Raw genomic sequence first — 53,752 nt, forward strand, 5'->3', positions numbered from 1 at the left:
AGTTTCACTCATCGTAACGTAAATTTAGCTGCAGCTAAGTGCCTTTGTGCGACCCACCTTTTCTCACTGTGTGACCCACAAGTGGGTCGCGACCCACAGTTTGAAAACCACTGATCTAAGCTAATCTTACAGCTGTTAGTTCTTCGTAAGTCTAGACTGATAAGATGGTATGCACATAGATCAAGGGTCTTCAACCAGGGGTCCGCAACCCTCCCTCTTGCAAATCCTCTCAATAACAAAGAAAGACACAATGTAAGTAAGAGATTCGTTATGCAGAGTGTGTACAACTTTATTGATTTTAATTGAACGTTGTGAGATCATGAACTGAGATGAGTGACAGCTCTTCAGTGATTGTAAAGTGAGCGCTCATTAGCGCTTTCGAGGCTATATAACTACCAATCCATTGAATAAAATTATTGTTTTTAATGCTACTAGAGGACCGATGGCCAATTACACACTGCAAAGTTTTGTAAGTGACATCTATTTATAAATCCCGGATTCACTCTCGAAATTGCAATTGACATAGTGATACATACAGTACTAGCACAGGACAAAAATATGGCATGTCAAAATATACTGTATATGCGCAATGTAAATCCAGAAGAATAGACTACAAGAGAAATATTAGTATTAATATATATATATAAATATATATTTAAATTGCATTCCAATTATTAGTACAAGTAATGACTTATATTAATGAATCTTATAATCAAAATGGTGGAACCGTTGCTACACATTACATCTGCACTCAAATTGAAGTGTTAAGTTTTAGTAAACTTTAAGCTAAAGTTCAAGTAAATGTTTAATTGTCCATCTGACTAATAAAATTAAAATGTGAATTTTTAAGAAACTTGTGGCTAAAGTTCAGGTTAATGTTTAATTTGTCCATCTGATTAATAAAATAAATGCATGACTGCAAATCCATTCAAATAATTCATACAACAACTGCAAACAACTAATGAATTGTGATTTTTATCTCAACATGTTTATTATGATGCATAAATCTCAATCTTCTTTTAACAATAAAAAATAATATACAGACAGTGATGCATGTGCAACAATAATAATGTGCAGAGATCTGATCTACTGTCTTAATATAATATAACTGATTTGTAATCATAATATGGTTGGTTTCTATTGATAATTCAAAGTGTATATGCTTAATATGTAGCTCTTTTTGACACATTTTGTATCAGGGGTCCCTGCTCCATGTCTCTATCACCTAAGTGGTCCTTGCCCTGAAAAAAGTTGAAGACCCCTGACATAGATGGTAGTCAAAAGGCACACAGTTCTTTGATCTGAGCATCCACATCTGCACAATTCAAATCTGTTATTTTAAAATACCATTTCAAACCTTTCTAAGGGCGCATTACATCATTTCAACATAAATATAATTTTCTTTCAAAAACAGGAAACGAGTAAATCACAAAAAAATTAAATCTCTAAAACACTTTCTTTTGCACCCTTTAAAAGAGCTTTTAATCTTTATCAAGAAAAAGTCCATTAAAATGGATTCATGCATATCCCAAAAACCTGATAATAAAGATTATATGTGAGATTGTGCTCAGCAAAGGAATATATGTGAAAAAATTATTATTAAAAGAAATAATTAGGACTTAAATAAAAAAAGAAATTTACACACTAAAGATGTGTTATTAATCATTGGCAATCGAGTCACATGTACAATTCCAAAGACAAGAAACAAGCAGACACAACCATAACCGAAACCACAATTCACTGCCAGTCAATAAGAAGAAATGGGGCTGGATTCAGAGGTGTGGTTTTAAGGGTGGCTACCAGGAAGTAACTGCTCTCAAACTGCGTCCTTCAGAACTAGAGAGAAATCACAGAGAGCAGGTAAGTTTTTAGTAAGATTACAGCTCTCTCTTATATAACTCAGGTCTATTTATGTCTCTGTTCTGTGTTGTAAACTTGTGTGTAAAGGAAACATGCATTTAATAGTTATCTGTGTCTATTAAAAATGTATGAATGCATATCCATGTATATATTAAATCAGATCTGTGAGTGTGTGTATATATTGGTTTGAAATACTTATATGTCCGAAAATGGCCCCATAAATGTAGGTGTACTCAGAATTAGCTAAAAAATCCAAACTGTCTGAGATGGGGTTGGAGGTAGGGTATAGAAAATATTATTTGCTCAGTATAAAAACCATTACACCTATATAAAGTCCTTGTAATTGTACCAAAATGTAAGTGTGTGTGTGTAAGGACCATGGACGTACCAGTCTGCTTGATTGACACTGGGTCAGAAGGGAAGCTGTGTGTGCAGGAGTCAGCACTACAGATCCTGCAGCAGATCCAGGAGCCAGTGGTGGTGGTGGCCGTGGTGGGTCTCTACCGCACCGGGAAGTCCTACCTGATGAATCGCCTCGCAGAGAAACAAACAGGTTAGATCTATACAGGCAGCAACATTCAAAGAGACATGGAATGACAGTTGCTGCTGATGTAGACTTGATGACTTTTTAAGACCAGTAACCATATTTCATATGTAGTCATGTGGTGATAATGTGCAAATCTCTCAACCACAGGTTTGACGGAGAAGCTAGGTTCATGGTGTGTTGTACACTGTGCAAAATATCTGGTAGAATAGCTATGACAATGTGACTTGCAGCCTAGTCTCAGCCTCAGACGTCACACCCACAGAATGATAGGTGAACATCTAATGCATATGTCACACTTTTCTGGATACACTTCGGGAGTTTCAAAGTCATGATCTGATAAAAATCATCAATCAAAAATTTAATTCTACAGGATGTCCCTCCCAGATGCGTGTGTGTCACGTTCTGTAAAGGTCCAATTTGAAACAAATGTTGTGACGTCAAAACAACTCATGTAAGAAGAAATCCATCATGTTTACAACTGTGACAATGAGTGCTTACCAGGATCAACTAAACGCTGGATTTTCAAAAGTATGGGAAGTTCACGTCTCCATTGTTGCAGTAAACTTGAATAACTTTCTTGATTGAATAATTTATTAGATGCATGCCGGTCAGTTATTGTTGGGACATCGACATTGTATTTTTGTGCCCTTAAACTTAAACGTCAAACGTCCTCTTGGGCGGTCTTTGGCCAAGAAAAGCTGTCCATCGCGATGGCTGACAGACATCACGATGTTGAGCCGGCATCGCGATCCTCCCCTCCCCTCCCCCCATGTTTCCATGGTGACGCATCATGCTTGGCACGTAATTCACCACAGCCAAAATAGCGCTGTATGACAGATGTAGCGCTTTTATTTCTAAATATTAAGAAACTTGCTTACCATGTCATCAACTATCGTCTATTCTGATTCTCAAATACATGTAAGTGAGTTTGTTTTGTCGTTTAAAAACCTTAATAAATGATCTTGATCTGTAACGTGAGATGGGTGCCGCCATGTTTGTTTGGGCCGTAGTTCAGAGATTCCTGTCTGTTTGATTTTTTACAGCACGTGAATTCATCAGTTTCTCCCAAAATACATGAAAGTAAGTGGCCGGTGAACTGGCAGAAGAACAGAGTAAACTTTATAGTTACTTACACTGTATATCTGATATGAATAAAACACGTCGGCAAATATATTTGAATGGATTGTTATTGCTGCTTCCATAAACACCATTGTGTATTTTTATAAACTATAAATGTATTGTTTTGTTATAAATTATATGTATTTAAATATCTGAAACCTAAAATAAATATTATGTGGTTAAAAACACTGAATAGTTGTGATATATGACAAGCGCAGAGAGCGTCCGTCTTTGGCTCAGCACAAGCCATAGCGCGAAAGTACAGTTTGAATCTGTCAGTTATGTCACATCACTGTACATTCGCTCCTTAGTTGTCAGCTGCTGCAGAGTGTACCAAAATCAAAATTGCTGATGAGATGTAGAGGAAAATATCTAGTGGAAAATGAGAATGTTACATTACCATTCTTCACAGTGGTTTGGCAGCTGTTTGTCAGAAAGCTTAGGCCACAGTGGAACCATGTTTCTTCTTTTTGCCTCTTAAGTGGTAGTTCTTAATAAACATGTTATCAAGACATTCGTATTGTCATGTTTGTTGTCAAAATCTAACAACTACAGATCCTGGTGGAAATCTGTCAGAAAACAATTTTACAGATAATTGTTCAGCCCTTCTGCCATCAGACCTTTCTCTAGTTCAGCAAGACTGTTATTTAATATGAAATTAAGCACACAATCTAAATAAGACACTACTCTATTTGACAAGGACAAAATATTTTGGTGATTGGTGTTCCATGTTTCTTTGCTCTTTCTCTCTTTTAGGATTTGCGTTGGGCAGCACCATTGAGTCCAAGACGAAGGGCATCTGGATGTGGTGTGTGTCTCACCCTACTAAAGCAGGAACCACTCTGGTGCTACTGGACACAGAGGGACTAGGAGACGTGAACAAGGTGACAACAGCCTATATGGAGTAATACTAATAATAATAATCACGTGACCCACAGGAACCATGACTTAACTTCAAAATAAAAGACATGAAACAAAACCAAACATAACATATCCCCCCCTCAAAGGGCAGCTCTAGACGGGATTGTGGAGCCCCTCATCCACAATTCCCACTGTAAACTATGAACTGCTACACAAAATTGCATATTCCTCAAGGGTTTCTGGGCTGTTGCTTTTGGGCATTAGATAGTTTTAACAGTCCACAGCATGGTGCCACAATATCAAAATCCACCTGGGAACATAGTTCACAAAAATCTGCGACATAATCCTCAATGACATGATCACCTTGAAAGAGGTGCAGGAGGTGTACTGCTGGGTTCATTGTTGGCAGTCTAGCTTTTTGTAATGGTGCTGACATAGAGCCGATGAGAACGATGATGTAATGAACCCAAGTTCCTTTTCAGAACGTTTACTCGTATTAAGTCGCTAGACTCCTTTTCTCCAAATTTTGAAGCCTTTAATTCAAAAACGCAGTGCCACTGCACAGCCATAACAGAGCGGCGATCTGAGCCCACTGGCCCCTGCAAGCCGCGTTCATTGATATCTCGTTCTCCGCCATTCTCTTTATGCACAGGGGATTGGTTTTTCTCAGTGGATCTGAAAAATGCATACTGTCAAATTCAAATAGCCCCAGACCGCTTTTGAGATTCATGTTCGAAGGGGTGGCCTACCAGAACACAGTCCAACCGTTCAGACTGTCTCTGGCACCATGCATTTTTAGTGCATGGATGCAGGACATTCCTCCCTGAGACAGAAGGGGATGCGCATCCTGAATTACTTTGACGACTGGCTCATAACAGAGAGCCGATCTGAGCGCGTCCGTTGGCTGCTCGGTGGGAACTGCATGAACCTATGGCAAAGCAGCATGTTTGCGTGAGCCAATCGCAGCGCAGAGCCCCCCGAAAAGGGCAGGGCGGGGCCAGAGCCATAGAGAGAGAGAGTTGCGACATCTCCATTGACTACAATGGAACGCTTTTTTTACAGCAATGGCGGCTCGTGGAGCCTCTCAATAGTTCCCGGAAGTAGCAGCAGCGCGGTAGAACAGACCGTTTGTGATGGACTTTTATAAAAGGTAAGACGTTTAAAGAATACGTTTGTATCAGTACATCTGAATAAAATTTACTTGTATTAAAGCATGCTAGTTGATTATTGATCTCTAAATTAGTAGTTTTAGGGGACGTTATCAGATAAAAGATAGGTCATTGGATAAAGTTAGTAGCGCATAACAAACCACGAGCAGCCTATTAATGGTTAAACCCGTTCTATTAATGCAGTTTTATCCTTTGTTGTGTAATAAGAGGGAAAGGCTTCTAAACAGGGGTTAAATATAACATTGGGGAGTGTGATATGTGGAAGTGATAAAATGAGAATATCTGTTTCATTCCTCATTAAATGTACAACAACAACAAAATCCTTATTTTAGATTGCATTTTTGAGTAACAAAAACATATGGGTGGAGTTTTTTAGACATTGTGTTTCTGCTGACTATTAGGCTGTCTATATTATGTTTCAGCTCAGCTGATTTTTGGATTGATGGGAAATGGAAGTTTATTTGTGAGATTAAAAACAATGCTTAAAAGCAGCAAGCCATTTTAAAAAACAAATCACACTAGACTAAATGGGAAATAATACTAAATACCACAACATGTAATATATACTACTACTGTATATAATTTGTCCCGTTTTTGTCTCCTTTATCTCTTTCAACACAAGAAGCTCAAAGGGATTCAGTGGATCATGAAGACTCCCTGCACTGACGCTGTACCCTCACCTTCAGTTTCAGCATATTTTCTCCTCTCTGTGTCAGACACCACAAGAACAACATAGAGGAAATGACAGACAACATGCTTGACGTGCAGTTTATTAGACATTAATAAATCCCATTGTGCTAAATCAATGCAAAAGTATATATAATATATAATAATATATATATATATATATATATATATATATATATATATATAGTTATATATATATAAACTGATGTAATGTATATTTTTGAGTCATGAACTTTGACTTTTTGAAATTTAAACAAGTTTCAGCTGTAAGCATTTCTAAGTGTTTAAATTCACCTGACATGGAAAGTGTACCAACCTACCCATACTTGAAAGCAGTTTTTACCAGTATTTGAGAGAGATCTACAACCCTTTGCACTCATCATTAAGGCTCCTCTGGACGATGCAGTATACTGTAATTACTATAATAAAATAACCAAATAAATAGATTTTTATAGATTAAAGAAATGTAGGTAATAAATTTATCAAATTATGTTAAAAGTAAATAATGCACATGGACACTAATGAAATAATGTGTGTGTATAATCATGTTTTGTTTGAAAATGTAATATTATACATTAATATATTATACATTAATATATAATATATGTATTAATTTATACAGTAATAAGTGCATGGGGTGCATAAGCATTGTAAACATTAAGATTAATGAAATTTAATTTAATAAATTCTACATTTTACTTGTTTGCAATGGATTTAAGACAATTACCTGTTACCTGCAAGTCTCTGTCCTTGTGAAACCATAGTGAACATTATTTACGTGATACCTTTAAATAACATTCTAGTTTAAGAACAAAAAATAGTCAAGTCAAGTCATCTTCATTTATATAGCACTTTTAACAATGTAGATTGTTTCAAAGCAGCTTTACAGAGATACACGTGTAATGTATGGTAACAGAGATTGTTTTGGCTTTATAGCGGTTCTTTAATAAAGTTATTTTCCAGCTAAAGTTATTGTTCATTGATTCGCTTCCGTCGGAACGATCATTTGTTATTAAATTAGGGGCCGCTAAGACGACACCATTCTCTCTACAGACTTTAAACGCGAACCTAAATGAAATACTTGAAATACTTCAAAACAACTGCAACACGGTCTTTAACCAAGGTAACGTTAGCCAGAAATATGTTAACAAACGGCAGGCAACGCTGGTTGACCACTATAAACATTAAATACTAGCAGATTTTTATCTTTTAAAAATAACATTTCTGTAACTACAAACACATACTACATTCACATATCAGTGTATTATATACATATTGTAAATCAATTAATTTACTGACTACAAACTACCAGAAATCAAAGTTCTGCTCTCTAACTCCATCGATTTGAATTGGCGCTGAAGCACTTCCTGGAACTATCTGAGGTCTACGCGAATCACGTGACAACTAAGCATTTCGAACTTCCGTTGTCGCAACTCTCTCTCTCTACGGCTCTGGGCGGGGCGGGGCGTCTGCCAATAAAAGCAGCTTATTTCGCCATAGGAATCAGATTTATTTTCTGTCAGCGATGAACATACCTCGTTGATTCTCGAAGAAGCCTTCTCGCCATAGAGGAAGCCAGGCAGTGGAACGAGTGCTCTTCTGCAATCAAGCAAACCAGCGGCCTTTGATCAGCGCACGCTCCGGCCAGCTGACTCGGCGCTGCTACAGCTGTTTCACTGTTCCCTTGCGGCTATCCAACGATTATTATAGGTGATTTTCTGTGCTCTTCACAGCTTATTTCCCTGAAATAGCATATTTCTCCCTCTCAGAAACACAAGATGGAGAAACAATGGAGTCACATGGCTGAGGGAACAGGGCTAAGTCTCACTCTCCCTGCAGCATTGGATTCCCCAGTGCTGCTTCCACTGCTAGAGCAAGCACAGTGCTGACAGCTCTGCAACTGAAAATTATGTCTCTCTCCTGTGGCTATCAGGTGAAACCTGCCCCACACCAATGAGCATGTCACTTGCTAGGGCTGTGCCCACGCAAGCCGCGTTCATCAAAGATGGTCATTCTCACAGTGAGAGTGCAAGTCTCGTCTTGCTGTGCTCACTTTTTGCGGCTCAGTGGCAGCTCACCATTTCGTTCAGAGCAGGGGCCCTTTCCCCTCTCAGAACCTTTCAGAGGATGCTAGGCCTCATTGCCTCTACATCGGCAGTAGTTCCACTGGGCCTGCTGCACATGCGTATGCTAGCCCCTCCAGTACTGGCTGAAACCCAAGGTCCCAACTCACGCATGGCGATCAGGTCCCCTCCATGTCAAGGTGGACCACAGCTGCATCAGAGCCCTGGGCCCTTGGAAGGACCCCAATCATTACCAGATTGGAGTAAGCATGGGGTTTGTTTCAAAAAGAAAGGTGGTCACCACAGATGCTTCCAATACGGGTTCAGGAGCTGTATGCAAGGGCAGACCGATTTCTGCCTCCTGTTTGAGCACAGAAAAGCAGCTGCATATCAACTGCCTGGAAATGATGGCGGTTCTTCTGGCCCTCAAAACCTTCCAACCAGACCTAATAGGACACCACATCTTTGTCCGGTCAGACAACATGACGGTAGTGTCCTACATAAACCACCATGGTGGACTAAGGTCGCGGCCTCTGTACAGACTAGCCCGACGCCTTCTATTATGGTCACAACACAACCTGCGCTCTCTGAAAGCAGTGCATGTGCCGAGCAGACTGAACCAGGGAGCAGACATGTTGTCCATGTTCCGAGGGGAATGGTCTCTCCATCCCGAGACGGTTCAAACAATCTGGAGCATCTTTGGCAAGGCAGAGGTCGACCTCTTCACCTCCGTAGGCAACTCTCACTGCCCAATATTCTGTACAAAGAACATGGATGCTCTGGCCCACGAATGGCCCAGCCTTCCCCTTTATGCCTTTTCCCTGGTTGCGCTACTCCATCAGGTCATCAAACAGATCAGGGAAGAAAGGCGTACCGTCCTTCTGGTTGCCCCTTTCTGGTGGACCCAGCCTTGGTTCCCCGAGTTTATTTAGCCCCGTGGCCAATTTCCCTGAGGAAAGACCTCCTTTCCCAGGCGAACGGGACAATTTAGCATCTACGACCCAAGATGCGGGGCCTCCATGTATGGCTCCACGTATACCTCAACGGGAACTTAAGGACCTCCCAGTGAGTCCTAAACACTATATCTGAGGCTAGAGCCCCGTCCACAGGACGCCTCTACTCCCTTAGGTGGTCTGTTTTCTCCAAATGGTGCTCAGCCCGGAGCCAAGACCCAACTTCATGTGAAGAACCAATGGTACTCTCCTTCTTACAAGAGTTAATGGATACGGGTCGCACCCCCTCCACACTCAAATTCCACGCTCCTGTGGTCGTCTGCTTCCTGAAAGGGGTACGGAGGCTCAACCCGCCTCATCCTCTTACCATACCCTCTTGCTATCTATCTATGGTCCTTAGGGCCCTCAAAAGCACAAGTTATTACACTGTCTGCTATTCCGATTTGGCAGACCTGACAACATTCAAAAGACAGCTGAAAACTCATCTCTTCCGTGAGCGCTTAAAGCGCTTAAAAAAAAAACTCTCCTTTTCCTTTAATGCTCCATTGTTTGGCTTATGCTACTCTGTGCAATGCCTGAACTTTGTATTTTGAAAGTGTTGCGTTGTTTTTGCCTCTTCACAATGACTCGCTTGCTTTAGTCCTCATTTGTAAGTTGCTTTGGACAAAGGCGTCTGTTAAATGACTAAATGTAAATGGAATGTAAATGGAAGATGAGCGTCAACTTCACTTACTCTGTTCGGGCCTTAGGAGTATACATCCAGCGCTCTGCCCATTACAGACAGTCAGAGCAGCTCTTTGTATGCTTTGGTGGTCGCACCAAAGGGCTTTCGGTCACGAAGGCTCACTCCACCATCTCTTCCTGGGTGTGGTCCAGTGGTGCGTCTATTGGCGACATCTGTGCGTCCACCTTCGCCATACTTTACAACTTGGAGGTTTTAAAATTTTACGCTGCAGGCACAAAACCTCTGTCTAGTTGGAGTTGACTTCAGAGTGAGCTTCCCCATGTCGTCTAGCGACGCAGTACTCTTTTGCGTTATCTCAGGAAACCAAGGTTAAGAAACCAAGACGTTTTGTTTATTCCAAACGTACAACATTAACAAAGACTTGACTTGCCGTGTGAACTAAACTTGAACAAACATAAACTCACCAACAATGGATTACACCCGGGGTGGGCAAACTACGGCCCGCGGGCCACATAGGCTGTTTAATCCGGCCCGTCGAGTATTTAAAAAATTGTCTTAAGATCGCATTCATTTTGCCTTTTTCTTGCAATACTTTGGAATAATCGGAATATCAGATATTTCATGCCATAGCTAACAAATGTAAAAAAGGAAAAATGACATAAAAGCAGATTATCATTCATTCAGCGCTGTTGTGGCTGCGGTGTGTCACGTAACAAGCAATGACGCGTCACCATGGAAACCAAACAGACAGCGACTTAAGCGCATAGACTTGATGCACGTTAATGTTTTTTCCTTTTTTGGAAACTCACAGAGAAAAAATGTTTGGTAACCGCTTGCACACCTGTTTAGTTTTTCCTTTGATTTGTCTGCTATTTAGTTTCTTTGCTCCTCTGGATTTGTGGATGTATCCTGACTGATTCCGTTTACCGACCTTTATCGCCCGGCTTTCGACTACGCTCCCCTGACGTCTGCCATGTACAGAACTCGGTTTTGTTCATTAAATGTTCTGATCTGCCTTTGCTTTTTATGTTTTATTAAAATATTTTATTTTATTATTCTTAAAATAAATTTGTATATTCGTTTATTTAATTTTTTTCCACAAATGTATGACTTTTGGAAGTGCAAATTGATTGCCATATGCAGTTTTAATAAAGTTGAATTAACGTAACCTTCTGTCATTTTTACTCTTCTAAGTGTACACTTGCAGGTGTTTTGTTTCTAATTTACTGTTAGGCCCATTAAATAATAATAAGGATAAACAATATTTAAAAAGTATAGGCTATAATTATCTAACATCTGACTAATTAAAAATTAACCTCAAAACATAACATGCTAAATGGGGGATATCTAGCATAAAAAAATGTAGGCCTATTGTCAGAATGTCGTCTCTCAGTTGTTGAATTTCGCGCAGACATTGCCACAACGTAAATGTGCTTGCTCAGCCCGATCTCATGAAAGTGCGAATACCACGAATTGTATTTGTAGTGCTTATGATACGCAGTTTTCGCGTGCATATGATACGCACTTTATGGCGTGTATAATAGGCACGCACTCCGCACCCCTAATCCTAACCAGGGGGTTTGTGCATAGCATATGCACGCAAAAAACATTTTTGGCGTATAAATGGCACGAGAAATAAAATTCGTGGTATAGATACGCACTTTCATGAGATCGTGTTTCATAGTCTGCTACTGGGCCGGCCCTCTGTCAAATTTTAAAACCCAGTGTGGCCCTTGAGCCAAAAAGTATGCCCACCCCTGGATTACACAAACAAAACTAGAAAAGAGACAATATAAACATGAGGGCTATAAATACACAGAGATTAATGACTAACAAGGGACAACTGTGTACAATCAAACAATGAACCAATGAGAATATATGACAAGATAAACACACTCTTTCAAGACATTGGGCCCTATTTTAACGGTCTGAAACGCAAGTATCAAGCGCGAAACGCAAGTAACTTTGAGGGCGGGTCTTGGGCGCTGTTGCTATTATAACGGCGGGATAAATGACTCTTGTGCCCGACGCAAATCTAAAATGGGTTGGTCTGAAGTAGTTTCTTTATTCATAGGTGTGGTTTGGGCGTAACGTGAAATAAACCAATCAGAGCGTCATCTCACATTCCCTTTAAGAGCAGGCGCGCTTGTTCTAAAGCGGATTCCTATTATAACGGCGGATTTGCCAGGCGCACGCCAGGAGCGGTTCACAGCCGAGGAGACCGACGTTCTCGTCAGGGCCGTAAAACACAGAGAAGTGACGTTGGGGATGGAGAAACACACCCAAATTAGCTTCGGTTAAACAGGCGTATGATAATTTGGGTAAATGTATAAGCTAGATGTATGATTTTATAATAAACTGTCTATCTATCTATCTATCTATCTATCGTAATAATGTATGATTTGCAAAAATTAAAACTGCTGCTTCTGTGTAGATGAGAGAATCAAAGTGTATGCGCGTTGTGCACACGCTACATTGATTATGGCAGAGCATGCGCCCTTAAAATAGCATATGAATAACATGGGCAACGCGCCACTGACTTTAAACTAGTTTTTTTCGGTTAGTGGCGGAATTGTTTTCTAAACCTGCAAAATAGCATGAGGGAACGTTTGCGCCGGAACACGCCTCCTCTTTGCGCTGAACCGCCCCCGGGAGCGCAAGTGTATTTCTTAGTTAACCGACGTGCGTCTGTGGAGGGAAAAGTCTGCTGTGCGCGGGTGCAAAATAGGAATGATACATGCGTCGGTGTACAAAGTCAATTGTGCTGGGTGCAAGATAGGGCCCATTGAGTCTAACTGCCTGTCCTGCATTGCAACAGTATTAGATCCGGGATTTAAAGAACATTATTTTGATGCGGAGAAAAAGCAGCATGCACAGGGACTGATACAGGCAGAGCTGGAGGTGATGGAAGCTCTTTCACAGAAAAGAACTGGTTCAAAAGAAAAATAAATTCACAAATTGGAAATCACTAACCATTCATGTGTTAGTTTCTGACACATATTTACCACTGGGGTGTGCACAGATCCACTATGCTGTCAGGGGTTTATGTATGCTAACAATCTTGCAATGTCATTCTTTGTCAAATGACTGTATTCAATCTGTTTCAGGGGGACTCAAAGCATGATACCAAGATCTTCTCTCTGGCCGTCCTTCTGAGTAGCACTATAGTCCTGAACAGCCGAGGGACGATCGACAACAGGGCTATTGAGGAACTGCAGTATCCTTTCATTCATACATTATACATTTTTCGAGTTGACATTTCATTTCATTTACAAATTTTCCAGGGATGTCTGTGAAAAAGGGATGTGTTCTCAAAGCACTTAATCCACTCTGCGTTTCGTTTAATAATGCATTTGTCTAACATTCTATTAATTTTGATACATTTACTTCATAGACATCCTTCTCTGTTATATCCATTCTTCTCTCTGTTTACTCTAATGTTGGTGTCTCTTTTCATAAGTACTGTACTCTGCAAACTGTGGTATTGTTTTTTGGTGTTGGAGCATCATCATCATCATCATCTTCTTCTTCTGCTTATCCGGCGTGGGTCGCGGGGGCAGCAGTCTAAGCAGAGATGCCCAGACTTCCCTCTCCCCAGACACTTCTTCCAGCTCTTCTGGGGGGACACTGAGGCGTTCCCAGGCCAGCCGGGGTCTCCTCCTGGTGGGACATGCCCGGAACACCTTCCCGGGAAGGCGTCCAGGAGGCATCCGGAACAGATGCCCGAGCCACCTCAGCTGGCCCCTCTCGATGTGGAGGAGCAGCGGCTCTACTCCGAGCTCCTCCCGAGTGATTGAGCTCCTCAGCCTATCTCTAAGGGATCGCCCAGCCACCCTACGGAGAAAGCTCATTTCGGCCGTCTGTATCCGTGATCTTGTTCTCTTGGTCATGACCCACAGCTCATGACCATAGGTGAAAGTAGGAACGTAGATTGACCGGTAAATCGAGAGCTTCGCCTTGCGGCTCAGCTCTTTCTTCACCACGACAGACCGGTACATCGACCACATTACTGCAGAATCTGCACCGATCTGTCTGTCAATCTTCCGTTCTATCCTTCCCTCACTCGTGAACAAGACCCCAAGATACTTGAACTAATCCACTTGAAGCAGTAACTCTCCACCAACCTGAAGTGGGCAAGCCACCCTTTTCCGATTGAGAACCATGGTCTCGGATTTGGAGGTGCTGATTCTCATCCCAGCCTGCTTCACACTCGGCTGCAAACTGTCCCAGCGTATGCCGAAGGTCCTGGTCTGATGGGGCCAGCACGACAACATCATCCCAAAGGTACTGTCCCCGACCGCCATGCGATGCTGCAGAGGTGTGTCAGCCAAGACAGCCCCACAACATCCAGAGACTTGAGGTACTCAGGGCAGATCTCATCCACCCCCTGTGCCTTGCCACCGAGGAACTTCTTGACTACCTCGGTGACTTCAGCTTGGGTGACCGACGAGTCCACCTACGAGCCCTCAGCCTCTGCTTCCTCAATGGAAGACGTGTCGGTGGGAGATTTTTTGCCTCCACAACCACCCGGGCTGCAGTCCGCTTGGCCTACCGGTACCCGTCAGCTGCCTCAGGAGTCCCACAAGCCAGTCAGGCACGATAGGACTCCTTCTTCAGCTTGAAAGCATCCCTTACTTCTGGTGTCCACCACCGGGTTTGGGGATTGCCGCCTCGACAGGCACCGGAGGCATTATGGCCACAGCTCTGAGCGGCCGCGTCAACAATGGAGGTGGAGAACATGATCCACTCGGACTCAATATCTCCAGATTCCCTCAGGATCCGGTCGAAGCTCCGCCGGAGGTGGGAGTTGAAGATCTCTCTGACAGGAGACTCGGCCAAACATTCCCAGCTGACCCTCACTGTACGTTTGGGTCTGCCGTGTCTGTTCAGCTTCCTCCCCCGCCATCAGATCTAACTCACCACCAGGTGGTAATCAGTTGATAGCTCCGCCCCTCTCTTCACCCGAGTGTCCAAGACATACGGCCGGAGGTTGGATGAAATGACCACAAAGTCGATCATAGACCTCCGGCCTAGGGTGTCCTGCTGCCACGTGCACTGATGTACACCCTTATGTATCGGAGCAGTTTAATGAATATAGGGCCCGATACCGATAATGTTTTTTTGTGAATGCCAAGTGAAAAGGAACATTTGATGAAGTAGTATGTACAACATGTATGTACATCTTTGTATTTTTGAGAGAATAATGTTTATGCATGGTTATTGAAAAAACAAAAAATTAAAGTTTCTGAAATAAGGCCACAAAACACATACTAAATATGTGTCCACAATACTTTTGACTAATGGATGTTGTCGCCTGGAGTTTTTGCTTCAAAATGATCTGAAAATGATCCTTTCTAATCATTCACAAAAACAATAAATTGATTTAAATTTTGTAAGACACTTTTTGTTTGAAAAGACAATATACATGGGGGCGTGAATGATCATGAATAATGATGTGATTCACACCTGAGAAGACAATGACCTGTATAATGAGCTGCATAATCAGTGTTGTGCCTGAACGCGTTCATTGAACGATAGTTCATGAAATCGTTCATATTTTGGGCGAACGTGAACTGAACGTACTGTATTACTGCCTGATGAACGTTACTGTGAACTCGTTCATTCTGGGGTCTGTGAACGCCACACTCTCTCAGTTTAACTTCGCTCAATAGAGTGCCAGATTTCTATAGAGCCTTCCAGGCGAAAACCCGGCTAAAACACGCCGTAAACCGGCCTTAATATGTAGCGGAAAAACACCCAATCTGGCAACACCAGCCACCAGTGTCTACTGACTCTCTTGTTCGATCTCGTTCATCAAAATGAACAAATCTTTTTCGAGTCATTTCGTTCATTTAAGGGGCTTTAAATGTTATACTATTAACTGGCAAATTCCCAGAACACATCCACCTACGCAATCTTGATCATATTCTGAATTAAGAAATCATTATAATGCAGTCAAAAATCGTTTACAGGGAACATAAATAATTACTTTACCTTCCGAGTCTTTCGTTCATTTGTCACGTGAAAGACGCAATGAATGGATTGTTCATGAACGACTCATCACTTACGTTACAAATCAAAACAAAAAGCAGCAAGGAGGCATCATATGATCATTTAAACGAGTTTTATGACAAGGTCGGTGAGGATGGGGAAAATCTGACGCATAGCTTCAGTGTTAAAATTGATAAAATAATTGTCTGTGGTTCTATATGGGCTGTGGCAATCATTTTGAAAAATAATATCTCGCAGCAACATGGAAAAAAAGAACTATGAACTAGTTTATTTTTGGAACTGTGAACTTAGTTCAAAATTTTCAAAAATGAACTATGAACTGAATTAGTTAATTTTAAAATTTGTGAACTGAACTTTGAACTAGTTCATGTAGAAAGTGAACTTTCCCAACACTGTGCATAATGAGCCTTACATTCAGGTGTCACTAAGAGCGTATACCACAATAAAGAATGTGAGGACTTATTTTGTATGCATGCAAATTGTGTAACATCCAAGGTAAACATTTCTAGTAACTATGCAGTTAATTCTCATACTGTATTTTCAGAAAGTTTTAGAATATATCCTCTCCCCAAATGTGTCACTAATAAAAAAAACATTAATAAATAATTTAATGAGAAGGTTTATATTGACCTATTAAGATGTTGCTTACATCTACCTTGTAAATATATTTTTTGCTATTTTATTAAAAAGTGTAAATCAACACATGTAAATCAACACCAATTACAATTTTAACAATATTTCAAGTGTAATCTTTCTTTGTAAAAAGTATACATTTTATCATACGTATTTAAAAGTTAAGGATTCATTAGTTTGAATATTGGAACAAACACTATAATAGCATCTTGATAATTTAATATACCTGCTTTATTTTTGACAAAACATCCCATACTATTTAACCCTCTGGGGTCTGAGGTGTTTTTGGGGCCCTAGAGATGTTTTGACATGACCTGACATTTGTGCTTATTTCAGCTACTTACAACATACTATTGGCCAACATGTAATTTTGTTGTATTCAGCACAAACTCTGCTACAATAATATGTAAGCAAAATGGATGTACATGTTTGCATTTTATAGAAAAAAAATATTATGCGTGGTTAGTATGTTTTGGGAAAAAACATTGTTACATTGTTACATTTAACACATACTGGATAGTTGTCCACAAGACTTTGGAATTACTATTCTTGTAGGCTAGAATTTTTTCTACAAAATGATGTGAAAATCATTCTGACATCACTCTTTCACAAACAACAATATAATGATTTTAATTTTGCATGTCAGTTTTTGTGTCAGCACTGCTGTATGCATCGGGCCATGAATATTAATGTGATTCACACCAGGGGTGTGACTAAAGACACTCCCCCCATGGCTAATGGGCCATCAAGGTGCTGTGAGGCAGCCTGAACAAAGAATGATGAACTAAGAATGATTCACTGATGAATAAAAAGTTAAAAAGAACAACATTTATTCAAAATAGAAATCTTTTCTAACAATGGAAAGACTTAAAGTTATTACTATCACTTAATACATCCTTTCCAAAAAAGAAAGAAAAAAAGACCAAACTTTTGTTTTTTTATAAAAAAAAATGTGTATTCAAAGAATCCTGAAAAAGCTATCACAGCTTATAAAAAATATATTAAGCAGCACAACGGTTTCCAACACTTGATTTAAAAATCATTGCCGTTTTCTGTGACACACCACAGAGCTCTGTTATAAGTTGCTCCATAAACTCTTTATGGGAGGAGTTACCATGTAGCTCTTTGTGCACAATGAAAGAGTTGGTGGAAGCAATGTCCAAGAAGTGTAGAAAAATCTTACTGTACCACTTCATGGTTATGTGCTGTGTTGTGTAGTACTGTAACAGCTGATCAGACAGGTCAACACCCCCCAAGTGTTTGTTGTAGGCAGTCACAGATGCAAGACATGGAAATGTCTTTGTCCTCCATGTATCTTGTGTTTTCACCCTCCTCTGCGCAGTGTCTCCTGTATAAGCAGAATGGATGGTTTTTGTCATTTCACACAAGAATAGGTAGGCTACTTTTATATTATGACGATGTAAACACAATCGTCACCGCGAGTATCTGTTGATGGGTATCCCCACGCATTTAGTGACACGCAATGAACGGATCGTTCGCGAACGACACACATCACTACATTTCAAACATTTACACCTGTATTCACAAACATCTGTGCATAAGGCAGTATTGAAGCGTGTCATAGGCTAACCAAAACCGAACATTTATATAAAAATATAATGTAGACAGTATCACATATTTTACCGGAGGCTGAAATATATTTGCACTAAATCACATTATATAACCTAAGCAGATATTCGCAAACAAGCTACATTACGCATAAGGAAGTATTTTAGCATTATAATCAGTGTCATAAGCTAATCAAAACTGAGTGAAATATATATGAAGTATATAAATGTAGTACTGAAAGGTTGCCTACCAGTCTAGTTCACATTTCAACATGTTTCTGTCTATTTATAGATGCATATACATGTATGATATAAGGCTTAGTTCATGTTTTTACTCCAAACTCATTTCATAACATACATTTTAATCTGGCACGACCAGTTTAACATGTCTTACCTTAAAAATCTTCTCATCTTCAAATCGAGTTCTTCTGAGGTAAATCCAAGGTAACAGCACAGCACAGCACAAACACAGTCTTCCAAACTCGATGAAAAGCAGAGAGGAGTAAGTTACCAAAGTCTCTAATTCTTTGTTTTGAGGTGATGAGGGCGTTTACAGGTCTGCGTTCTGCCGCGTGGATCATTTGCATGTCAATCGCAATCAGGACGCGTTTGAGAAACTGTACATGCCGCTGCTTTCTTACGGATTACTTAATCAGAGAATATTTGTTTTTTATATAATTTACATATTTTAAAAATAGAGACTCCAAGCGTTGTATAGACATGTGTTTTAAGTCTGTGTGACAAACATTCGCTGAGTTACAGGTCATTTTCTGTCGCGTTTCAGAATGAGTTTCACATTGAGAGAGACGGCAGAACGCGCATCATGTTTATTTTTCTTTATTTGGCGAAAAGCACAACACTTTGTTTTTATTATGAGTATACACAAAAAAAATACACACTTAACAGGATCGATTGATGTATAACACAAGCATATAAGATAAAAATGAATATTAGTATTTAGATTTTTTTTTGCACTCATAAGGAAAAAAACGAGCCTATCGCGCCGGCGCGATAGCCGACCTCAGGGGGTTAACATATGAGCAGAAATTGTCGAACAAAAGCTTATTTGATGTGGATCTGTCTTTTTTACAGTAAAAACTTTATAATCTATCCAAAACTAATCAACGAAATCTTGTCTAAACATTCATATTTTGTCTGTAACATATCGTTTTTTATGATATATTAGCATATAAATGTTAATTTGCAGTTTAATACGTTGCTTATACAAAGACATTTTATTTCAACATATTTCAGTTGATTTTTACTCATCTCAGTATAGCAATAGTTTGTTAAAAGCTAAACTAGTAGATGTGTTCATGTTAAAATAACATGTTTACTAATGTAAGTGCAAGTGTGAGTTAACGGCACAGATGCGCGCTGTTGTTTACTACAGCTGAAGTAAACATCTGTGCCGTTCATTCATTCACACACAGACACGCGATTCATATTTAAACAGTTTTTTTTTTTTTGCGGTTTACATACACTATTGCATATCGCGATTAGAACAAAGCACTTAAGAATAAAGAACTTACTATTCACAGTCCTCAGCTGGATCCGTTGCTCCCCGAAGCGAAACTAAACCACACTTCTGAGGTAAATATCCCAGGATTATTCCTCTCAGCGAAGCAGACGTAAGTGCATGAGTCTGATTCAACTTGATATGTTTTATCGAGCTGATGAGGGCGTTGACACGTTTGCATGGTTTGCCTCAGATCATTTAGCGCGCGCTCTCCATGGGTGTGTTCACATTAGCACTTAATAAGCTATAATGAGCTGAAATGAGAACGACTGACATCTCTCTCTTTTCATAAAGATTACAAAAACTGAGAATATTTGTTTTTTTAATAAATTACTTTATTTAAAAGAAGTGAATTCAAGCTTTATGCCTGTTTGACTGAGTATTTGCTGAGTTACAGTTCATTTTCGGACGCCTTTCAGAATGGACTTCACTGACAGAGAGAAGGCAGAACTCGCATCATGTATATTTTTCTTTATTTGGCAAAAAGCACAACACTTTGTTTTTATTGTGAGTATACACAATATACGCTTAATCGAATCGAATGATGTATAACACTTATTTTGTATTTTGTAAGTATTTTGAGTCTCTTTTGCACTGATAAGAAAAAAAGCGAGCTTGTTGCGCCGACACTATAGCCGACCCCAGGGGGTTACTCACAACACCAGCCTGCCATCATCCTCATCAGCTCTGATCTATAAAAGCCAGCACCACACTCACATTCGTTGTCTGGTCTGTCTATGCCAATGGAAGGACTTACCCAACTACTCACCTTGGAAACTTACCTGTCTTTAGTCCGGCTTCATTGTTGTGCTTCCCGGTTGTGGAGAGACACTGGGAAGTTCGCTTGAGTAAAAACAATAGGCTTCAGATATTTTATGTGGGGAAGGGGGATTGGTTTGTTAAACTATGAATGTGAAACCCTAGTAAAAACAATTGCCGTTGATTGACGCCAATCGGACGTTCATGGGTTTTTTTTCGTTTTTTTATTTGAAAGTTAGGCTAATAAACATGTTGCATTCGGCCTGATTATGTCATTTTTTAAGTTACATAGCCTTCCTCCAGTTTTCCTCAACTTGACTAATTAAGAGGCGATATTTGACCGGCATATCATTAAAATGTCCGGAAAACGAAACCTCTGCCGGTCACTTTGACCGGCACCATTTTTTTCTAGCGGAAACTCTGATATATATATATTGTCCTTGCATTCTTTATGTACACAATATTAATCTTTTACATTGTAATCCTTTTTATTTTTAATATTTGGCTAGTTTGTGTGCTGCTGGACTTCCCTGTGTGTGTAATAAGCAGAATGTACGCACATTGTGGACCCGCCTATAGGCTCACATTACTCATTAAATATTGCGCCGTTGACTTTAGATCAGGTTTTTGCTGGTCAATGGCCCTGTCTATTTCAGTTGCCTTAAAATATCAACGCGCCAACAATGCGCTTGAACACACCTCATTTTCATACCTGCACGCCCATGGGCACATAAATAGGCACTAATGCATTTGCTATTTAAACAATGTAGCGCAGGACATGAAAAGGATAACTGCGTCAGGCTGAAACTAGCAAAAAACACTTGCGTTGCGCTTGGCGCTGCAATGCGCCGGGTGTATGATAAGGTCCTTAACCCTCTGGGGTCTAAGGTGTTTTTGGGGTCCTTGAGATGTTCTGACATGCCCTTACATTTGTGCTTTTTTCAGTTGCTTATAAACATATTAATGGCAAAGGTATAATTACACTCTATTTAGCACAAACAGGGCTACCATAATATGTGAGCAACATGTATGTACATGTTTGTATTTTTGAGAAAATAATGTTTATGCATGGTTATTGAAAAAACTAAAAATGAAAATTTCTGAAATAAGGCCACAAAACACATACTAAATATGTGTCAATAAGACTTCTGAATAATGCATTTTGTCGCCTAGAGTTTTTTCTTCAAAATGATGTGAAAATCATCCTGCCTAATCGTTCACATAAAACAATACATTGATTTAAATTTTGTAACACACTTTTTGTTTGGAAAGGCAATATGCGGGTGGGCGTGATTCACACCTGAGGAGACAATGGGGCCCGCATAATGAGGCTGCATACGTAATGAGCCTTTCATTCAGGTGTGTGACTGAGCCACAAGAAAGAATGCAAGGACAATATATATATATCAGAGTTTCCGCTAGAAAAAAATGGTGCCGGTGCCGGTTTCACATTCATAGTTTAACAAACCAATCCCCCTTCCCCACATAAAATCAGAATCAGAATCAGAATCAGAAAGAGCTTTATTGCCAAGTGTGCTTGCACCCACAAGGAATTTTTCTTGGTACTGAAGCTTCCAGTGCACATATACAAATACAAATACAACAAGAAACATAGTAATACAAATTCTAAGAATAAAAATATATAAAAAATAAATAAAAATTGTATAAAAGTAAAAAAGTAGGGTCACAGTTGGGTTTAGTCCGAATAAACATTTACAGATTATGAACATATTTACAGTATTTTGAGTAGTATGAATAATATAAATATAAATATCACCTGAGTTAGAGAATATTGCACCAGACAGTGGGAGTCTAGCGCATGTTACAGATTATAAACATATTTACAGTATTTTGAGTAGTATGAATAATATAGATATAAATATCACCTGAGTTAGAGAATATTGCACTAGACAGTGGGAGTATTGCACTTACAGGCATATGCCTTGGGGGCATGTTAAGTGTTCAGAAGGGAAATGGCCTGTGGAAAGAAACTGTTCCTGTGCCTGGATGTTCTTGTGGCCAGTGATCTGTGTCGCCGTCCTGACGGTAACAGTTCAAACAGGTGGTGTCCAGGGTGAGTGGAGTCTGTGATGATTTTACCTGCTCTCTTCCTCACTCTGGAAGAGTACAGGTCCTGGAGGGCTGGCAGGGGGGCACCAATAATCCTCTCTGCAGTCCGGACTGTCCGCTGCAGTCTCCTGATGTCCAATTTGGAAGCTGAACCAAACCAGACAGTGATGGAAGTGCTTAAAACAGACTCAATGATGGCTGAGTAGAACTGGATCAGCAGCTCCTGTGGCAGATTGAACTTCTTCAGCTGGCGAAGGAAGTACAGTCTCTGCTGGGCCTTTTTCACAATGGAGTCAATGTGATTTGCCCACTTCAGGTCCTGAGAGATGGTAGAGCCCAGGAACCTGAATGACTCCACTGCTTCCACAGTGCTGTTCATGATGGTGAGAGGGGGGAGTGCTGGGGTGTTTCTCCTGAAGTCCACAATCATCTCCACTGTTTTGAGTGTGTTCAGCTCAAGGTTGTTATAACTGCACCAGACAGCCAGCTGTTCAACCCCCAGTCTGTAAGCAGACTCGTCACCATTTTGGATGAGACCGATGACAGTGGTGTCGTCTGCAAATTTCAGGAGCTTGACAGAGGGGTCTTTAGAAGTGCAGTCATTAGTGTAAAGGGAGAAGAGCAGTGGGGAGAGAACGCACCCTTGGGGGGCGCCAGTGCTGATGGTGAGGGTCCTGGATGTGAGTTTCCCCAGTCTCACTAGCTGCTGCCGGTCCGTCAGGAAGCTGGAGATCCACTGACAGATTGAGGATGGCATGGAGAGCTGAGTCAGTTTGGCTGTGAGAAGATCAGGGATGATGGTATTGAAGGCCGAACTGAAGTCCACGAATAAGATCCGTGCATAAGTCCCAGGTCTGTCAAGATGTTGCAGGATATAGTGCAGTCCCATGTTGACTGCATCATCCACAGACCTGTTTGCTCTGTAAGCAAACTGAAAGGGATCCAGCAGGGGTCCAGTGATGTCCTTCAGATAGGCCAACACCAGTCTTTCAAACGACTTCATGACCACAGACGTGAGAGCGACAGGTCTGTAGTCATTAAGTCCAGTGATTTTAGTTTTTTTGGGAACCGGGATGATAGTGGAGCGTTTGAAGCAGCAGGGAACTTCACACTGCTCCAATGATCTGTTGAAGATCTGCGTGAAGACTGGGGCCAGTTGGTCAGCACAGGCTTTTAGACAAGCAGATGAGATGCCGTCTGGGCCTGAAGCTTTCCTAGTCTTCTGTTTTTTGAAGACTCTGCTCACGTCCTCCACGCAGACCTTAAGCTCAGGTTGGATGGCAGAAGGGGGGAGGAGAGGGGTTGCAGGAGGTGATGGTGGATGTGTGAAGTGCACATCAGAGCGGGTGTGAGGTGTGAGTCTGGGCTTCTCAAACCTGCAATAGAATGCATTGAGAGTGTCAGCCAGTTGTTGATTCTCCACAGATGGGGGGGATGGTGATTTGTAGTTGGTGATGTTCCTCAGGCCTCTCCAGACTGATGCGGGGTCGTTGGCTGAAAACTGGTTTTTCAGCTTTTCAGAGTAGCTTTTTTTAGCAACTCTGATCTCCTTTGTCAGTCTGTTTCTGGCCTGGTTATACAAGATTTTATCCCCACTTCTGTAAGCATCTTCTTTGGCATGACGAAGCTGTTTGAGTTTCCCAGTAAACCATGGTTTATCATTAGTGAATGATAAGAATGTCCTGGTAGGAATGCATGTATCCTCACAGAAACTGATATATGATGTTACAGTATCTGTGAGCTCATCCAGATCGGTGGCTGCAGCTTCAAAAACAGTCCAATCAGTGCAATCGAAGCAGGCCTGTAGATCCTGCTCTGCTTCATTGGTCCATCTTTTTACAGTCCTTATTACAGGTTTAGCTGATTTCAGTTTCTGCCTGTAGGTCGGTATAAGATGAACCAAACAGTGATCAGAGAGCCCCAAAGCTGCCCGTGGGACGGAGTGATACGCATTCTTTATCGTGGTGTAACAGTGGTCCAATATATTACTGTCTCTGGTAGGACATGTAACATGCTGTCTGTATTTTGGCAGTTCACGGGAGAGATTTGCTTTGTTAAAATCCCCAAGAATGATTAAAAGAGAGTCTGGGTACCTTTGTTCCATTTCAGCTATATGTTCAGCCAGCTGTTGTAGCGCTGCGCTCACACACGCGTCTGGAGGAATGTAAACATTCGCGAGAATGAATGAGGAAAACTCCCGCGGCGAGTAGAAAGGTTTACAGTTTATGAAATGCGCCTCTAAATTAGGAGAGCACATCTTCTTCAGTGTTGTTACATCTGAACACCAACTTTCGTTAATGAAGAAACACAATCCACCACCTCTCGTTTTCCCCGTTAGTTCCGCGATGCGATCCGCTCGGAACAGCTGGAAGCCCGGCAGATGTAGTGCGTTGTCCGGTATGGCTTCACTCAGCCAGGTTTCAGTGAAGCACAGAGCAGCGGAGTTTAAAAAATCCTTGATAGTGCGGGTGAGGAGAAGAAGTTCGTCCATTTTGTTAGGAAGAGATCGGAGATTCGCAAGATGAATACTGGGTAGTGCAGTGCGGAGGCCGCGCTCGCGGAGTTTAACCAGCGCGCCCGCGCGCTTCCCGCGTTTGCGTCTGACCGCGCGTTTGAACAACACCGCTGCCCCTCCAACGAGAATGTCCAGTAAAACGTCTGAGTTATCAAAATCTGTAAAAAACTTGTCTGGTGTGTGTTTCCTAATGTCCAGAAGTTCGTCTTTGGTGAAACTGATAGGAAAAGAATGACTAAACGCAGAACAAACGAACAAAAACAACACAATGACTGGAGAGCTCCACACCGAGGCAGCCATCCGCGGCGCCATCTTGGTCAAATGATGACCAGTTCAAAGTTCAGTTCAGTTCAGTTGGTCAAATGATGCAGTTAAAATATCTGAAGCCTATTGTTTTTACTCAAGCGAACTTCCCAGTGTCTCTCCACATATATATCTTAAGAAAGCTTGAAATGTCTTTTTAACAATTTAAAACGAAAAGAAATAGGCTACTCTCTGATTATGTAATCCATGATGTGCATTTCTCTCTAAAGTCGCGTTCACTACGGAGATGGCGATCGTCAACTTCATCTTTACAACTGTTGTTGCTGTTAATAAACTAAAAATAATAGGCCTATAATTTTATTAAAGAATAAATTCAATGAAATTGTAATTGTATTAAAAAAGCAACAAAAAAAAATCCTGTTTAAGGTTTTTTTTTTTTTTTTTTTTGCATTAAATTCAGGTAGGCTACTAGTCACTGTCCTCAGTGCCCAGAAAAGCGCTGAAACGGACATGAAGGGGAACCCGTTTTTATTTATTTTTGGCTTATTTTAACTGGTTTATCCAGTTTTCTGGAGGCCCACCTACAATCAAAATCCTGGCGCCGCTAGTGCTTCGCAGCGGTCTGATATCAAGAAATAACAGACCGCATTCCACATTGGAATTCAACCAAGCCATGAAATAATATTTAATAACTTTCAAACGGTAGAGCCTATTCCTTTATAACATAGCCAAAGGTCGGTGTATTTTTGCTTATACATTTTAGGCGTATTCTCAAATTCAGATTGTTTTAGGGGGGCGGGATTATTAGGCAATTTTAATCGGACAATTTGACCGGAGAGATTTAATTTTGTCGGACATTTCATTTTTTTTCCGGCCAATGTCCGGTAATTACCGGACAACGGAAACCCTGATATATATATATATATAATTGGTTCACAGTTGTTGTTGTTTTTTCCACAAATTGTGTTTGCAAATTGTAGAATATCCAAGGTAAACATTTCTAGTAATTGTGCAGTTAATTGTTCTCATACTGTATTTTCAGATTTGGAATATATTCTCTACCCAAATGTGTCACTAATAAAGCATAATAAAATTATTTAAAGAGAAGGCTTATAATGACCTTTTAAGATTTTGTTTACATCTATCCTTGTATATTTATATATATATATATATATATATTTTTTTTTTTTTTTTTTTTTTTATTAAAAAGGTTATACAATTACAACAACATTTAAAATTGTAACAATATTTCCAGTGTAATCTTTCTTTGTAAAAACTAAAGTATACATTTTATCATACGTAATTCAATTCATATGAGCAGAAATGGGCAACATTATAAGCTTATTTGATGTGGCAGTATTTTACTGTAAAAACTTTATAATCTATCCGATTTTGTAGTCGATTTTTACTCATCTCAGTATAGCAATAGAGTATTGGTAAAAGCTGTTCATTCATTCACACACAAATACGCGATTCATTTTTAAACAGTATTTTTGCCAGCTGTAGTAGCTACACAACAGCGCGCATCTGTGCGTTCATTCATTCACACACAGAAACGCGATTCATATTTAAACAGTCTTTTTGCGTACAGACACTTGCGATTAGAACAAAGCAGATATAGAACTGACCTATTCCTCAGCCGGATCCGTTTGCTCCTCGAAATTAAACTTCTAGAACTTCTGAGGTAAATTTTCCAGGATTATTATCAAGATAGTATTCCTCACAGCGTCGTAAAGTACATGAGTCTAAAAGTGAACTCGCAGTGTGTGTTATCCAGCTGATGTGGGCGTTTCACAGGTTTGTATGGATCGCCTCACATTTGCGTTTGAATAGCGCGCGCTCTCCGTGGGCGGAGTCAAATTAAAACTTAATGAGCTGAGATGAGAACGACTGACATCTCTCTCTTTTCATACATATTACATAAACTGTGAATATTTGTTTTTTATAAAAATTACTTCATTTAAAAGAAGAGAATTCAAGCTTCATGCCTGTGTGTCTGTATGCCTGTTTGACTGAGTATTCGCTGAGTTACAGTTCATTTTCGGACGCGTTTCAGAATTGACTTCTCTGACACAGAGTAGGCAGAACTCGCATCATGTTTATTTTTCTTTATTTTTTCAAAAAGAACAACACTTTGTTTTTATTGTGAGTATACACAAAAATAATACACACTTAACAGGATCGATTGATGTGTGAAATTTGTTTGTAAAATCAAAGTCAACAGAGTATTTTTGAATCTCTTTTGAACTGATAAGAAAAAAAGCGAGCTGGTATCGCCGGCGATACCGCCGACCCCAGGGGGTTAACCTGAGTCTTCTCCTTCTGTTACTGTGACAGCAGCGGCCACTAATTATACTATTTACTCTCCAACACTGCTCCAACACACAGGGAGGGGGCACCTCCCACCGTCACATGAAGGTTACCAGGAATCAAAGTATAAATAATTCTTCAGTGAAACACATTAAGACAACATAGTGTTCCTTTAAATGACCACGGCATTCACATATGTAGTTCTCTATTACCTCTATGCTGTTTTCTGTGTTCTTTGTTTGCTTAATGTTCAAACCTAAACCATCTCCAGATATGTCACAGAGTTGACCGAGTATATAAAGGTCAAATCATCTGATGAGGATGAAGACGACTCAGAGTTTGTTAAGTTCTTCCCTAGTTTCATCTGGGCTGTGAGGGACTTCACCCTGGAACATAAAATCAATGGCAAATACGTGACTGAGGACCAATACTTAGACTATGCCTTGAACCTGAAACCAGGTAATATTTAAATTGAGCTTTTAAATGACCTGATCATCATTGAAAATAGTGTGTAAGAGATACTGTACAGCCAGCCAGAATCAAAAAATAAAGCCAGAGTCTGTATTATACTGAGGTGCTTCATTACACCATCATAACCAGCTGGCTGCTTTCTATGTTTACAATTTTAGAAAATATCACTGAGCCTGGAAAAAACTTTAAACTTAAACTTATAATATAATGTCTGTTCAAGCTTGCAAGTAACCGAAAGGAAAAGGTAATGGCAACATTGTATTTTGCTAACCTCTTTAACAAAGAGGTGTTTCGTATCTTTTAAAGGCACTTCAAGAACAGTTAAAGAGTTCAACCTTCCACGGGAATGTATCCGAAATTATTTCCCGTCCCGGAAGTGTTTTACTTTCCCATTTCCAACCAACCCAGAGAATGTGTCTCGTCTGGAGAGCTTGGATCCTGCTGAGCTTTCCCCAGATTTCCAGAAGGTCTCAGATAATTTCTGCAAGTTCATCTTTGACAGGAGTGAAGTGAAAAAGCTGAAAGATGGACACACAGTCACAGGCAGAGGTGATTTAATAGGATATATGAAATGATCTGACGTGACAATTGTAAAATAAACATTCATAAATGATTAATCTACTATATTCAATTACACAAGTGAATGGCTCAGCTGTTTTGAAGTAGTAACCAGACACATGCATTTCTCCTGTAACTGTTGCTTAACTGCTGTCAACAGAGGAACCATGTTTTGATTAAAAAACCTAAGCTTGTATTTATTAGGTTGTGTGCTCATTGCACCATAATGCCCCATACCAGTGGGGAGACTAAATCAAAATGTTCTTCCATATTTGTGATGTAATTGCACTGAACTGGGAGACACAATGTAAGCTCCTAATCTTCAGAAGAGAGTGGCAAATGCTTATTATTCACACAAAAATATCATACATATCATACAATAGCATAAATTGATTTATCAGTTGAGCTATGACATTGTTTATGACACTTTCTGGACTGCATGTTAATAATCTATAGCTGGCCAGTTAATTTCTTTGTGTCTGACCCTTCTCCTTCCCTGAAGTTCTTGGTCAGCTGGTGAGGACATACGTAGACACAATCTCCAGTGGTGAAGTTCCATTTCTGGAGAATGCTGTGATCGCCATGTCAATGATTGAGAATGAGGCTGCAGTGAAGGAGGGGCTTGAGGTTTACAAGAGTGGAATGGAGAAGCTGAAGGACTCTTTCCCTCTGGAACTGAAGAAAGTGTCCTCAGAACACCAACGTCTCAGCAGCTTGGCAACTCAATCCTTCATGAAGCGTTCCTTTAAGGACAATGAGGGGATATTCATGAAATGTCTAGAGGTGATGCCCAGTAAATAATGTACAGCTCCTGTCTATCTGTCTGTCTCTATCTATCTATCATTCATAGCATCTGGACTGAATCACCTTTTAGACTCCATGTAAATCAAGGGCCAAGTGCTGATGACTCTGTAACAAATTGCCCCTATGTCACTTTAGTTGTCTGGCAGATGCTAACCAGGAACACCTCGAAGCTACTATGTGACTTCAAAAAGATCTTAATCAACTCAGATCAACTCTCCCAAGGCCCTCATAATTAAGTCATCCCAGAATGTATATGAAATATTCCTGTGTTTATGTATGTCCCCACATTATACACTGAACAAAATTATAAACGCAACACTTTTGTTTTTGCCCCCATTTTTCATGAGCTGAACTCAAAGATGAGTCAAAGATGAACTCTATGTACACAAAAGGCCTATTTTTCTCAAATATGTGTTAGTGAGCACTTCTCCTTTGCCAAGATAATCCATCCACCTCACAGGTGTGGCATATCAAGATGCTGATTAGACAGCATGATTATTGCACAGGTGTGCCTTAGGCTGGCCACAATAAAAGGCCACTCTAAAAAATGCAGTATTATCACACAGCACAATGCCATTCTGACTACAGGAATGTCCACCAGAGCTGTTGCCTGTGAATTGAATGTTCATTTCTCTACCATAAGCCGTCTCCAAAGGTGTCTCAGAGAATTTGGCAGTACATCCAACCGGCCTCACAACCACAGACCACATGTAACCACACCAGCATCTTCACCACCAAGATCATCTGAGACCAGCCACCCGGACAGCTACTGCAACAATCGGTTTGCATAACCAAAGAATTTCTGCACAAACTGTCAGAAACCGTCTCAGGGAAGCTTACCTGAATGCTCGTCATCTTCATCGGGGTCTAGACCTGACTGCAGTTGGTCGTCGTAACCGACTTGAGTGCTCAAATGCTCACATTCGATGCCGTCTGGCACTTTGGAGAGGTGTTCTCTCACTGTACAGGGCAGACAGTGTGTATGGCTTTGTGTGGGTGAGTGGTTTGCTGATGTCAACGTTGTGGATCGAGTGGCCCATGCTGGTGGTGGGGTTATAGTATGGGCAGGCGTATGTTATGGACAACGAACACAGGTGCATTTTATTGATGTTATTTTGAATGCACAGAGATACCATGACAAGATCCTGAGGCCCCTTGTTGTGCCATTCATCCACGACAATCACCTCATGTTGCAGCATGATAATGCACGGCCCCATGTTGCAAGAATCTGTACACAATTCCTGGAAGCTGAAAACATCCCAGTTCTTGCATGGCCAGCATACTCACTGGACATGTCACCCATTGAGCATGTTTGGGATGTTCTGGATCGGCGTATACGACAGAGTGATCCAGGTCCTGCCAATATCCAGCAACTTTGCATAGAGTTGATCAGGTTGTTGATTGTGGCCTATGAAATGTTGGTCCACTCCTCCTCAATGGCTGTGCGAAGGAGATGTGTTGCATTGCGTGAGGCAAATGGTGGTTTTTTGCCTCCCCAAAAAAGGCAAATTGGGGTATTAAAAAATAGGTATTTTGTGTTCATAGAAAAAGTCTTAGATCTTTGAGTTCAGCTCATGAAAAATGGGGGCAAAAACAAAAGTGTTGCGTTTATAATTTTGTTCAGTGAATTAGCCTAGTTACAACGTTTTAGTTGTGTTAGTTACATTTTAAATGCTTATATTCATTCATATGTGAGAATGTTTCATTCCTTTAATGTCTTTCAATTCTATAGTATTTGATATCGAAATGTTCCTCTTGTTACGCCTTAATTAATATGTTATGATAAAATTGCATTATATTATATTTTACCATCCTTTGGGGTAAAAACTACCAATTCTGACACCATCATAAAACATCCAAATTAGGCTGTCAGAAGGAGACAGTGAAAACTCTCTTCCGCTAAAAGTTCCTACATACTATTGGTCATTTCACCCATACTAGGTGTGGATTTATCCTTAAAAGACACAAGCTCATCTTCGCTCATTTGTTCCTGTCCGCTCATTTTCCTTTCCTTCGAATGAGACAACATTTTCGGCAACTTTTTTTTTTCAAGTTAACCTTTTAAACTTCCCTTTTTGCTACAAGCTTTTATACTGTTGAGTACTTTAGTTAGTAATCTAATAGAACATAAAAGTTATTCTTCATGGCCAGAAGAATAGACTTTCTTGAGAGTTTATAAGAACAAGAATCTTTCTTGAGAATTCATAAGAAGAATCTTTCTTGAGAATTGATAAGAAGAAGAATCTTTCTTGAGAATTAATATGAAGAAGAATCTTTCTTGAGAATTGATAAGAAGATTGTACTGTCAAACAGATCAGTCGATTTGAAATTAATTCTGTTAAAAGTTATTCTGAAAGCTGTTCTAGCCTGCCTATATATTCATAATTAATTATAATCTGTTGTAATTATATATATATATATATATATATATATATATATATATATATATATATATATATATATATATATATATATATGTGTGTGTGTGTGTGTGTACAAATACATGGGCTATGTATTTCCTTTATTAGATGATTTAAAAATTTAGGCTGCAATTGATCATAATGTGTTATGATTAGTAGTATATATATATATATATATATATATATATATATATATATATATATTTCCCTTTTGAGCTAATTTGTCACACTATCAATTAATGTAATTAATCACACAACAAATTTGGCTGAGAAATTACCTCCTAAAGATAATTTAAAGTCATTATTGTGTTAAAATGAGAAAAGCATAAAATAGACATTATAAAAAGTAGCTTTTAACTTGGAAACAGACATGAACAGAAAAACAGATCAAAAGCAAACTCTAAACATAAACAAATAAACCGTTACAACAATATTAACTTCTTATTTATTGAACTGCTGTAGAAAAACAATATCATATTTGCACTCGTAAAACAGCACTCGTATGATATCATATGAAGCATATATTTATGACATAAATATGAGGCAGAAACTCACTGGTTAAACAATTCTGTAGTATTTGTCCAAGAACAACTGTTATGAAGAAAAATAAGAAAATATTAGTGAATGAGGCCCATTGTTTTGGCTGTAATAATTATTGTATCTGAAACCGAATTGTTTTAAATGCCCATAGTATTTATTTTTTTCAATAGTTGTAGCCTCTAAATGGTATTTAAAGTTGTCTGTTATTTTGTGTGATGCTGCAGGAAGACATTAATAAACTCTTTGATGGATACCTGTGCCAAAACGAGGAGGCTTCAAAAAAAAGATGTGAGAATCTCCTGTCATCCCTTTCTGCTCCAATGACAGAAAAACGCAAGAAAGGATTTTATGCCAGATCTGGTGGTTATGTTCTCTTCTCCCAGGACCTTGAAAACATTGTAAAGGAATACAAAATCCAAGCCAATAAAGGAGTCAAGGTGAGCATCAGCATTTGACACAATTGCTGCAACATCACAGGTTTCAGATGTTTTCAATCTGTAAGAGGTTTGTCATGTTTTCTTAGAGTATGTGTTCATAGAATGTGGGAAACATCTCGGTTGCGTATGCAACCCTCGTTCTCTGAAGGAGGGAATGGAGACGTAGTCGACGGAAGACACAGGCTCGCAGGGAGCCGTACCGTGGAAGAATACACATATGGGATCGCCGTAGGGATCACAACATATGAATCCAGCCTAACACAGGTTCCACCAGTGCATACAAGTGATAGGCCTGGCTTCGGACGTATAAGGGGAACTAAGGGGCTAATAAGGGGAACTCACTGGAGCAAGAATTGTGCACGTATCCAGTCCATAGGAGGGGAATGGTGCAGCAAGCCGACACTTCGAACCACGCTTACAGTGAAACTGGCTTCATGTGAAGGGAGCCCACGGAAAGCAACGGTTCGACACAGGCTAGTTCTCTAGCAAACATGTATAGGTGTTGCCCAGCACCCAACTCTATTTAACATATGTTCAGCAAGGCACTCTGTGTCAAAGCCTAGGAGGGAGAAATACCCTTGCTTAGGAGAAGCTCACCGCCCAGGTGGACATGTGCATCTTGGGAAACCTTCTCGTCAAGATGAAGGCAACCACATGTAGTGGGCCAACCTCTGCTTGGAAACAGCCTTCCCTTCTGCTGGTTTCCGTAACAGACAGAGCTGGTCTAAGGTCTAGGCTTTGCATTCTGATCACGTATAACCGCACTTAGACGGACAGAGAAAGCCAGGGCTGGGTCTGCCTCCTCCGGGGCAGCGCTTGCAGGCTCACCACCTGGTCCCGTAGGAGAGGTAGGAACCTTGAGCACATATCCAGGCCGGGGTCTCAGATCAGTTAGCCGGCCCGAACTCCAGGAACGATTCGTTGACCGAAAATGTGGGCAAGTCCCTACCCTCTAGAGCAGGGGTGTCAAACTCAGTTCCTGGAGGGCCACAGCCCTGCAGAGTTTAGCTTCAACCCTAATTAAACACACCTGATCAGCTAATCAAGTCCTTCAGGCTTATTTGAAAACTGCAGGTGTGTGTGAAGTGATCGAACATCTTCGGGATCTCCTCACAGAGAGAAGACTCAATTCAACAAATAGCTTCCACTTCTAAGGGGGAGCTAGCCTCTTTATTAAGAGATGCTCTCACAGAAGTGATGGTCTCTACGGCATTAAAAATTCTTGCGGTAGTAACCAGAACCTTCGCGTTCTGTTCTTTTTAGAACCAGACCTGGAACTCTCCAAGGTCTAGATGTAGGTGCCATCATGCCCCATCCCTGAGAACATACTCAGAGGAAGGAGTCAGGAAGGCTGTAGAGAGGAGAGGTCGGTTGGGCCAATAAGGGGCAACTATCAGGACCTGCTCCATCTCTTCCTGATTTTAGCATCATAGTGCAAGTAGGCTCACTGGGGAACGCATTTCTGCGGGGGCCCCAGGGCCAGCTGTGGCCTGAGTCTTTTCTGTGTCGAGGGATATCCACGGAGAAGAAACAACTTGCGGAGGGACGAGTCCAGAGGGGCAACAAATGTAACTGTGCGGCCCTGAAGTGGTCCCAAACAGCTGGCCAGCTGGGGATGGAGTCTCCACTCTCTCTGGGCCAGAGGCTGTCGTGAGGCTTGTCAGCGGCACGATTGAGTGGGCCAGCAGTAATAAGTGGAATGAAGCGACTGTCGCGCTAACCCGGTGGAGGTGTGGCTGTCTCCCGTGTACCCGTCATTTCCTTCTTTGCATGCCGCCTCCCCTGCGCGCACTCTGCACAGCAGCTCACACGTGACTGTGCGTGCTCTGGTGCATGCTCGACCAGGTGAATTGAATTGGGGAAATCAGAAGTTCGCGCTTAGTTCAATCAGTGGTTTCAATCAGTGGTCCTGACGATGAGTGGCCGAAGAAATCCGCTAGAGACGTCGCAGCCCAAGCTCGAGACTAAGTCACAAAGATCCAGAAAAAGACATTTGTAGCAGTACTTACCAGAAGTCGCCTGAAAACTGCACACGATCCAGCATACGATTCAGCCTGGGTGGAGTCCAGAAGACCACCAGCAGGAGCAGCAATTCGACAGCTCGTCGATAAAAGGTGCTTCAGCAACCTGAGAAGGCTGGTCGGGACCGTGGCGTGGATCTGGAGAGCAGCTAAAAAGTTCCTGAATGCCAAGATCAGAGACCAAGAAAAGTGGGAGGCAGTACCATTCTCAGGTGTCCTTACAGTCAGCGAGAGACGAGACGAGTGTTCCGAGACCTTTGTCTAGCAGCACAAGAGGGCGCCGATTTCCCAAGCGCCACAAGAGACAGACTAGTCGTCTACAGGGACCAGACAAGTGGACTTCTGGTTTGTGGTGGCAGAGTCCAGACCTTCGGAGAAGACCGCAGAGCTGTTCCTCTTCTACCATTCCAAGCTTGGTTATCCACCCTGCTAGCCAGAGAAGCACACAGCGAGGGACATGACGGAGTAGCGGGAACTCTGCTGCGGATGAGGAAGAAGGTGTGGGTCATAAGAGGAAGAATTATTGCCCGAAAAGTCGTTGACAAGTGTATTGTCTGCAGGAAAGCAAAAGCGAGAACCTGCAAGCAGATAAAGGGAAACTTACCTGAACAGAGGTCAAGTCCTACTGCACCATTCGAGTTCACATCCGTTGACCTGTTTGGAAGGATGATGTCAAGAAGAGAGTAACTATGAAAGTATGGGGCGTCATATTTTGCTGTATGTCCAGCCGAGCCATCCATGTCGAGCTAGCAAACACACTATCAACAGAGAGCTTTCTGCTTACCTACCAGAGGTTCGCCGCTCTCCGAGGCCATCCCCGAAAAATCTGGTCTGATCCTGGTACGAACTTTGTTGGAGCAAGACCTGTCCTAAAAGAGATGTACACTTACCTGAATCAACAGAACAAAGAGTCGCTTGAAGAGTATGCTGCCAGAAATGAGACCACCTGGACGTGTAAAATCCTCCCGGCCGATTCACCTCACCGAAACGGGGCCACCGAAGCTGCTGTCAGAGTCACTAAGAGAGCCCTCCAAAGTCTTGGCAATGTAGAAGGCCTTAGCTTCAGTGAGTTCCTGACTGTGCTCCAGCTAGCTGCCAATCTTGCTAATGAGAGACCCATCGACGCCAGAGTTCAGAGCCGAGAAGAGCGCATCCAGTACATCACGCCGAACAACCTGTTGCTTGGTCGAGCCACACAAAGAGGAGACTTCAAAACTGTAGACTACACCATTTATCCATTCGAAAGACTCAAAGAAGTACAAACTATAGTCAACAACTTCTGGAAGTCCTGGAGCCAACTCGCTGGTCCGAACCTGTTCATTCGCAGTAAATGGCATACTGCTGAAAGGAACGTTGCCGTTGGAGACATAGTTTGGCTCTGCGACCAGAACGCACTGAGAGGGCAGTTCAGACTTGCAAAAGTCATCGGCGTGAATCCTGATTCCAGAAGTGTTGTTCGAGATGTTTATGTGAGGGTCTCTCCAAGCTCCAGCATTTCGGTGAGAGATCCAAAACCTGGTGCCAGAGATCCCGGATCGAGTACCATTCTGCATCGGGACGTCCGGCGCCTTGTGGTCCTCGTACCGGTGGAAGATCAAGTCGGAGACCAGCCCACTTGAGAGTGCGATCTTTCCAGGCATCGCCACATAAAAGATTGAGTGGGAGGTGTAGCGTTAACCCAGTGGAGGTGTGGCTGTCTCCCGTGTACCCGTCATTTCCTTCTTTGTATGCTGTCTCCCCTGCGCACGCTCTGCGCGGCAGCCCGCATGTGACTGTGCGCGCTCTGGTGCATGCTCGACCAGGTAAATTGAATTGGGGAAATCAGAAGCTCGCGGCCAGTTCAATCAGTGGTTTCAAATACACGCATCAGTCATTTGACTGGTGTGCGACAGATAAAGAGGACGGCAGAGGCACAAATGCATTCACTGTGAGGAACTGGGACTTTTGATCATGACGGGCTATCAGTTTTTCACTGTCAAGTGTTTTCTAACTGTGAGGTGCCCACACTTGAAAAGGACCAGACTTCGGACTGTTACTCCCGATCCTGATCCTGTTACATTGGTACCTGTTCAACTGGTCAAAATAAGTATTTTTCTGAGTGAAATCCGAAGTCTGGTCCTTTTCAGGTGTGGGCACCTCACAGTTAGAAAACACTTGACAGCGACCTTAGAAGCTTCTGACTCCAAGGAGGTGGCGGGCGAGTTGCAACATGCGAGGGGAGCGTAGCTCAACAGTCGCAACGTTGTGTTTTCAGACCGGTACATGCTCGCTGAGCAGCGGTGTCTCAAAGCAAGGAAACTGTAAGCAACTTGAGGCAATAGATGTCAATGCAGTCAGGGGGCACCCAGACCTCTGTTACTGCATGCCCTTTATTCGTGGTCCCTCAGCCACTCGTTCTAGGAGCCATTGGCCCAGAGAAACGAAAAGTCTGTTCATGGGCTGAGGGTTTGGCGACAGGCCCAGGGTGTTTATCACACGGAGCGCGTCGCTCTGCCACGGCCACCTCAGGACTCGGCCGTGAAGCCAGTGCTGAAGCGGTCTTCATATGGAGGAAGTCGTGTGGCTGCGTCTGCCATATGCCCCAGAAGCCTCTGAAAAAGTTTCAGTGGGACCCTTTCTCACTTCTTGAATAGCACTGAGCTGACATACCTCTATCTGTGAGATGCGCTTGACCGAGACCATCTCCATACTAGAAAAGAGATCCTCAACCCTTGGTCGAGTTTACTCTTTCCCAGTTTACCTGAAGACCCAACTGGCTATGGAGCACTCGAAGGGTAGGACCATGTACTGATACTTCGTACCTTTGAATGCAAGAACACAGGAGGCCTGTGGAGTGAAAGGATAGAGATCTGAAGTACTTGTCTTTCAGGTCGAACGCTGCAGACCAAGCTTGGGGACGGGGCATTTTTGAAAATGCATCTCTGTGTTTAGCAACTGAACGGAGGCTTTCGAAAAAGGCCCATTTCAGTTGACACAGATCCAAGATGGTTGTAACCCACCACACATTTAGAGTACAATGAAGAACGGGCTCATGGAAGCCAGACTTCATATCGTCTGGAGGGAACGGCTAGCTTGTGTCCTTCGCCAGTAGGACTGCGACGTACACACACAGGACAAGAGCACTGCTCAACACCTAGGTGTGATGAATCTCACCAATTTTTAGGAGCATCTCTGCTCAATACCTAGGTATGATGAATATCACTGAGCCTGGGCGGAAGGTACCACTAACGTGAACATCGCCAGACCGATCACGCACGCCACGACACTTGTGCCCCGGAGGGCAAGGTCGGATGCGGTGCAGAGCTCATCTATGAGCTCACAGTCTGGGCTACCCTCGTGCATGTCCTTAAGTGCCCTGGCCTGATAGACCTGTAGCAGCGCCATGGCACGCAAGAGGAGACGGCTTGCCCACAGGCCTTGTAAGCTCTGCCCGTCAGAACGGGCGAGAACTCATAGGCTTGGTATCTCAGGACGGGCCCATCACAAATGGGACCCATCACCAGTGCCGGAGCACACAGGGGAATGACCACGACAACACTGAACAGTGAACTGAAACAGTGAAGACCTCATTTTTCCGCCTTCTAACCAGCCGTCAACAAACACAGAAATTTTATGCTGTTAAAACAGCAGTTGAGAACTCAAAGCTCGCGATCACAGCTGCACTCGTGCCACCAGCAACCTGGGAGAGTCTTCCTAGAAGAACACCGACACACTCGCTCGTTGTACAACAATACTCTTCAGAGACATCAAAAACGATCGGCTCCGAAGCAAAAAGCAACTAGTGCGTGCATCCACTTCCGTATTTATACCTGCGCCGCAGGGGCAGAGTGTGTGATGCGAATCATGCACACCAATTGCATTGGCTCGTTCAATAGTACTCAAAGATGACAGGCTCCCTAGCGTGATCCCATTCAGTCGAACGTCGACTACGTCGAACGTGAACGACTGAAAGGGAACAGTGGATTAGGGGTAGACAAATCAACTTGAAAAAAATCAACTGAGGCCCCCCAGTTGAGAACCACTGGTCTAAAACTACCTGATTAAATTGCATGATCCGCTATAACATTTCATTTGACGTGTTGACAAATTTTGACAAATGTGTTGGTTGTGATGTAAATTTAAATTGAATGACACAATATATAACTGACCCTAGCTTTATCTTATTATTGTTATTTATTATTATTATTATTATTACTAGCAGGAGCATTATTTTCACACTCATCATTAATAACATTAGTTGTAGTAGTGGTGGTACTAGTCTCATAGTTACATAATAACAATAATAGTAGTAGTAGCAGTTTTCACATTATCATATGTGTGTTGTCCACAGGCAGAAGACACACTTGAAGAATTTCTGAAGCAGAAATGTGTGGTTTCCAACGCCATTCTGCAGGCGGACAAGAAACTGACTGAGAAGGAGAAAAAGATTATGGGTGAGAGTCTTTTGTGTCCTGGAGGAGGCAACGATAGTACCATCTAGCGGAGAAAGTGAAATCTGTACTGATGGCATCTTTGCAGTGAAACTAAGGAATTAATAATTGAGTGCAGTATATTTATCCATTGACAGCTATTTAATTAACACTCTGTAGGCCCAGAAAGGTAAGAAATACACCGTTAAAATAGTCCATGTGACTCCAGTGTACTACGAGAATACGTTTTGTAAGAAAACAAAATAACAACTTTATTGTGACTTGCTCTCGTGAACCCGCATCGAAGACTGATACGGAAGAGAATAAATTGTTGAATAAAGTCGTTTTTTTTTTTTTTTGGCACAAAAAAAGTATACCTACCTTTCTTAATTTGTGTCCCGAAGATGAACAAAGTGTCACGGTATCAAATGAAGAGAAGGATTTGCAGGTTAACAGTGTTTAATAAAAACAGAACTCACAGCCGTACACAAAATGATAATCCAAACAGGTGACACAGAGAAGGCCACAGAACAACCAGTGACATCAAACAATGAACCAGCAAAAGACACACAAAGACACAGCTTATATATGCAGGTTAATGGGAAACAGCTGGTGACAAATGATCAATGATTAACAGACAGGAGTATGGGAAATGCAGTTCATGATACATATGACAGTGAGGGGAAGAGACATCTGGTGGCAACTCAGGGAACAACACTAATACAATACAATAAACACAAAACACAGTCTCACACTGTGACAGTACTCCCCCCTAAAAGGAGTGGCTTCCAGACACTCCATAAGACCAAGCACAAAAGTTCAGGTGGGTGGAGGAACGGAGGTGGATCTGGGGGAGGGATGGAGGGTCTAGAACGCCATGGCGGGGCCGCAGGCGGTGCAGGGAGCCAGGGCGGGGCTGCAGGTGGGACCAGAGACCAGAACGGCGCTGGAGACCAGGGTGGTGCTGCAGGCATCTCCAGACACCAGAGCCGAGCTGCAACCCATGGTGGTGCTGGCGGTAACAGGAACCTGGGCAAAGAAGCACAAGAGGCCCTATGGGCCAGGTTAGCTAGGGCAGACAGTTCAACTAGCTTGGGGTCGGCCATCTCGGGCCAGGCAGAGAGTTCAAGGAGCTCGGGGACGGCCATCTTGGGCCGGGCAGAGAGTTCAGGGAGCTCAGGATCGGCCATCTTGGGCCAGGCAGAGAGTTCAGAGACCTCGGAGTCATCCATCTTGGGCAGGACGGAGAGACTTTCAGTCGTGACAGGAAGTGCAGTAGACTCATGTTCAGACCTCTCAGCTGTGACAGGAAGTGCAGTAGACTCAGGTTCAGACCTCTCAGCCGTGACAGGAAGTTCAAGAGACTCCGATTCAGACTTAACGGCCGATTCAGGTTCATGGGCTTGAGAGACATCTTGCTGAACAGAAGAGCAGAAAGCAGACCACACACACCACAGAGCCATGGTAAACACAGGAAATACTGAGTCCAATGAACATACCTCTGGTGCCTTCCTGAGAACAGGTGCAGGCGTGATGATAGCCCTCCTTAGAACAGGTGACGCTGAGACAACAGCCATCTGGAGTGTAGGGGCAGGTATAACCCCAGCAGTCTCAAAAATAGGTGCAGGCATAGTGACAGCCATCTTGGGTACTGCTGCTGGCTTGGCGGCGGCCATTTTGAGGACGGGTGCAGGCTTGGCAGTGGCCCTCGTGAAAACCGGCACCGGGGTTGGAAGGCCAGCCCTCCGCACTGACCTTAATGGAGTCTCTGCCAGACTAGACCTCAGACGCTGGGTTCTGGCATGGATAGGAGAGAAAGGTGAGGCAGCCATCCTGTGAAGTGGCTCTGGTGCGGCAGCCATCTTGTGAAGTGGCTCTGGTGCGGCAGCCATCTTGTGAATAGGCTTGGGTCTCCTCTCCATCTCCCTCTCTCGTGGCCGACGCTCGGGAAAGAGTGAAACAATCATGTCTCTAGCACTCGCTACATCCATAATTGGCTCGGGTGTGGCAGCCATCTTGTGAAGAGGCTCAGGTGTGGCAGCCATCTTGTGAAGAGGCTCAGGTGTGGCAGCCATCTTGTGATATGACTCGGGTGTGTATTCCCGCAGGCCCAGAGTCCCAACACACAACGACCGGTGCGCACTACCTCCCCTCAAAAAATTGCTTGGACGGGGTCTCCTCCCTGACCTCCGAGAAGAATTCACCTTAGTCTTGGAAAAGACCCAAATCATCTCCCCGGTAAGTGCCTTGAAAGAGGCACAGCATGGGTCCCGTCTCTCCCACACCTCTGTTCCCCATGTGGCTGCTGGACCGGTCAGCAGCAGTAGCACGAACGCTACTTTCGATTCCTCAGTTTCGAAAGTCCTGTGATGCATATCTAGATGCAGAGAACACTGATTAATAAAGTTTTCACATAACTTAGGCTCACCAGCGTATCTCTCAGGGAAGTCCGTGCTAGGCTCCGGCTGACCACTCGACTCCGTGGGGTTGGGGGAAATGGATGGTGTGGGCGACACGGAACCACTCTGCAACAACAGGAGCTGTTGTTGCAAATCCGCCACCCTGGTACTCAGTGCTTCTCTCACCCGCTCCAAGTTGCTCTCCTGTGTCAGATCCATAGCAGTGATACAAAAATAACTCCGGCTACAAATAACTCCTGTGGCTGATAACCCGCTCCTTCCTTAATGGCTGGTTCATTCTGTCACGGTATCAAATGAAGAGAAGGATTTGCAGGTTAACAGTGTTTAATAAAAACAGAAAACTCACAGCCGGACACAAAATGATAATCCAAACAGGTGACACAGAGAAGGCCACAGAACAACCAGTGACATCAAACAATGAACCAGCAAAAGACACACAAAGACACAGCTTATATATGCAGGTTAATGGGAAACAGCTGGTGACAAATGATCAATGATTAACAGACAGGAGTATGGGAAATGCAGTTCATGATACATATGACAGTGAGGGGAAGAGACATCTGGTGGCAACTCAGGGAACAACACTAATACAATACAATAAACACAAAACACAGTCTCACACTGTGACACAAAGGTCCTACGGGTTTTGAACGACATGAGGGTGAGTCATTAATGACAGAATTTTCATTTTTGGGTGAACTATTCCTTATAAACTGCATTGCAACAATCACTCATTGCTAGGATCATGCAAAACTCTGTGCATCACTTATGTAACACCTCAGATATGACCATTTTCCCTAATTTGTCTTGAGTAATTTAGATGCATGTCAAATCAAGATCCTTGTGCTAAACAACATTAACAACATCTTCTTCCAGAGGAAAGAGAGAAGACTGTTCTCCTGGCTCAGGAAATAAATGCCAAGGAACAGAAGCAGCAACAACTCGAAGAGAAGATGGAAGCAGAGAGAAAGAGTAACGAAGAGAGGATGAGACAGATGAAGGTGAAGATGGATGAGGAGATCAGGCTCCAGAGAGAGGAGGCTAAGCGTGCCATGGACAGTAAACTGAGGGAGCAGGCTGATCTGTTGGAGAAGGGCTTTAAGGAGAAGGCAGACAGGATGACTAAAGAGATGGAGGACTTCAGAAGGAAGAATAAAGAAGCAGAAATGAAAAGTGACCAGCTGTTTAAAAATATGATGAAAAAAATGAACAAAAGACATGATGAGAATATGAAGCTAATGATGAGGCAACACAGTGAGCAGATGAAGGCAATCATGAGCATGCCGAGGCCTAAGTCAGACTCCTCCTCTCTACTCCTATGTCTGCTGCTCGCCGGTCTTGCTGGCGGTGGTTCAGGGTCAGGTTCGTGTTCGTGTCCCTGCAGCTGTTAATGCAGCTGTAAAAAAACAGACCCTTCTGAGGTCTGAGGTGTTTTCTGGGCCCTGGAGGTGTTCTGACATGCTGTGACATTTGTGCTTATTTCTGTTACTTGTGACATTTTCATGGCTAAAGTCTGATTACACTGTATTTAGCACAAACTCTGCTACAATAATATGTCAGCAGCATATATGTAAAAGTTTGTAGTTTTGAGATAATGACATTTATACGTGGTTTGTGAAAAAAATAAAATAAATTGTCACTGAAATAAGGTCATGAAACCCATACTGATTATTTCTTCACAAGACTTTTGAAAATTGTATCACGTAGCCTAGAATAGGATCGTAGTGACCACAAAAGGGAACGTGGTCAGGGAACGAGGGTTACATACGTAACCGAGACGTTCCCTTTTTGTGGTCACGAGTTACGTTGTGGCGACGAATGGGGTTCCCAGTCTAATCACGCCACCTCGGCTGTCTTCCAGTGCCCTGCATAAGTCTGAGATCCCTGTCGTGAGACTAGCACGGACGTTAGATTTCCCTGCCAGTTCCGCTGTACCGCTGGAACGCCGGAGTTCAGTCTTGGCTCCTCAGTAAAGAAACATATCTGCATGTTGCCAGCCTTCTTCCTTATATACCCACGAGATAAGGCGGAGTTACACAATGCAAATTCCGCAGACCTATGGCATTTCTTTGCCATTGGCTCGTTTTATATCTCGAAGATGAGAGGCTTTCTAAGTGAAACCCCATTCGTCGTCACAACGTAACGTCTCTGTTCCTTACTCAGGGAACGAGGGTTACATACGTAACCGAGACGTTCTATTCACAGGACTGTTAGTGGTTTGTATAAAAAGGGGGGAAAAAAGAACAAGGTGTCTTATATTGAGCTTTATGTTTCGCTATGCACAGCTGTCTAGTGTTCATGACTGTTTACGGTTTATTGGGGATGGGGATGTTTATTTTGGAAGAGGGGACATACAGTATATAACAGACCTTTTTTTGAATGTAGTTAAGTTGTGGTAACCCTACGTGCCTTTACACTGACTTTGTTTATCTGTGTGTAAGTTTATATGTGGGTTTGATGAGTTTACATGCGCTCAGTACCCCTGCTTTTGGGGTTTTCCACACGTTTCGAATAATAAATGGGAGAGTGGAATTCAGATCAAAACTGACGGCTATCGTTTATTATTTTATTTTTATCTATAAGTGTTTAGGCGAGCCCTGAATGAATGATCGGTTACATATTATAGACCTAAATCATTTAGGATGTTCACGATCTGCTCTTTCAAAGATGTCCATCAGATGTTCATACAGCTGCAAAACATCTGATTGATGTAGCGCATACATCATTTTATTAAGATATAATTACAGTCACATTATACACACATTGTAAGGGAAACAGGTCAATTTAGCTCAAAGGGAATTATTAATTAAAGGTGCTCTAAGCGATGTCACGCGTTTTTTAGGTCAAAACATTTTTGGTCACATACAGCAAACATCTCCTCACTATCTGCTAGCTGGCTGTCCCCTGAACACACTGTAAAAAACCGCGGTCTCTGTAGACAGCCTTAGGCTCCACAAACAGCAACAAAAACAGACTGGGCTAACCCGCACCATGAAACATAACAAACTGTTCCAGCCAATAACCGACAAGAAGGATTTGGGGGTGGGGTTAGGGGGGTTAGTGCGCGGATGAGGAGGAGGGAGGGTCTAGCTAGCTTTTGTTTGACAATACTTTGAACATCAACAAGTGACGTCACCCAACATCACTTAGAGTACCTTTAATTTATAGGGAATTTTGAAAGAGTCACTTATATACGGCCGAGCAATTGACTTATCCAGCGTTCATTTGAACAGACTGTAACTATCAGCTCTGCAGCGGATATAAATATCAAACCTAGTGAAAACACTATTTGTTAGCAAGGTAAATTAGATCAGCAGTTTAAGACATTAAATTCATAACCACATAACACAAGAACACTTCTCTTTAAAATACAAATGAGACTTTATTAATTATTCTAACACATAGAACTAATATCTAACACAAATGCACACACACACACACACACACATTCATATGAGTTGCAGAAAGAAAGAAAGTAAGTGAGGAAAGAATGAGTTTTAAGAGTGAGATGATGAAATACCAAGTTTCTATCAATATATGCCCTTAAAAGACATGACCTGAATGAACCATCAATCATTAATTTAACCCTTCTATCGTTTCTCGGGCGGGGTTATTAAATATTATATAAAAGCACCAGTTCAGCTAAGAGTCTGGAGGCTACTTGCTTGTCTTTGCATTCCTTTGGGGATTCCTTTTGTCAGGGTAAAAGGGGGTTTCCCGGGTTCGTTGATTGGCTGGCGGTCTCCTTGTGTCTGGATAGATGTCTTGTAGATGTCACTTAATTTATGGTCCTAGATTGTTGATTTGGGGTCTGGAGTGTGGAATTGAGGTTTCCACCTCAATTTTGTGTGGAATTATGTTTGAACTAATCATCTGTAAGATTCATTTGTGTTTGGTTCGCCCTTAAATCCTACAACATCCATCTTCTTCCGCTTATCCGGGGCCGGGTCGCGGGGGCAGCAGTCTAAGCAGGGATGCCCAGACTTCCCTCTCCCTCGACACTTCCTCCAGCTCTTCCGGGGGGACACCGAGGCGTTCCCAGGCCAGCCGGGAGACATAGTCCCTCCAGCGTGTCCTTGGTCTTCCCCGGGACCTCCTTCCGGTGGGACATGCCTGGAACACCTTCCCGGGAAGGCGTCCAGGAGGCATCCGGAAAAGATGCCCAAGCCACCTCAGCTGGCCCCTCTCGATGTGGAGGAGCAGCGGCTCTACTCTGAGCTCCTCCTGAGTGACCGAGCTTCTCACCCTATCTCTAAGGGATTGCCCAGCCACCCTGTGGAGAAAGCTCATTTCGGCCGCCTGTATCCGGAGTTTTGTCCTTTCGGTCATGACCCACAGCTCATGTCCATAGGTGAGAGTAGGAACGTAGATTGACCGGTAAAGTTGCAGAAGCTGCACCGATCCGTCTGTCAATCTCCCGTTCCATCCTTCCCTCACTCGTGAACAAGACCCCATGATACTTGAACTCCTCCACTTGAGGCAGGAATTCTCCACCAACTTGAAGTGGGCAAACCACCCTTTTCCGACTGAGAACCATGGCCTCGGATTTGGAGGCACTGATTCTCATCCCAGCCGTTTCACACTCGGCTGCAAACCGTCCCAGTGCATGCTGAAGGTCCTGGTCCGATGGGGCCAGCATGACAACATCATTCGCAAAGAGCAGAGATGAAATCGTGTGGTCCCCAAACCTGACTCCCTCCGGCCCATGGCTGCGCCTAGAAATTCTGTCCATAAAAATTATGAACAGAACCGGCGACAAAGGGCAGCCCTGCCGGAGTCCAACATGCACTGGGAACCAGTCTGACTTACTGCCGACAATGCGAACCAAGCTCCTGCTCCGGTCGTACAGGGACCGGATAGCCCTTAGCAAAGGGCCCCGGACCCCATACTCCCAGAGCACCCTCCACAGGATGCCGCAAGGGACACAGTCGAATGCCTTCTCCAAATCCACAAAGCACATGTGGATTGGTTGGGCAAACTCCCATCAGTTTAGTTCACTTTATTATCCATTTGCAGTGTAAAACCACATTGGAATAAATGTGCAAGAAGCTCAAAGTACAATGTCAACACATAAGAGGACATAACATAAAACAGACAAGCAGGTGCCACATAAAAACTCAATAGTAAAATGCTGTACAATAAAATCCACACATAAATTTAAAGTGCCTAATTTAAAGTGCTTTGTTTAAAGTGATCACAGCTTGGGGAAAGAAACTGTTTAAATGGCGATCAGTAGAACATTTGACAGAGCGATACCTTCTCCCTGAGTGAAGCATCGCAAAGAAGGCCCCTGCAGGATGGACTGAGGCATCATTAACAAGTTTTAAAGCTCGATTCAAGAGTCTAGCTTTATATGTAACCTCCAGGAGCGGCAAAGTGCAGCCAATGATCCTGCTGGCTGAGCGAACCACTTTGTTCAAAGCCTTCTTCTCTTTCAGGGTGAGATTACCAATCCACACAGTAATACAACTAGTTAGGACACTCTCAATTACACAATAGTAAAAATTCAGAAGAATCGTAGTATTTTGAGTAAACTCTCGAAGCCTACGTAAAAAGAAGAGGCGCTGTCTCGCTTTCTTAGCAATGTTAGTCGTATTAGAGCTCCAGTTCAAGTCATGAGAAAGAGTCACACCCAAGAATTTACATTTCTCAATAATCTGCACATCAGAATCATGGATAGTAATAGGCAACTGATTCCTATTGTGACAAAAATCAATAACAAGTTCACACGTTTTTGAAGTGTTCAAAAGCAAGTTGTTTTTTTTACTCCATTGAACAACATTCTCCACCTCCTTGCGATACTGAGATTCATCATTTGAACTAATCAGCCCAATGATAGTTGTATCATCGGCATATTTGATTATCACATTATTATCATTGGATGCTACAAGGTCATGAGTATACAATGTGAACAGTAGGGGGCTCAAGATACACTCCTGCGGTGAACCGGTGCTAACATACAGCTCATCTGAAATACAGCCATTGATTTTGACCCTTTGTGGTCGACAAGTGAGGAAATTTAAAATCCAATTACAAATGGCATCATCAAGTCCAAGACATTTCAATTTGTGAAAGAGCTTTGTTGGGACCATTGAATTAAAAGCTGAACTGTAGTCTATAAATCGCATTCTAGCATATGATTTATGTGCATCTAGATGTTTGTAGACAGAATTCAAAGCAAAGGAAATGGCATCCTCAACACTTTTGTTTTTCCTATATGCAAATTGTAGTGGGTCCACAGACACAGGGATTTGTGACAAAGTCCAACACCATAGCCGAATGGCCGATAGTCATTCAGACACGTCACAGGTGTCTTCTTGGGCACTGGAATTATAATTGATATTTTAAAGCTAACTGGAACAGTGCACTTCCTAAGTGACATGTTGAAAAGATCAGTCAGAACAGGAGCAAGTTGCTCGGAGCACAGTTTAAGGACACGAGGAGGAATACAATCCGGTCCAGGTGCCTTCCTAACCTTCGTCCTGGACAAGATCCTCTGGACATCCTCCTGAATGATGGTAAAACTCTGCTCATTACAAGCAGGAAAAACAACAGGTTCAACATTTCCAATTTCAAAACGACAATAAAACTCATTTAGTTCGTTTGGCAAGGATGGATCAACATTAATGATGGATCCTCCTTTAGGTTTCCAAGCGGTGATAGAATTTAACCCTTGCCACATACGTCGAGGGTCCGCCTCCATGAAATGTCCCTCTATCTTAGCTCCATAGGCTCGTTTAGCAGCTTTAATAGACCGCTCCAAAGAGTATCTGGACAACTTATAAGCAGCAGCGTTACCAGATTTAAAAGCCACGGCCCGCTGTTGTATTTTCCTATTTACATCCGCATTGTACCATGGGTTCTGACTAGCATGCCGTTTTATTACCTTTTTTGGAACACAGCAATCAATGCAGAAATCGATGTACCCAGTCACTGCATCACAATACTGACCAATCAGTAGCATCAAAACATCCCTGTAGTTTCACTTCACTCTCCTTCGTCCAGCACTGAACAATACATGACGAAGGTTTTGATTGTTTACTCCTCTGTATATATGTAGGAAGAAGTAACACAGAAGAGTGATCTGATTTTCCAAAGGCTGGTCTGAGACTAGATTGATAAGCAGATTTTACATTACTGTAACAGTGATCCAGGATATGTGCTCCTCTAGTTGGATGTTTAACATGCTGATAGTAGTTGGGAAAAGCAGTTTTAAAATTACACATATTAAAATCACCAGCTACTATAGCCATGGCATTAACATGGGAGTTCTCAAATTTGTGTACAATGTCACTTAATTCACTCAAGGCAACAGAAATGTCCGCCCGCGGATGTATGTAAACACCACACAGGAACATTACCGAAAACTCCCGTGGTTAAGTTAACGTTGCAAGTTTTGTTCACGATGACACAATCCGTGCACCAAAGTTCGTTAATTAAAAAACACACACCTCCACCCTTCGATTTCCCGGTGCGCTCCTTCACCCTGTCCGAGCGGTAGACAGAGAAGCCCGGCGGCTGGAAAGAAGAATCCGGCACGCCACTGTGTAGCCACGTCTCTGTCAGGCAAAACACGGAGCAGTCCCGGGCCTCGCGCTGGGTCTTAATGCGACTCAGCAGGTCGTCCGTCTTGTTCGACAATGACTGGACATTCGCCAGGTAGATGGACGGCAGCGGGATCCTCGACTGGCGGCTGCGCAGTTTCACAAGCAACCCCCCTCGCTTCCCTCGGTGTCTGCGCTTCCGCCGCTGGTAGCCTGTAGCGTCCCCGCTCAGGGGCTCAGATGTACGGTGTGTGTAGCGATACCTCCGCCCAGTCCCTTCGCTCTGCTCCCAACCTCCGCGGCCCGACTCCTGGCCTCACTTGCCTCGAGTGGGGCACACATCGAATTCAGCACACCTCAGACCAGTATTGACAGATGACAATCCACAAACTTCCTCACAAATCCTCAGAAGTGTCTCACGGCCATAGCTTAAAGTGGCAAGTGCATCAAAGACAAAAACAAACATAAAGCAGACAGCACACAGGAGAGCTCTTGCTACGGCGCCCTGCCTCGGCGCCATTTTTCAATCCGGGACATGAACCCTCCAGCACCCTGGAGAAGGGTATAGAGCTGGTCCAGTGTTCCATGACCGGGATGAGAACCGCACTGTTCCTCCTGAATCTGAAGATCTACTATTGGCCGTGTTCTCCTCTCCAGTACCCTGGCATAGACTTTCCCGGGGAGGCTGATGTTGCAGAGGCGTGTCAGCCAAGACAGCCCCACAACATCCAGAGACTTGAGGTACTCAGGGTGGATCTCATCCACCCCCGGTGCCTTGCCACCAAGGAGTTTCTTGACTACCTCTGTGACTTCAGCTTGGGTGATGGACGAGTCCACCTACGAGCCCTCAGCCTCTGCTTCCTCAATGGAAGACGTGTCAGTGGGATTGAGGAGATCCTCGAAGTATTCCTTCCACCGTCTGATGACATCCCCAGTTGAGGTCAACAGCTGCCCACCTCCACTGAAAACAGCGTTGGTAGGGCACTGCTTCCCCCTCCTGAGGCGCCGGACGGTTTGCCAGAATCTCTTCGAGGCCAACCGGTAGTCCTTCTCCATGGTCTCACAGAACTCCTCCCAAACTCCTCCCTTTTTGCCTCCACAACCACCTGGGCTGCAGTCCGCTTGGCCTGCCGGTACCCGTCAGCTGCCTCAGGAGTCCCACAAGCCAGCCAGGCCCGATAGGACTCCTTCTTCAGCTTTATGGCATCCCTTACTTCCGGTGTCCACCACCGTGTTCGGGGATTGCCGCCTCAACAGGCACCGGAGACCTTACGGCCACAGCTCCATGTGGCCGCGTCGACAATGGAGGTGGAGAACATGGTCCACTCGGACTCAATATCTCCAGACTCCCTCAGGATCCGGTCGAAACTCTGCCGGAGGTGGAAGTTGAAGATCTCTCTGACAGGGGATTCAGCTAAACGTTCCCAACAGACCCTCACAGTACGTTTGGGTCTGCCGAGTCTGTCCAGCTTCCTCCCCCGCCATCGGATCCAACTCACCACCAGGTGGTGATCAGTTGACATCTCCGCCCCTCTCTTCACCCGAGTGTCCAAGACATACGGCCGGAGGTCAGATGAAACGACCACAAAGTCAATCATTGACCTCCGGCCTAGGGTGTCCTGGTGCCATGTGCACTGATGGACACCCTTATGCTTGAACATGGTGTTCGTTATGGACAAGTTGTAACTAGGCCTTAATTTAATTGGGACATTTAAGTAGATTTTAAAAATGCCTTCTGGCAGACGGCCATACTCATCGGTTTACAGTAAAAAAAAAAATTAAGTTCAGCTATAAAGTCATGAGTAACAAAGTCATACGGTGCTGTATATTCCGTATTATACTGTTTATACTGTAATAAAGTTATCGTTGGAATCCCAAGAGCCCTGGCTGTTATCAGCTGATTTTTTTTTAGTGATAGTAAAATGATGATCTACTTTACAGAGGTGCTGATTCTGCCTGACACACATCTCATAGTCAATGAATATCACAATCAATCCTCTACAAGCCTTTATAACAAAACTTCCTGTAGGAGCACACACTAACAAAACTAAACTAAACTAAACTCAACTAAACTAAACAAGAAACTTTGATAAGCAGATACAGTAACAAAAATTGTACAAAAAATGCTATTCTACAATAGCATTTTCTACAAAATTCTACAAAGTGATGTAGCCACAACGACATCTGCTTCTCGCGTTAAGTGATCATATGGGAAGACACATCGTCTTGTGTCCGTACTGGTTAATAATTGCCCCACGAGGAGCAATTTGCCAGCGCCAGTTCGGCTGGCCTCGTGACATTCCACACACGCACACGCACGCGCACACACGCACACGCACCCACAAACACACACACACACATTACACACACACACTCACCCCCACACACACAAAACCTCCTTTGAGTACAATTTCATGTAGAGATATGGCTCTTGAGTGTATACCTTCTGATATGTATGTGTGATTAACTTTGATTAATAATGGAAGTGTGGTTTGCTAGAATATAGGTTGGAATCCTATAGACTTATGTTCCTTGAAAGGAATTCCTCAGTCGTGTCCTGTTGTAATCCTCCCTCAGACCATAAAACTTTATGACCTCAAGACGGCATCTCATCCAGTTCCTCTTGTAAAGCCAACATTCCAACACCTTAACATACATGAAACTCTTCAGAGAAAACTCCCTAAGATGTTTGATATGTATTCCTATGTTTCTCAAAGTGTCGTCGTTTGCCATAACGGAAACACTGACAATTTTATTGTGTGTTTAATCAAGCTTTATTTGTGTGTAATGAGGCATATGAACGTAATGTTATGTGTGTCCAATATCTACCTGTAATTCTTGGTATCTGTCTGACCGTCCTGTTTTAATTCAACCAGTCCCGCACATAGTATTATCGTAAGATGTATTATTCTGTATGTATAATCTTAAGAGAAAATATTAATTATTTCGCTCAGAAGACATATGATACAAGGGGGCGTGTTTTTCTTCACACAAAGAAGACATCTTCCCGCTACAGATCAGAAGTTTTGATTCGCTCTGTCACAAAACGAGGCGTAAACAGATTGTCTGTTAAAAGGAAGAGACCCCCACTTCTCGCTCTCTTCTCTCATCGATCCCGCTTGACCTCCTCCTCCTTCTCCACGTGCAGCGCTGCTCCAGCTGGACAGGCTTGCCTTGGCCTCTGGGACACATGACCGCGTCATGTAAAAGCCTGCCGTCTTTGCAACCAAGATGTGCAACCTCTCCCGTCCCGGGAGATGAACTTTCTCGGTAACATTACAGTCAGTAAGCCTTTTAAACTTCGCGGCACTGGAAGACCCAGCAGAAACAGGACACCATCCGCGCTGTCCTGCCAGTTTCAGCATCACCCGAACAAAAGACAGAATACTGCAAGTATATTGAGTTGATAAAAGCTGTTTTCCCGGCGTCTCGTGAATCTAGGTTTCTGTATGTAATAATTACTAGCTTTTCTTTCTTTCTTCCTTTCTTTCTTTCTTTCATTTCATGTTATCCTGATCACGTATTTTCTTGTTTGGTTAAATGTGTGTTTGTTTTATTGTTTTGTATTTTTACGTACGTTTGTATTTGTAGCTCATATAATCTTTAGTTTTACAATTATTAAAATCCATATATCCTTTTAACTGTCTCTGTATTTGAAAGCCCACTTTTATAAAGTCAATGAGACGAAAAGATCTTAAGCTACAAGCTCGATATTAGACTACATTCAGTAGTTTTAATTAATAAACTCAATAAAGTTTAATGTTCGTGGCCAGAACCTAAACTTTAGTGGAGTTTGTGAATACCCCTTCTTAACTGTACTGACCTTACATCTACTCGCTGGACGAATTAAATGTTGGTCAGACCAGTTACAGAACGAGGTATTCTCGATAATTGATAAAATAAATGTACATGCGACTTATGAATTATGACCATGAGTCATAAATATTAATATTCCCAAGATTCCCCATATTCTTGAGCTAATTCATATTTACCCAGAGTCGTATTCGTTACAGTGATATTAGTTAACATTTGTGCTAATATCTACTCAGTTGGACTGCTCCCCAAAATCACTTACATTAGCTTTAATTTTATATCTTCATAAACAGTAGTATGTGATTTTTCCAATATGTCAACACTGCTAAAAGCACAGAAAATGCATGTATACCTTGTTCTAGAGGAAGAATCTGTTAGAGAATTAGTCATTTACCCCCTCACCTACTTTTGACCATTAAACACGTTAAAAGGATCTGCTATCACAAGTTGCTACAGACACGGTTTATTGATCACATCTCTAACAAGCTCTTAGCTCAGCATGTCAGGCCATGGCAGCAATCTGCTATTTCAGAGACTTTAGAATCTAAACTCTTTACATGTGTTTGTTGAAGACACAAGGTTATGTGTTGTTGTTTATCTTGCAAGGGTTTATATTTGTATTAAGGCTTTTTCATGCAGTAATTTAATAGTAATTTACTCTTTCAAATGTTTTTTTATTCCAAACTAATTTATTGAACTAATTTCTCAGGTAGATTGACGT

General features: G+C 42.5%; 1 protein-coding gene across 4 annotated transcripts; it reads left to right on the forward strand.

Annotated features, from left to right (window-relative positions):
• The first annotated feature begins 1,780 nt into the window (after nt 1-1,780).
• Nucleotides 1,781-44,063, forward strand: LOC311081722 (guanylate-binding protein 4-like). 4 transcript variants are annotated; one of them, XR_014605991.1, is made up of 10 exons: nt 1,781-1,860; nt 2,235-2,413; nt 4,283-4,410; nt 13,052-13,161; nt 27,866-28,053; nt 28,372-28,614; nt 29,126-29,406; nt 32,612-32,824; nt 39,176-39,667; nt 42,309-44,063. XR_014605991.1 is itself a non-coding variant. In XM_084112335.1 (10 exons), exons 2-10 carry the CDS (start codon nt 2,239-2,241, stop codon nt 43,063-43,065), a joined length of 1,956 nt encoding a protein of 651 aa, XP_083968461.1. In that variant the 5' UTR covers nt 1,781-1,860; nt 2,235-2,238; the 3' UTR covers nt 43,066-43,892. The 4 variants fall into 4 exon arrangements, 2 of the variants coding, with proteins under 2 accessions (XP_083968461.1, XP_083968462.1); XM_084112335.1 differs by having other exon boundaries at nt 39,176-39,278; nt 42,551-43,892; XR_014605992.1 differs by having other exon boundaries at nt 1,819-1,860; nt 2,221-2,413; nt 42,309-43,316.
• The last annotated feature ends 9,689 nt before the right edge of the window (nt 44,064-53,752 follow it).

The sequence above is a fragment of the Abramis brama genome (genome assembly GCF_963993115.1).
Source record: "Abramis brama genome assembly, chromosome: 4".
Lineage (NCBI taxonomy): Eukaryota > Metazoa > Chordata > Actinopteri > Cypriniformes > Leuciscidae > Abramis > Abramis brama.

Coding starts and splice junctions, on each gene's coding strand:
- LOC311081722 (XM_084112335.1), top strand. CDS start 2,239: ATGGACGTACCAGTCTGCTTGATTGACACTGGGTCAGAAGGGAAGCTG. Junction 28,615..29,125: donor ACACACAGTCACAGGCAGAG/GTGATTTAATAG, acceptor CCTTCCCTGAAG/TTCTTGGTCAGCTGGTGAGG. Junction 29,407..32,611: donor TATTCATGAAATGTCTAGAG/GTGATGCCCAGT, acceptor GTGATGCTGCAG/GAAGACATTAATAAACTCTT.